The sequence below is a fragment of the Cololabis saira genome, chromosome 2 (assembly GCF_033807715.1).
Source record: "Cololabis saira isolate AMF1-May2022 chromosome 2, fColSai1.1, whole genome shotgun sequence".
In the NCBI taxonomy this organism is placed as follows: domain Eukaryota; kingdom Metazoa; phylum Chordata; class Actinopteri; order Beloniformes; family Belonidae; genus Cololabis; species Cololabis saira.
Window position 1 is genome coordinate 2,797,991 of NC_084588.1, and position 72,089 is coordinate 2,870,079.

Genomic DNA, 72,089 nt, shown 5'->3' on the forward strand with positions numbered 1-72,089 from the left:
ATTTTATTTATTATTTTAAATTTAACCTGTTGAAAATCCTTATTCGTCATTGACCCATATACTACAAGTTACCTATATATTTTTACCTTTCTTTTTTCCTGGCAAGATACTCAGCTCTTGCAACAGGATCTGCATTGATTCTCTGCCTGTAGCAGCAGTCGGTCGCCCCACATGACGCTTTCAGGTTTAATCAAATATAACAGTTAGCTATATAATCTCAGCTAGCTACTTCTCACCACACATCACTAACAAATGTACCTTCAAAATGTAGATTTGCGAATAAAACTCATTATTTACAGTTTTTGGGTGGTCACCCCACATGATATCAAAATGTGACTTATACACTGCAGCAGTTAGAAAGGATTTATTTGTAAAGATGAGAGAGATTACTGACCTGCACGTTGTCTCACGGAGTAACTGGCTGATGCAACATCCGCTTTGAGATGATTGTCAAAATAAAAGTCCCTCAATTGTATTTTTTTCATGGTCGCCCCAGATGATATTTCAGACAATGAACATATTCAGACAAGATTAGTTTGTGTATTATGATTGAAATGTGTGTACAAATGTTTCATAACTTTGTCAATAAATCTAAAACAAATGGCAGCGAGCCATGAGAAAATACAACATCAATACACCGGTCAAACCACACACAAAACTTCAGAGCTGTCTTCAGTATTCACATTCATTACTCAGGTAGAAGTATAGATACTAGAGTTTAAAAATACTCCTGTAGAAGTTGAAGTATCAACTAGGGTTGCCACCCGTCCCGTAAAATACGGAATTCTCCTTTATTTGAGAAAAAAATGTTGCATCCCGTATTGAACTAATACGGGACGCGATTTATCACGTATTTTCATTAACGCCCCATACACACGTCTGTCACACACACATCAACACTAAATGTATCAATAATGAACAAAATAAAACACAGGAAACATTAAGGCCAGCAAAATCTTTGTGGTGGGACAAAAGGACTGCTGCGCCTGTGCCCAGATCTTTATATGTTATTATTATTATTATTATTATTATTATTATTATTATTATTATATATGTGTGTGTGCCAGACAGCGGGGAGGACTCGGGCTTCACCTCCAGGTAGGGTTTGGGAATTGGGAATTAAAAGTTGCGTTCCGTATTGAACCAATACAGACACATATTATGCTCTTATTTATTGATGTCATAATATACAGGTGAAGGTCGGAAAATTTGAATATATTGCAAAACGTCATTCGTAGTAAATTTAAAGGAGCTTGAGGCTCCTTTTAAGAAATGAGACTCTCTAGCGCCACCCTTCACCGCGACGGCCGTTGGGGGTACTGCAGCCAACAGGGAAGCTGTCATGGGAGAACGGGGAGAACGTGCATGCAGCGTCATGTGACGTCACATCCGCAGCCCAGCGCGGGAAATTCGGGACCGAATTGCAGCACATTTTGCAGCACACAGCCTGTTCAAGGCAAAGGAGAGATACACTAGAGGAATCATTCTTTTGGGTTTGGAACGCTTCATCTGACATTATTACTAGAAAAATTAAAATGTATACGGATTTTTTTCATAAATCTTGCCACAATCCGGCCTCAAGCTCCTTTAACTAAAGGTGAAAACCCCAAATAAAAAATAAATTAGAGAATATTTTATGAAATCAATAAACAATTCCATCATCAAAATTATAACAAATAAAGTTTTAACATATCTTGCTTTGCATGTAATAAGACTAGGTAATATATTAGTTTCACCTTTTAAGTTGAATTATTGAAATAAGTTAACTTTTACACCATATTCTAGTTGAATTATTGAAATTAAATCAAAGCATTTTGTTTTTTCATATAAAATAAACACATTTTTATGCAGTTTAGAAGTTTTGGGGCTTTTTTTTGGCTCCTGCCCTGCTGAAATTGGGGCGATCCTTATTTCTATTTCTGAAAGGTGGTGACCCTAGTATCAACTCAAGTTTTTTACTCAAGTAAAAGTATAAAAGTACTGGTTTCAAAACTACTTAAAGTGTAAAAGTAAAAGTAATGTAAGGGGGAAAAAAGCCATTAAGGACAAAAGCCATTGAAAATGAATGTATCTTAGTATAATGCAAATATATTAAAGAAGCATATATGTGTTCTATTGAGCATTAACATGTGTTAATATAAATATATTAAAGAACCATATATGTGCACTATTGAGCATTAACATGTATTTCAGAGAGCAGGAGATATGATGACTAGTTGCCTATAAGTATGGTAATGGTGCAAAAAGTCAAACTTCAGAGGCATGTTATCATTTATCCTAACCTTTATTGGAATGTACACAAGTTTAGTTGCAGGAATCTGAGGGAACGGATGTAAGAACAAAACTGGACAAGAACATCTGAAACAACCACAACCAAATTCACTCTATCCGGATGGAGCAATTTAACTGGATAGTTTTATTCAAAGGCCGAAATGAAATAGAGTAACGGGGCTGTTTTTAAAATGTAAGGAGTAAAAAGTACAGATAATTGCGTGAAAATGTAAGGAGTAAATGTAAAAAGTGGTCTGAAAAATAACTTTTCCACCTTAATATCATATTTCCAGAGTCATTGTGATGGTACATCAACTTCCAACAGGTTTAATGAACCTCTGTCATGGTCTGAGGGGTCTGTATCGCCTCCACTGGCACTATGTAACTTTGAGGAGCATGGTAGGAACCCTGCCACACTAAAAAACTACAAATCTTTACGGCTTTGACTGCTTTACGGCATACGTCACTTCCCCCTCCTTCCCGATTCGCAGTCGAGACGAAAATGGGCGGGGCGTGGAGCGCAGCTCCGCAGAAGCTGGTAACCCGTTGCTGTGTTGTGGCTGCAGCAGCTCCACACACAACAGACGTGGGGAAAAGATCCTAATGGTTTAACTTTTCACCGGTTTCCTGCTCGGATGCAGAACCACAGAGGCCAAGTATCTGATATAACAGAGTAAAAGAGTGAAAGAGTCGTCGGCTCGCTTGGATCGCGGCTGTAACGACCAAACCTTCCACACAGTAAAGCCTGAATTATGGTTCTGCGTTAAATCGACGCAGACCTACGGCGTAGGGTACGTGGCGAGGCACAACGTACGGTGCGTGTCGCCGCGTACCCTATGCCGTAGGCTCTGCGTCGATTTAACGCAGAACCATAAAACAGCCTTAAACCACAAACACTCACACAGACCGGGTCGGATCAAAACACGGGTTTTATTCCCCACTTCGCCAGCTAAACGCAGTTGCTGGCCAGCTCTCTGCGGTGCAATTAACCCCAATCTTCAGATAAAACTAGTTTGTTGAGGAAAAAATATTAACTCTTATTTGTAGCTGCAGAGGAAAAAAATAATCTCACAAGGAAAACAAAAATATTGCTCACACCTCGGAGCCTCTTCAACATAATATAGCAGTCAAAAAAAAGAAAAGAGAAGTAAGAGGGATACAAAACATGTACTGTATGATGTACTATTATACAAATTTATATACTAGTTACAAACATTTATATATATATTATATATATATATATACATATATTATACAAACATTTACCAAAGCAGCTGCCAAACACTCCTAAACAAGGTAGCAGGAGACGGTGGTTCTGCAGAACTGCGGCAGTAAATCCTTTCTAAAGACTGCAGCTCCGACGAGGAGCTCCATTCTTCAGTAGGGATTTCATATGGATCCAGACCATTAATAATCATTATTTTCTCCATATACCGCTCCCTGGCTTCCTTGTTTAAGGTATCCCAGTAAATTCCAGTTCCTTTCCAGCAGTTTAACATCTTTTTTTTGCGTTACGTCTGTTCACTTGGTGAAACAGAAAAGCGTCCCGTCTTCTCTCAAAACAAATGCAGCGACGGGACAGGAGTTTTCCGGCAGTACGCGCTGTTGCTCATGGGAAACGTAGTGTTCTTTCTGGTAAAGCACTACCGCTTTTGTCCAAAAGATGCCGCCAAACTCAGAAAAGCTGAAAGTTACGTTGTGCTGCTTTAAGGGAGGTAACGAAGTATTTGTACTTTGTTTCTTGACATCTCTGCAAAACTTAGACAGTTGTTAGTGCACCCAAAAGACAAAATAGATCGCAACAAAAAATGCAACGTCATATACGAAATCCCCTGCCAATCATGTAATAAAACGTACATCGGAGAAACGGGAATAAGTTTCAACAGGAGAAGAAAAGAACATCAAAAGGAATGCGAGAAGGAGACGGAAAAGATTCAAACAAGAGCAATAAAGGAGAAGGCATTGCAAGAGACCCACAAGTCAGCCATAACAGACCACTGTAAAAGGGAAAACCATATGAATGAACTGAGACAAAGCCAGAGTCATCCACACTGAGGACAAAAGACACCAGCGCTGGATCATGGAGGCCATAGAAATAAGGAAACAAGGACAAACGATGAACAGAGATGAGGGAGCTGCATGCTCTCACACACATGGACCAGTATCTTGGAGGGAAGACAGCGGGGGGCGTGGCCACTAGCGGGGGGCGTGGTTGACGAGCGGGGGGCGTGGTCGAACTGTCAAACCTGACAGGTTGGCCACGACCTCATAGTAAAAACAGCTGATAAGGACGTTGTCACTTCCCATCACGTGACACTCTGAGGAAGGCGGGAGAACCGCCAAAACTGTAAGATTGAAGGTAAGAAGTCGGAACTTTGTCTGGAAAAAAGAAACTTTAGGAAATCTAAAACAAGTTTGAAATTATGCCAAATAGGGCAAGGATTATATTTAAATTGTTTTAATGTGATTTAAAACCAGTTGTCCAAACAGAAATCAAGGCCGGATGGTCGCCCCACATGATGTCTTCACACTTCAGATGGCAGAAAATGACCAACATTTTAAAATAAAATAAGAGTGGGCACATGTAGAAGGAAGGTATTAGACATACATGTTATATTTTTTATTCATTTTTATGTTTATTATTAGGTAGAAAGTTCCATCGGACAGAAAAAGTAAGCGTCACGTCTTTGACCCAAATACTGTGCACTGTGGGACTCTGAATGCCACGATAAACAAGAACATGTCAAGGACGTACTTGTTAGTGTAATGCACAAACCTATGAGTGGATGTATACGCTGTCATTTCTTAACTTGTGCGATCGGCATCGTCCACTGCAGCTCTGAGCTCAAACAATCCACCAGCCTCAACCTCCCAATAACTTGGATTACAGGTGTGCGCCAATGCACACGGCAGGGACATTTCACACTCATCCGTCTTTTGAGATGAGTTTGACACATGTCCTAACGAAGCAGACTATGATAAGAAACAATCTCTGGTCCATTTAAAGTGGATCAAATGTCTATATTCTCAATGCAGTCTGAGATTCAAGATGGGAACCATTTTGAGTTAATGCACAAACCTCGGAATGGATGGAGACTTGAGATCACCTTTGTTGTGAATTGACATGAAAACGGCAAAAATACAGGGAAATTAACTGGAAAGAAAAAGCAGCTTTTTTACAACCATAAGTGGTAGTGTGGCCGAGCGGTCTAAGGCGCTGGATTTAGGCTCCAGTCTCGGAAGAGGCGTGGGTTCAAATCCCACCACTGCCATCAAGGCTTCAAAGATATGTTGATGACTACAAGTTACATCAAATATTAACCTTCTTTGTGATGATCATTGTTTTGGAAAAAACAACAAATATTGGCCGGGTTTCCCAGATCCAACCTCTCTTAAGGATTTAAGAGAGGTTCAAAGAAGGTTTGAACTAAGAGAGAACCCTAAGATACGGGTGTTTCCCAGATGACTTCTTAACACCGTTCTTTAGTTCCGCTCTTTCAGAAGCTCTTTGGAGGAGCTGTCCGGTTCTGAAACCAAATCAATCGATGCCAGGCAAATCGATCACCGATCACTATCAGCGCATTTTCACACGCAGCACTGCTACCTAACGCACTAATTCCCTGCTGCCTGCGCGTTATAATGAAAAATTAAGATGATTAATATAATTCAATGACCCTTTTTCATGATGTAAACAAGACTGCAACTAAATAAGAAGTAGTCTTGGTAAGAGAATGAGGGAATGTATTGTTTTTATTAAATGTGAAAGATGGACGAAAGGAGAAATTAACTTAACGATCATTCAGCATACAGGACCACGTTGTATCCTCCTGACTAGTAAAACAGAATCCTTTACCTCAAAAAAATATTCTGAAGTTTATTTAGCAGCTTGACCATTTTCACTATTGCATTCATCAACGTTGTATTTGCGGATGCAGCATCTTTCATTTCCTTCTTAATGAAAGAGATACTTAAGCTAAGAGCAACTCTGGGAAACGCGATTTTCTTTCACAGGCTCCTTAAGAAGATTTAAAAGAAGTCTTTCGCTGTTAAGAACTACTTAACTGATCTGAGATGAGATGAGTTTGACACATGTCCAAAACGAAGCAGACTATGAAAAGAAACAATCTCTGGTCCATTTAAAGTGGATCAAATGTCTATGTTCTGATAGCAGTCTGAGATTCAAGATGGGAAGCATTTTGAGTTAATGCACAAAACCTATAGTGGATGTATACGCTGTCATTTCTTAACTTGTGCGATCGGCATCGTTCACTGCAGCTCTGAGCTCAAATAATCAACCAGCCTCAACCTTCCAATAACTGGGATTACAGGCGTGCGCCAATGCACACGGCAGGTACTTTTCACACTCATCTGTCTTTTGAGATGAGTTTGACACATGTCCAAAACGAAGCAGACTATGATAAGAAACAATCTCTGGTCCATTTAAAGTGGATCAAATGTCTATGTTCTGATAACAGTCTGAGATAAAAAATGGGGACAATTTTGAGTTAATGCACAAACCTCTGAATGGATGGAGACTTGAGATCACCTTTGTTGTGAATTGACATGAAAACGGGAAAAGTACAGGGAAATTAACTGGAAAGAAAAAGCAGTTTTTTACCATCCATAAGTGATAGTGTGGCCGAGCGGTCTAAGGCGCTGGATTAAGGCTCCAGTCTCGGAAGAGGCGTGGGTTCAAATCCCACCACTGCCATCAAGGCTTCAAAGATATGTTGATGACTACAAGTTACATCAAATGCAACCCAGTCTCACATAAAAACGTACCCTGCCTACGTTGGTCCAAAGTGCAAAAACGTAGAGGGGCTACAATATTAGCCCTTGAAACGTATAACTGTTACATTTTGAAACGTATAACTGTTACATTTTTCTGCCTATTCATTTTGCGTCCAAGTCACGTGACTTTTAAGATTCTGGCCGTGACAGCAACAAACATGGTGGATATTTTTCATTTTTGAGTGAAATAAATCAATATTTTGAGTTAGTTTCTGCATAGAAATATATTCATAATATTCACTCAGTGAATTTACATAACCACTTGCTTGCTCGTGGTTGCAACGTTTTTTCAGATCTCGTCAGAATAATGTAAAGCGGTAACGTTTTAAAAATGTGAAAAAGTAACATTTTGGTTGTTGGTGCTGTGAAAAAAATCAATATTTTGATGCTTCCTCGTTGTTGGGAATTATTTTCAGATCTCGCCAGAATAATAATTTGAAATTGCAACATTTTGGTGCTGGGATACGTGGCCGTGATATATAGCATACACGGCCACGTACAGTATGCCGGCGGGGATTCCCCCCCCCAAACCAGATTTTGATAACGGAGCGAGTCAGCCCACAGAAAGCAGTTTTATTTTGAAAACCAACCGGTTTTCTTGCATTCCAAAAGTCTGACTTCCGGCCCGCCAAAATAAAAGATACAGCCAGACAAATGAATGAAAAAATGAAAATAATCCCTCTGGGATCCCCCTATACGTCATAGTGGACACGTGACAGATGCCCCCGATCGTGTGCCGGTTAATATTTAAGATAGTTAAGTTAAGAGTAACTAAACTAAGTAGGGATGCTGTTATAATAATAATAATAATAATAATAATAATAATAATAATAATAATAATAATAATAGTACGTTCCAGTGAGAGCTGAGGGTAAAAGATACACCGAAACTCAAGAAAAGTTTCTCTCCAAACTTACACCTGAGCTGGCGCAGCAGTGTCGAGACGCCTTCTGCAACGTAGCGTCCAGAGCTTACAACTCCACAGCAGCTGAGAGAGGCCTTCTGGAGGAAAACTCCTTGACTGAGTACTAGAGATGCACCGATCGATCGCCCCCGATCGGGATCGGGCCGATAATGGCCCTATCGGCTTTGATCGGAGATCGGAAAATAATAGTTCAAAACCTAACCAGGGGTAAATACAGTGTGTTACAACCAGGGGTAAATATGCAATACGGTACAGGGGGGTCAAACTATGGAATACATGTTCCCATTTAGCAAAAAAATGCTTCTCTGTACAAGGTTTTAAAGGATGGTTGAAAGACAGTCACATTACTTATGTTGCCATTAATCATTGTCTGATAATGTCTCTGAATGTTTGCTATAAACACTGGTTTGTGCTACAGGTGTATTTATTATTATACTAAATATTAATATTATGATTAATATAAATTATTAATTAATTTCTGGAGGTTAAGTCTGATATAATTAATAATTAATTCAAATTATTTATTATTATTATTATTATTATTATTATTATTATTATTATTATTATTATTATTATTATTATTATTATTATTATTATTATTATAACAGCATCCCTACTTAGTTTAGTTACTCTTAACTTAACTATCTTAAATATTAACCGGCACACGATCGGGGGCATCTGTCACGTGTCCACTATGACGTATAGGGGGATCCCAGAGGGATTATTTTCATTTTTTCATTCATTTGTCTGGCTGTATCTTTTATTTTGGCGGGCCGGAAGTCAGACTTTTGGAATGCAAGAAAACCGGTTGGTTTTCAAAATAAAACTGCTTTCTGTGGGCTGACTCGCTCCGTTATCAAAATCTGGTTTGGGGGGGGAATCCCCGCCGGCATACTGTACGTGGCCGTGTATATATCACGGCCACGTATCCCAGCACCAAAATGTTGCAATTTCAAATTATTATTCTGGCGAGATCTGAAAATAATTCCCAACAACGAGGAAGCATCAAAATATTGATTTTTTTTCACAGCACCAACAACCAAAATGTTACTTTTTCACATTTTAAAACGTTACCGCTTTACATTATTCTGACGAGATCTGAAAAAACTTTGCAACCACGAGCAAGCAAGTGGTTATGTAAATTCACTGAGTGAATATTATGAATATATTTCTATGCAGAAACTAACTCAAAATATTGATTTATTTCACTCAAAAATGAAAAATATCCACCATGTTTGTTGCTGTCACGGCCAGAATCTTAAAAGTCACGTGACTTGGACGCAAAATGAATAGGCAGAAAAATGTAACAGTTATACGTTTCAAAATGTAACAGTTATACGTTTCAAGGGCTAATATTGTAGCTCCTCTACGTTTTTGCACTTTGGACCAACGTAGGCAGGGTACGTTTTTATGTGAGACTGGGTTGCAAAATATTAACCTTCTTTGTGATGATCATTGTTTTGGAAAAAACAACAAATATTGACTGTTACAGGAATCTTTCTGAAACTATGTATACGGTTTCATTTCTTAACTTGTGCGATCGGCATAGTCCACTGCAGCTCTGATCTCAAAGAATCCACCATCCTCAACCTTCCAATAACTTGCATTACAGGTGTGCGCCAATGCACACGGCAGTTACGTTTCACACTCATCGGTCTTTTGAGATGAGTTTGACACATGTCCAAAAGAAGCAGACTATGATAAGAAACAATCTCTTGAGCGCTGGATTTAGGCTCCAGTCTCGGAAGAGGCATGGGTTCAAATCCCACCACTGCCATCAAGGCTTCAAAGATATGTTGATGACTACATGTTACATCAAATACTAAGCTTTCTTTGTGATGATCATTGGTTTGGTAAAAACAACAAATATTGACTGTTACAGGAATCTTTCTGAAACTATGGATATGCTGTCCTTTCTTAACTTGTGCGATCAGCATAGTCCACTGCAGCTCAGAGTTGCTGAGCTCAAATAATCCACCAGCTTCAACATTCCCAATAACTTGGATTACAGGCGTGCGCCAATGCACACGGCAGGTACATTTCACACTCATCTGTCTTTTGAGATGAGTTTGACACGTGTCCAAACGAAGCAGAGTATGATAAGAAACAATCTCTGGTCCATTTAAAGTGGATCCAATGTCTATGTTCTGATAGCAGTCTGAGATTCAAGATGGGAACCATTTTGAGTTAATGCACAAACCTCGGAATTGATGGAGACTTGAGATCACCTTTGTTGTGAATTGACATGATGATCATTGGTTTGGTAAAAACAACAAATATTGACTGTTACAGGAATCTTTCTGAAACTATGTATACGGTGTCATTTCTTAACTTGTGCGATCGGCATAGTCCACTGCAGCTCAGGTCAAACAATCCACCATCTTCAACCTCCCAATAACTTGGATTACACGCGTGCGCCAATGCACACGGCAGTTATGTTTCACACTCATCCGTCTTTTGAGATGAGTTTGACACATGTCCAAAAGAAGCAGACTATGATAAGAAAAAAATTCTGGTCCATTTAAAGTGGATCAAATGTCTATATTCTCAATGCAGTCTGAGATTCAAGATGGGAACCATTTTGAGTTAATGCACAAACCTCGGAATGGATGGAGACTTGAGATCACCTTTGTTGTGAATTGACATGAAAACGGGAAATGTACAGGGAAATTAACTGGAAAGAAAAAGCAGTTTTTTCCCATCCATAAGTGGTAGTGTGGCCGAGTGGTCTAAGGCGCTGGATTAAGGCTCCAGTCTCGGAAGAGGCGTGGGTTCAAATCCCACCACTGCCATCAAGGCTTCAAAGATATGTTGATGACTATATGTCACAATCAAATGCTAAGCTTTCTTTGTGATGATCATGGTTTTGGAAAAAACAAATAACAAATATTAATTAAAGCTGCAAGCAGCTGAACGGGCCCTCGCACTCACGGCCACCGCCCCCCATAAGTATCAGAAATGACACCACCCACGACTTCCTATGTCAAACCATTCAAAAGTTATAGCAGAAAAAAGGGACAACCAATCAGAAGAAGGGGCGGGGCTAATTTAGGCCAATGAATGTCAAGGACTCCATACAGAACCTGATGACACCACCCACGACTCTCTATGTCAAACCATTCCAAAGTTATAGCAGAAAATCGGGACAACCAATCAGAAGAAGGGGCGGGGCTAATTAAGGCCAACGAAGCTTAAGAACTCATTACAGAGTCCCATGACACCACCCACGACTTCCTATGTAAAACCATTAAAAAGTTATAGCAGAAAAAAGGGACAACCAATCAGAAGAAGGGGCGGGGCTAATTAAGGCCAACGAAGCTCAAGGACTCCATAACGAATCTGATGACACCACCCACGACTCTCTATGTCAAACCATTCAAAAGTTATGGCAGATAAAAGTATTCTAGGGGGCGCTGTTGAGCCGTTAGGCCACGCCCATTAATGCAAACCATGAAATATCAAATTTATCGCCAAGTCTGTCTTGCATGCCAAATGTGGTGACTTTTGGAGAACTATCAAATATGGACCAATCAGATTTCAAAATGGCCGACTTCCTGTTCGGTTTCGGCCATGGCTCCAAGAGACTTTTCTTTAAGTTGTGCCATGATACAGGTGTGTAGTGATTTTCGTGCATGTACATCAAACCGTATTGTGGAGCTTGAGGCACAAAGTTTTCCGGGGGGCGCTGTTGAGCCATTTTGCCACGCCCATTAATGCAAACCATGAAATATTAAATTTATCGCCAGGCCTGGCTTGCATGCCAAATTTGGTGCCTTTTGGGGAACTATCAAATATGGACCAATCAGATGAAGGGGGGGTGCGCTTGTTGGCGTCTAGCGTCGCCACGGTAACACTTTTGAAAGAGAAAAGTAATGCGTGTAGTCGCAGGATGGAGACGCACATTTTGATGTATAACACATCTGGGTTCACGATACGGTTCGGGCCGTATTAATTCTCGAAGGAATGGCATATATTGCTCCAAAATTACGCGATTAATTCAGAATGTTCAAAATGGCCGACTTCCTGTTCTGTTTCGGCCACGGCGCCAAGAGACTTTTCTTTAAGTTGCGATATGATACAGGTGTGTACCGATTTTCGTTCATGTACATCAAACCGTATTGTGGGGCTTGAGGCACAAAGTTTTCCGGGGGGCGCTGTTGAGCCATTTTGCCACGCCCATTAATGCAAACCATGAAATATTAAATTTATCGCCAGGCCTGGCTTGCATGCCAAATTTGGTGCCTTTTGGGGAACTATCAAATATGGACCAATCAGATGAAGGGGGGGTGCGCTTGTTGGCGTCTAGCGTCGCCACGGTAACACTTTTGAAAGAGAAAAGTAATGCGTGTAGTCGCAGGATGGAGACGCACATTTTGATGTATAACACATCTGGGTTCACGATACGGTTCGGGCCGTATTAATTCTCGAAGGAATGGCATATATTGCTCCAAAATTACGCGATTAATTCAGAATGTTCAAAATGGCCGACTTCCTGTTCGGTTTCGGCCACGGCGCCAAGAGACTTTTCTTTAAGTTGCGACATGATACAGGTGTGTACCGATTTTCGTTCATGTACATCAAACCGTATTGTGGGGCTTGAGGCACAAAGTTTTCCGGGGGGCGCTGTTGAGCCATTTTGCCACGCCCATTAATGCAAACCATGAAATATTAAATTTATCGCCAGGCCTGGCTTGCATGCCAAATTTGGTGCCTTTTGGGGAACTATCAAATATGGACCAATCAGATGAAGGGGGGGTGCGCTTGTTGGCGTCTAGCGTTGCCACGGTAACACTTTTGAAAGAGAAAAGTAATGCGTGTAGTCGCAGGATGGAGACGCACATTTTGATGTATAACACATCTGGGTTCACGATACGGTTCAGGCCGTATTAATTCTCGAAGGAATGGCATATATTGCTCCAAAATTACGCGATTAATTCAGAATGTTCAAAATGGCCGACTTCCTGTTCGGTTTCGGCCACGGCGCCAAGAGACTTTTCTTTAAGTTGCGACATGATACAGGTGTGTACCGATTTTCGTTCATGTACGTCAAACCGTATTATGGGGCTTGAGGCGCAAAGTTTTTTCTGTCTGAACCAATCAGATGAAGGGTGGGCACGCTTTTTGGCGTCTAGCGTCGCCACGGTAACGCTTTTGAAAGAGAAAAGTAATGCGTGGTGTCGGAGGATGGAGACGCACATTTTGAGGTATAACACACTTGGGGGCACGTTACGGTTCGGGCCGTATTAACTGCCGAAGGAAGGCATAAATTTCGCCAAAATGACACGATTAATTCAAAATGGCCGACTTCCTGTTCGGTTTCTCGACATGACACCCAGAGACTTTTCTTTAAGTTGCGCCATGATACAGGTCTGTACCGATTTTCGTGCATGTACGACAAACCGCATTGTGGGGCTTGAGGCACAAAGTTTTCAAGGGGGCGCTGTTGAGCAATTTTGCCACGCCCATTAATGCAAACCATTAAATATCAAATTTTTCGCCAGGCCTGACTTGCATGCAAAATTTGGTGACTTTTTGGGCACGTTTAGGGGGGCAAAAAGGCCTTTCTTTTTGTCAGAACAATAAGAAGAAGAAGAAGAAGAAGAAGAAGAAGAAGAACTAGAAAATTTCATGAAATTTTGATATGGGCATGCCCTACCGCCCATTCGACCCCTCTTGCTGCTTTGGTTTGGGGCTGTAGTGGTTGTGTTTGGGGTGGTTCTATGTCAATTTGAGGTGTTTACGGTTGTATTGCATTCATTCCTGTGCTCCCAATAGTTAAAAATGGGGCGCGCTTTTTGGTGTCTAGCGCCCCCCACGGTGACACTTTTGACTGAAAAAAGTAATGCCCATCGAGGCAACATGGAGACGCATCTAACGATGTATGCCATGCATGGGTGCACGTTGCGGTTCAGGCTACATGATAGACAATGACAATGGATAGTTTTTTTTTCACAGTGGTAAAAAATCCCATCCGAATGAATGGGGCCATTTGGCATGGATTTTGACATAAAATTTCCTTAAATCCCAGCTTCATGAAATTTGAATATGTTGAAGTCCACAGCGTGCCGAGTCGGGAAACATTTGTACGACGTCTCTACGATAACCTGTTGCCTAGCAACAAGCGTCCAAAGTCAAATGGAAATAAAAAAAAAAATGAAAGGTCAATATCGCAAAAATTTTAATAATTGGCATAATGAGCTTGTACGGCCCGTTAGTGCCAATCGGGCCGAGTGTTTGAAAGTTTGAACGATGTCTCTACGATAAAGTTCGACCGAGCAATAAGCGTCTGAATTTTTGCCTTTTTTTTTGCTTTATGGCATCTAGCGTTGCCACGGTAACACTTTTGACTGAGAAAACTAATGCCCATCGAGGCACGATGGAGACGCATCCAACGATATATGCCATGCATGGGTGCACATTCCGGTTCGGGCAGCATTAACAGATTGTTTATTCACATGGTCCCCCATACAAATGCATTGGTTTTTGTTGCCATGGTAACAAGCCCCATAGGATAGAATGGGACAATTTGGCTTTAATATCTCAAAAGCTGTAAACGACAGCGTAATGAGACCTCAGTATGTTGTAGTCCACATGAAGCTGAGTCTTTTAACGTTGGAACCAAGTCTCTGCGATACCGCGTTGCCGCGCAACAAGCATCCGAAGTTCCGTTAGCATCAAAATGAACAATGTGGAATATCTCAAAAACCGTAATAGCAAGCATGACAAGACTAAAATATGTTGCAGTACAAAGCGTCCCGGGTTGGTCAATGTTGTAATGATGTCTGTACGATAAACCGTTGCCTAGCAACAAGCGTCCAAAATAAAAGTGATTTTTTTTTTAAATTGAAAGTTAAATATCGCAAAAACCGTAATAACTAGCATGATGAAGTTGTATGGTCCTTTAAAGACTATCGGGCCGAGTGTTTCAAAGTTTGAACGATGTCTCTACGATAAAGTTCGGCCGAGTAATAAGCGCGGGAATTTTCGCCTTTTTTTTTTGCTTTTTGGCAACTAGCGTTGCCACGGTAACCCCTATTACGGAGAAAAGTAATGCCCATCGAGGCAAGATGGAGACGCATCCAACGATGTATGTCATGCATGGGTGCACGTTGCGGTTCGGGCCGCATTAACGGACGAAAAAAAGTGCGGAATAAGAATAATAATAATAACTAGAGATGCACCGATCGATCGCCCCCGATCGGGATCGGGCCGATAATGGCCCTATCGGCTTTGATCGGAGATCGGAAAATAATAGTTCAAAACCTAACCAGGGGTAAATACAGTGTGTTACAACCAGGGGTAAATATGCAATACGGTACAGGGGGGTCAAACTATGGAATACATGTTCCCATTTAGCAAAAAAATGCTTCTCTGTACAAGGTTTTAAAGGATGGTTGAAAGACAGTCACATTACTTATGTTGCCATTAATCATTGTCTGATAATGTCTCTGAATGTTTGCTATAAACACTGGTTTGTGCTACAGGTGTATTTATTATTATACTAAATATTAATATTATGATTAATATAAATTATTAATTAATTTCTGGAGGTTAAGTCTGATATAATTAATAATTAATTCAAATTATTTATTATTATTATTATTATTATTATTATTATTATTATTATTATTATTATTATTATTATTATTATTATTATTATTATTATTATTATAACAGCATCCCTACTTAGTTTAGTTACTCTTAACTTAACTATCTTAAATATTAACCGGCACACGATCGGGGGCATCTGTCACGTGTCCACTATGACGTATAGGGGGATCCCAGAGGGATTATTTTCATTTTTTCATTCATTTGTCTGGCTGTATCTTTTATTTTGGCGGGCCGGAAGTCAGACTTTTGGAATGCAAGAAAACCGGTTGGTTTTCAAAATAAAACTGCTTTCTGTGGGCTGACTCGCTCCGTTATCAAAATCTGGTTTGGGGGGGGAATCCCCGCCGGCATACTGTACGTGGCCGTGTATATATCACGGCCACGTATCCCAGCACCAAAATGTTGCAATTTCAAATTATTATTCTGGCGAGATCTGAAAATAATTCCCAACAACGAGGAAGCATCAAAATATTGATTTTTTTTCACAGCACCAACAACCAAAATGTTACTTTTTCACATTTTTAAAACGTTACCGCTTTACATTATTCTGACGAGATCTGAAAAAACTTTGCAACCACGAGCAAGCAAGTGGTTATGTAAATTCACTGAGTGAATATTATGAATATATTTCTATGCAGAAACTAACTCAAAATATTGATTTATTTCACTCAAAAATGAAAAATATCCACCATGTTTGTTGCTGTCACGGCCAGAATCTTAAAAGTCACGTGACTTGGACGCAAAATGAATAGGCAGAAAAATGTAACAGTTATACGTTTCAAAATGTAACAGTTATACGTTTCAAGGGCTAATATTGTAGCTCCTCTACGTTTTTGCACTTTGGACCAACGTAGGCAGGGTACGTTTTTATGTGAGACTGGGTTGCAAAATATTAACCTTCTTTGTGATGATCATTGTTTTGGAAAAAACAACAAATATTGACTGTTACAGGAATCTTTCTGAAACTATGTATACGGTTTCATTTCTTAACTTGTGCGATCGGCATAGTCCACTGCAGCTCTGATCTCAAAGAATCCACCATCCTCAACCTTCCAATAACTTGCATTACAGGTGTGCGCCAATGCACACGGCAGTTACGTTTCACACTCATCGGTCTTTTGAGATGAGTTTGACACATGTCCAAAAGAAGCAGACTATGATAAGAAACAATCTCTTGAGCGCTGGATTTAGGCTCCAGTCTCGGAAGAGGCATGGGTTCAAATCCCACCACTGCCATCAAGGCTTCAAAGATATGTTGATGACTACATGTTACATCAAATACTAAGCTTTCTTTGTGATGATCATTGGTTTGGTAAAAACAACAAATATTGACTGTTACAGGAATCTTTCTGAAACTATGGATATGCTGTCCTTTCTTAACTTGTGCGATCAGCATAGTCCACTGCAGCTCAGAGTTGCTGAGCTCAAATAATCCACCAGCTTCAACATTCCCAATAACTTGGATTACAGGCGTGCGCCAATGCACACGGCAGGTACATTTCACACTCATCTGTCTTTTGAGATGAGTTTGACACGTGTCCAAACGAAGCAGAGTATGATAAGAAACAATCTCTGGTCCATTTAAAGTGGATCCAATGTCTATGTTCTGATAGCAGTCTGAGATTCAAGATGGGAACCATTTTGAGTTAATGCACAAACCTCGGAATTGATGGAGACTTGAGATCACCTTTGTTGTGAATTGACATGATGATCATTGGTTTGGTAAAAACAACAAATATTGACTGTTACAGGAATCTTTCTGAAACTATGTATACGGTGTCATTTCTTAACTTGTGCGATCGGCATAGTCCACTGCAGCTCAGGTCAAACAATCCACCATCTTCAACCTCCCAATAACTTGGATTACACGCGTGCGCCAATGCACACGGCAGTTATGTTTCACACTCATCCGTCTTTTGAGATGAGTTTGACACATGTCCAAAAGAAGCAGACTATGATAAGAAAAAAATTCTGGTCCATTTAAAGTGGATCAAATGTCTATATTCTCAATGCAGTCTGAGATTCAAGATGGGAACCATTTTGAGTTAATGCACAAACCTCGGAATGGATGGAGACTTGAGATCACCTTTGTTGTGAATTGACATGAAAACGGGAAATGTACAGGGAAATTAACTGGAAAGAAAAAGCAGTTTTTTCCCATCCATAAGTGGTAGTGTGGCCGAGTGGTCTAAGGCGCTGGATTAAGGCTCCAGTCTCGGAAGAGGCGTGGGTTCAAATCCCACCACTGCCATCAAGGCTTCAAAGATATGTTGATGACTATATGTCACAATCAAATGCTAAGCTTTCTTTGTGATGATCATGGTTTTGGAAAAAACAAATAACAAATATTAATTAAAGCTGCAAGCAGCTGAACGGGCCCTCGCACTCACGGCCACCGCCCCCCATAAGTATCAGAAATGACACCACCCACGACTTCCTATGTCAAACCATTCAAAAGTTATAGCAGAAAAAAGGGACAACCAATCAGAAGAAGGGGCGGGGCTAATTTAGGCCAATGAATGTCAAGGACTCCATACAGAACCTGATGACACCACCCACGACTCTCTATGTCAAACCATTCCAAAGTTATAGCAGAAAATCGGGACAACCAATCAGAAGAAGGGGCGGGGCTAATTAAGGCCAACGAAGCTTAAGAACTCATTACAGAGTCCCATGACACCACCCACGACTTCCTATGTAAAACCATTAAAAAGTTATAGCAGAAAAAAGGGACAACCAATCAGAAGAAGGGGCGGGGCTAATTAAGGCCAACGAAGCTCAAGGACTCCATAACGAATCTGATGACACCACCCACGACTCTCTATGTCAAACCATTCAAAAGTTATGGCAGATAAAAGTATTCTAGGGGGCGCTGTTGAGCCGTTAGGCCACGCCCATTAATGCAAACCATGAAATATCAAATTTATTGCCAAGTCTGTCTTGCATGCCAAATGTGGTGACTTTTGGAGAACTATCAAATATGGACCAATCAGATTTCAAAATGGCCGACTTCCTGTTCGGTTTCGGCCATGGCTCCAAGAGACTTTTCTTTAAGTTGTGCCATGATACAGGTGTGTAGTGATTTTCGTGCATGTACATCAAACCGTATTGTGGAGCTTGAGGCACAAAGTTTTCCGGGGGGCGCTGTTGAGCCATTTTGCCACGCCCATTAATGCAAACCATGAAATATTAAATTTATCGCCAGGCCTGGCTTGCATGCCAAATTTGGTGCCTTTTGGGGAACTATCAAATATGGACCAATCAGATGAAGGGGGGGTGCGCTTGTTGGCGTCTAGCGTCGCCACGGTAACACTTTTGAAAGAGAAAAGTAATGCGTGTAGTCGCAGGATGGAGACGCACATTTTGATGTATAACACATCTGGGTTCACGATACGGTTCGGGCCGTATTAATTCTCGAAGGAATGGCATATATTGCTCCAAAATTACGCGATTAATTCAGAATGTTCAAAATGGCCGACTTCCTGTTCGGTTTCGGCCACGGCGCCAAGAGACTTTTCTTTAAGTTGCGATATGATACAGGTGTGTACCGATTTTCGTTCATGTACATCAAACCGTATTGTGGGGCTTGAGGCACAAAGTTTTCCGGGGGGCGCTGTTGAGCCATTTTGCCACGCCCATTAATGCAAACCATGAAATATTAAATTTATCGCCAGGCCTGGCTTGCATGCCAAATTTGGTGCCTTTTGGGGAACTATCAAATATGGACCAATCAGATGAAGGGGGGGTGCGCTTGTTGGCGTCTAGCGTCGCCACGGTAACACTTTTGAAAGAGAAAAGTAATGCGTGTAGTCGCAGGATGGAGACGCACATTTTGATGTATAACACATCTGGGTTCACGATACGGTTCGGGCCGTATTAATTCTCGAAGGAATGGCATATATTGCTCCAAAATTACGCGATTAATTCAGAATGTTCAAAATGGCCGACTTCCTGTTCGGTTTCGGCCACGGCGCCAAGAGACTTTTCTTTAAGTTGCGACATGATACAGGTGTGTACCGATTTTCGTTCATGTACATCAAACCGTATTGTGGGGCTTGAGGCACAAAGTTTTCCGGGGGGCGCTGTTGAGCCATTTTGCCACGCCCATTAATGCAAACCATGAAATATTAAATTTATCGCCAGGCCTGGCTTGCATGCCAAATTTGGTGCCTTTTGGGGAACTATCAAATATGGACCAATCAGATGAAGGGGGGGTGCGCTTGTTGGCGTCTAGCGTTGCCACGGTAACACTTTTGAAAGAGAAAAGTAATGCGTGTAGTCGCAGGATGGAGACGCACATTTTGATGTATAACACATCTGGGTTCACGATACGGTTCAGGCCGTATTAATTCTCGAAGGAATGGCATATATTGCTCCAAAATTACGCGATTAATTCAGAATGTTCAAAATGGCCGACTTCCTGTTCGGTTTCGGCCACGGCGCCAAGAGACTTTTCTTTAAGTTGCGACATGATACAGGTGTGTACCGATTTTCGTTCATGTACGTCAAACCGTATTATGGGGCTTGAGGCGCAAAGTTTTTTCTGTCTGAACCAATCAGATGAAGGGTGGGCACGCTTTTTGGCGTCTAGCGTCGCCACGGTAACGCTTTTGAAAGAGAAAAGTAATGCGTGGTGTCGGAGGATGGAGACGCACATTTTGAGGTATAACACACTTGGGGGCACGTTACGGTTCGGGCCGTATTAACTGCCGAAGGAAGGCATAAATTTCGCCAAAATGACACGATTAATTCAAAATGGCCGACTTCCTGTTCGGTTTCTCGACATGACACCCAGAGACTTTTCTTTAAGTTGCGCCATGATACAGGTCTGTACCGATTTTCGTGCATGTACGACAAACCGCATTGTGGGGCTTGAGGCACAAAGTTTTCAAGGGGGCGCTGTTGAGCAATTTTGCCACGCCCATTAATGCAAACCATTAAATATCAAATTTTTCGCCAGGCCTGACTTGCATGCAAAATTTGGTGACTTTTTGGGCACGTTTAGGGGGGCAAAAAGGCCTTTCTTTTTGTCAGAACAATAAGAAGAAGAAGAAGAAGAAGAAGAAGAAGAAGAACTAGAAAATTTCATGAAATTTTGATATGGGCATGCCCTACCGCCCATTCGACCCCTCTTGCTGCTTTGGTTTGGGGCTGTAGTGGTTGTGTTTGGGGTGGTTCTATGTCAATTTGAGGTGTTTACGGTTGTATTGCATTCATTCCTGTGCTCCCAATAGTTAAAAATGGGGCGCGCTTTTTGGTGTCTAGCGCCCCCCACGGTGACACTTTTGACTGAAAAAAGTAATGCCCATCGAGGCAACATGGAGACGCATCTAACGATGTATGCCATGCATGGGTGCACGTTGCGGTTCAGGCTACATGATAGACAATGACAATGGATAGTTTTTTTTTCACAGTGGTAAAAAATCCCATCCGAATGAATGGGGCCATTTGGCATGGATTTTGACATAAAATTTCCTTAAATCCCAGCTTCATGAAATTTGAATATGTTGAAGTCCACAGCGTGCCGAGTCGGGAAACATTTGTACGACGTCTCTACGATAACCTGTTGCCTAGCAACAAGCGTCCAAAGTCAAATGGAAATAAAAAAAAAAATGAAAGGTCAATATCGCAAAAATTTTAATAATTGGCATAATGAGCTTGTACGGCCCGTTAGTGCCAATCGGGCCGAGTGTTTGAAAGTTTGAACGATGTCTCTACGATAAAGTTCGACCGAGCAATAAGCGTCTGAATTTTTGCCTTTTTTTTTTGCTTTATGGCATCTAGCGTTGCCACGGTAACACTTTTGACTGAGAAAACTAATGCCCATCGAGGCACGATGGAGACGCATCCAACGATATATGCCATGCATGGGTGCACATTCCGGTTCGGGCAGCATTAACAGATTGTTTATTCACATGGTCCCCCATACAAATGCATTGGTTTTTGTTGCCATGGTAACAAGCCCCATAGGATAGAATGGGACAATTTGGCTTTAATATCTCAAAAGCTGTAAACGACAGCGTAATGAGACCTCAGTATGTTGTAGTCCACATGAAGCTGAGTCTTTTAACGTTGGAACCAAGTCTCTGCGATACCGCGTTGCCGCGCAACAAGCATCCGAAGTTCCGTTAGCATCAAAATGAACAATGTGGAATATCTCAAAAACCGTAATAGCAAGCATGACAAGACTAAAATATGTTGCAGTACAAAGCGTCCCGGGTTGGTCAATGTTGTAATGATGTCTGTACGATAAACCGTTGCCTAGCAACAAGCGTCCAAAATAAAAGTGATTTTTTTTTTAAATTGAAAGTTAAATATCGCAAAAACCGTAATAACTAGCATGATGAAGTTGTATGGTCCTTTAAAGACTATCGGGCCGAGTGTTTCAAAGTTTGAACGATGTCTCTACGATAAAGTTCGGCCGAGTAATAAGCGCGGGAATTTTCGCCTTTTTTTTTTGCTTTTTGGCAACTAGCGTTGCCACGGTAACCCCTATTACGGAGAAAAGTAATGCCCATCGAGGCAAGATGGAGACGCATCCAACGATGTATGTCATGCATGGGTGCACGTTGCGGTTCGGGCCGCATTAACGGACGAAAAAAAGTGCGGAATAAGAATAATAATAATAATAATAAGAAAAGGGAAACCTTTCTAGATACTAATTTAACGCCTTCATTTTTCAGGTTTTCTCGGCCGTGTTTCATTTTTTGGGGATTTTTTTTTTCCACAACAGAGCGGGGTCATGCTTTACACCCGCTGGTGCGCAGTGGGACCTTTGTGACTTTAGCATGTTAGCGAAACGCTAGCAACATTGCCTTTTGGGCCATTCTGGACGATTGCAATATGGTCATGCCACTACTTGGCATGCCCATAATAATAAGAAAAGGGAAACCTTTCTAGATACTAATTTAACGCCTTCATTTTTCAGGTTTTCTCGGCCGTGTTTCATTTTTTGGGGATTTTTTTTTTCCACAACAGAGCGGGGTCATGCTTTACACCCGCTGGTGCGCAGTGGGACCTTTGTGACTTTAGCATGTTAGCGAAACGCTAGCAACATTGCCTTTTGGGCCATTCTGGACGATTGCAATATGGTCATGCCACTACTTGGCATGCCCATAATTAAAGCTGCAAGCAGCGATGAACGGGCCCTCGCACTCACGGCCACCACCCCCATAAGCATATCAGAAATGACACCACCCACGACTTCCTATGTCAAACCATTCAAAAGATATAGCAGAAAAAAGGGACAACCAATCAGAAGAAGGGGCGGGGCTAATTCAGGCCAAGGAAGGTCAAGGACTCCATACAGAATCTGATGACACCACCCACGACTCTCTATGTCAAACCATTCAAAAGTTATAGCAGAAAATCGGGACAACCAATCCGAAGAAGGGGCGGGGCTAATTTTCACCAATTATGGTCAAGGACTCAATACCGAGTCCCATGACACCACCCACGACTCTTTATGTCAAACCTTTCAAAAGTTATGGCAGAGAAAATTATTCTAGGGGGCGCTGTTGAGCCGTTAGGCCACGCCCATTAATGCAAACCATGAAATATCAAATTTATCGCCAGGCCTGGCTTGCGTGCAAAATTTGGTGACTTTTGGAGAACTATCAAATATGGACCAATCAGATGAAGGGGGGCACGCTTTTTGTCGTCTAGCGTCGCCACGGTAACACTTTTGAAAGAGAAAAGTAATGCGCGTAGTCGCAAGATGAAGACGCACATTTTGATGTATAACACACCTGGGTGCACGTTACGGTTCGGGCCGTATTAATTGCCGAAAGAATGGCATAAATTGCACCAAAATTACACAATTAATTCAAAATGGCCGACTTCCTGTTCGGTTTTGGCCATGGCGCCAAGAGACTTTTCTTTAAGTTGCGACATGATACAGGTGTGTACCGATTTTTGTGCATGTACGTCAAACCGTATTGTGGGGCTTGAGGCACGAAGTTTTCCGGGGGGCGCTGTTGAGCCATTTTTCCACGCCCATTAATACAAACCATGAAATATCAAATTTATCGCCAGGCCTGCCTTGCATGCAAAATTTGGTGACTTTTGGGGAACTATCAAATATGGACCAATCAGATGAAGGGGGGGTGCGCTTGTTGGCGTCTAGCGTCGCCACGGTAACACTTTTGAAAGAGAAAAGTAATGCGCGTAGTCGCAGGATGGAGACGCACATTTTGATGTATAACACACCTGGGTGCATGTTACGGTTCGGGCCGTATTAATTCTCGAAGGAATGGCTCATATTGCTCCAAAATTACGCGATTAATTCAGAATGTTCAAAATGGCCGACTTCCTGTTCGGTTTCGGCCATGGCGCCAAGAGACTTTTCTTTAAGTAAAGACATGATACAGGTGTGAACCGATTTTCGTTCATGTACGTCACACCGTATTGTGGGGCTTGAGGCGCAAAGTTTTTTCTGTCTGAACCAACCAGATGACGGGTGGGCGCGCTTTTTGGCGTCTAGCATCGCCACGGTAACGCTTTTGAAAGAGAAAAGTAATGCGTGGTGTCGGAGGATGGAGTCGCACATTTTGATGTATAACACACTTGGGGGCACGTTACGGTTCGGGCCGTATTAACTGCCGAAGGAATGGCATGAATTTCGCCAAAATGACACGATTAATTCAAAATGGCCGACATCCTGTTCGGTTTCGGGCATGACGCCAAGAGACTTTTCTTTAAGTTGTGCCATGATACAGGTGTGTACCGATTTTCGTGCATGTACGTCAAACCGTATCGTGGGGCTTGAGGCACAAAGTTTTCCGGGGGGCGCTGTTGAGCCATTTTGCCACGCCCATTAATGCAAACCATTAAATATCAAATTTTTCACCAGGCCTGGTTTGCCTGCAAAATTTGGTGACTTTTTGGGCACGTTTAGGGGGGCAAAAAGGCCCTCCTTTCGTCAGAAAAATAATAACGCGAAGAATTCCTACAGATACAATAGGGCCTTCGCACTGAAGGTGCTCGGGCCCTAATAATTCCTACAGATACAATAGGGCCTTCGCACTGCAAGTGCTCGGGCCCTAATAATAATACAACAAATACAACAAATATTTACTGTTACAGGAATCTTTCTGAAACTATGTATACGCTGTCATTTCTTAACTTGTGCGATCGGCATAGTCCACTGCAGCTCTGAGCTCAAACAATCCACCATCCTCAACCTTCCAATAACTTGCATTACAGGTGTGCGCCAATGCACACGGCAGTTACGTTTCACACTTATCGGCCTTTTGAGATGAGTTTGACACATGTCCAAAAGAAGCAGACTATGATAAGAAACAATCTCTTGAGCGCTGGATTTAGGCTCCAGTCTCGGAAGAGGCGTGGGTTCAAATCCCACCACTGCCATCAAGGCCTCAAAGATATGTTGATGACTACATGTTACATCAAATACTAAGCTTTCTTTGTGATGATCATTGGTTTGGTAAAAACAACAAATATTGACTGTTACAGGAATCTTTCTGAAACTATGTATATGTTGTCATTTCTTAACTTGTGCGATCAGCATAGTCCACTGCAGCTCAGAGTTGCTGAGCTCAAATAATCCACCAGCTTCAACATTCCCAATAACTTGGATTACAGGCGTGCGCCAATGCACACAGCAGGGACATTTCACACTCATCTGTCTTTTGAGATGAGTTTGACACATGTCCAAACGAAGCAGACTATGATAAGAAACAATCTCTGGTCCATTTAAAGTGGATCAAATGTCTATGTTCTGATAGCAGTCTGATATTCAAGATGGGTATCATTTTGAGTTAATGCACAAAACCTATAGTGGATGTATACGCTGTCATTTCTTAACTTGTGTGATCGGCATAGTCCACTGCAGCTCTGAGCTCAAACAATCCACCATCCTCAACCTTCCAATAACTTGCATTACAGGTGTGCGCCAATGCACACGGCAGTTACGTTTCACACTTATCGGCCTTTTGAGATGAGTTTGACACATGTCCAAAAGAAGCAGACTATGATAAGAAACAATCTCTTGAGCGCTGGATTTAGGCTCCAGTCTCGGAAGAGGCGTGGGTTCAAATCCCACCACTGCCATCAAGGCCTCAAAGATATGTTGATGACTACATGTTACATCAAATACTAAGCTTTCTTTGTGATGATCATTGGTTTGGTAAAAACAACAAATATTGACTGTTACAGGAATCTTTCTGAAACTATGTATATGTTGTCATTTCTTAACTTGTGCGATCAGCATAGTCCACTGCAGCTCAGAGTTGCTGAGCTCAAATAATCCACCAGCTTCAACATTCCCAATAACTTGGATTACAGGCGTGCGCCAATGCACACAGCAGGTACATTTCACACTCATCTGTCTTTTGAGATGAGTTTGACACATGTCCAAACGAAGCAGACTATGATAAGAAACAATCTCTGGTCCATTTAAAGTGGATCAAATGTCTATGTTCTGATAGCAGTCTGATATTCAAGATGGGTATCATTTTGAGTTAATGCACAAAACCTATAGTGGATGTATACACTGTCATTTCTTAACTTGTGCGATCGGCATAGTCCACTGCAGCTCTGAGCTCAAACAATCCACCATCCTCAACCTTCCAATAACTTGGATTACAGGCGTGCGCCAATGCACACGGCAGTTACGTTTCACACTCATCGGTCTTTTGAGATGAGTTTGACACATGTCCAAAAGAAGCAGACTATGATAAGAAACAATCTCTTGAGCGCTGGATTTAGGCTCCAGTCTCGGAAGAGGCGTGGGTTCAAATCCCACCACTGCCATCAAGGCTTCAAAGATATGTTGATGACTACATGTTACATCAAATACTAAGCTTTCTTTGTGATGATCATTGGTTTGGTAAAAACAACAAATATTGGCCGGGTTTCCCAGATCCAACCTCTCTTAAGGATTTAAGAGAGGTTCAAAGAAGGTTTCAACTAAGAGAGAACCCTAAGATATGGGTGTTTCCCAGATGACTTCTTAACACCGTTCTTTAGTTTCGCTCTTTCAGAAGCTCTTTGGAGCAGCTGTACGGTTCTGAAACCAAATCAATCGATGCCAGGCAAATCGATCACCGATCACTATCAGCGCATTTTCACACGCAGAACTGCTACCTAACGCACTAATTCCCTGCTGCCTGTGCGTTATAATGAAAAATTAAGATGATAAATATAATTCAATGACCCTTTTTTCATCCAAACGGTGCGTTACTCCGTTATTTCTGGCTACAGTGAGGCTTTTTTTCCCCACACGCAGAAACCGGGAGGAAACGTGGTGGGCGTGTGTGTGCGTTCAAAAACATGAGCCAAGAGAAGGCGAGTTTCGCAAATCGCAACGTGGAATTACAGCAATCCCTGGTTTTTCGCAGGGGTTATGTTCCAAAAAGAACCCGTGATAAGTGAAATTCTTTTTACAATTATAGAGGGCTTCAGATTGCAGAGATCATCCCCGCCACGCACGTATTCCTGCTCTTCTGATGCTGCTGCATCCCGACTCTGTAGCGTCTTTTCCTCCTAAAGCCGCGGTGCAGGTGGGTTTTTTCAAGAGAAGAAAATAGTTATGGGTCGTTGTCTTCGCTCTTTTTTCTTCTGGGAAAAAAGATTCTTTAATATAAACCGACACCATTGATTATATTTGAGACTGTAATGAACGATTCATCAAAGGATCCCGTTGATCAGCTGCTGCTTCCCTGTCATCACATAGATGCGCTCGGGCGCGGCGCAGGAGGATCGGTGTCCCGGCTGCCTGGACAGCGCGGTCCGACAGCACGTCCAGAGGACTGAAGTGCTGACGCACGAATGCGTTCATGAAAACAGTTCTGCTTCGCGCACGGTGACGCGGTTGATTTGCAGCGAGAACATGCTGTATAGCAGCCAAATTATCAAATACATGATATTCATGATGATCGTTTTATTTGTGCGTAATGCATAAAGCATATACAGGAACACACTTGTTATTCCTTATTTTTCTTTTTTTTTTCCCCTTTGCTGTCACCAATAAATGCTAAACAATATAAATCTAAAGTATAAAATAGATCAAAACTTGTGCGGGGTGCATTGTTTTAATATCTCATTGCTTGGTGTGATATTGTTTTGCCTGACGCGGCTGGATCTGTGAGTCTTTGTTCACTAAGATGGTTGTAAAGACTGGGTCAGCAGCATCTTTCATTTCCTTCTTAATGAAAGAGATACTTAAGCTAAGAGCGACTCTGGGAAACGCGATTTTCTTTCACAGGCTCCTTAAGAAGGTTTGAAAGAAGTCTTTCGCTGTTAAGAACTACTTAACTGATCTGGGAAACCCGGCCATTGACTGTTACAGGAATATTTCTGAAACTATGTATATGTTGTCATTTCTTAACTTGTGCGATCAGCATAGTCCACTGCAGCTCAGAGTTGCTGAGCTCAAATAATCCACCAGCTTCAACATTCCCAATAACTTGGATTACAGGCGTGCGCCAATGCACACGGCAGGTACGTTTCACACTCATCTGTCTTTTGAGATGAGTTTGACACATGTCCAAACGAAACAGACTATGATAAGAAACAATCTCTGGTCCATTTAAAGTGGATCCAATGTCTATGTTCTGATAGCAGTCTGAGATTCAAGATGGGAACCATTTTGAGTTAATGCACAAACCTCAGAATTGATGGAGACTTGAGATCACCTTTGTTGTGAATTGACATGATGATCATTGGTTTGGTAAAAACAACAAATATTGGCCGGGTTTCCCAGATCCGACCTCTCTTAAGGACTTAAGAGAGGTTCAAAGAAGGTTTCACTTAAGAGAGAACCCTAAGATACGGGTGTTTCCCAGATGACTTCTTAACACCGTTCTTTAGTTTCGCTCTTTCAGAAGCTCTTTGGAGCAGCTGTCCGGTTCTGAAACCAAATCAATCGATGCCAGGCAAATCGATCACCGATCACTATCAGCGCATTTTTACACGCAGCACTGCTACCTAACGCACTAATTGCCTGCTGCCTGTGCGTTATAATGAAAAATTAAGATGATAAATATAATTCAATGACCCTTTTTCATCCAAACGGTGCGTTACTCCGTTATTTCTGGCTACAGTGAGGCTTTTTTTCCCCACACACAGAGACCGGGAGGAAACGTGGTGGGCGTGTGTGTGCGTTCAAAAACATGACGGTCAAGAGCCAAGAGAAGGCGAGTCTCGCAAATCGCAACGTGGAATTACAGCAATCCCTGGTTTTTCGCAGGGGTTATGTTCCAAAAAGAACCCGTGATAAGTGAAATTCTTTTTACAATTATAGAGGGCTTCAGATTGCAGAGATCATCCCCGCCACGCACGTATTCCACTGCTCTTCTGATGCTGCTGCATCCCGACTCGCGCTGTAGCGTATTTTTATCCTAAACCCCGCGGTGCAGGTGGGTTTTTTCAAGAGAAGAAAATAGTTATGGGTCGTTGTCTTCGCTCTTTTTTCTTCTGGGCAAAAAGATTCTTTAATATAAACCGACACCATTGATTATATTTGAGACTGTAATGAACGATTCATTAAAGGATCCCGTTCTTCGGCTGCTGCTTCCCTGTCATCACATAGGTGCGCTCGGGCTCGGGCTCGGGCAGGAGGATCGGGGTCGGTGCCTGGACAGCCCGGTCCGACAGCACGTCCAGGGGATGAAGTGCTGACGCACGAATGCGTTCATAAAAACAGTTCTGCTTCGCGCACGGCGACGCGGTTGATTTGCAGCGAGAACATGCTGTATAGCAGCCAAATTATCAAATAAATGATATTCATGATGATCGTTTTATTTGTGCGTAATGCATAAAGCATATACAGGAACACACTTGTTATTCCTTATTTTTCTTTTTTTTCCCCCTTTGCTGTCACCAATAAATGCTAAACAATATAAATCTAAAGTATAAAATAGATCAAAATTTGTGCGGGGTGCATTGTTTTAATATCTCATTGCTTGGTGTAATATTGATTTGCCTGACGCGGCTGGATCTGTGAGTCTTTGTTCACTAAGATGGTTGTAAAGACTGGGTCAGCAGCATCTTTCATTTCCTTCTTAATGAAAGAGATACTTAAGCTAAGAGCGACTCTGGGAAACGCGATTTTCTTTTACAGGCTCCTTAAGAAGGTTTGAAAGAAGTCTTTCGCTGTTAAGAACTACTTAACTGATCTGGGAAACCCGGCCATTGACTGTTACAGGAACCTTTCTGAAACTATGTATACGGTGTCATTTCTTAACTTGTGCGATCGGCATAGTCCACTGCAGCTCTGAGCTCAAACAATCCACCATCCTCAACCTCCCAATAACTTGGATTACAGGCGTGCGCCAATGCACACGGCATGGACGTTTCACACTCATCTGTCTTTTGAGATGAGTTTGACACATGTCCTAACGAAGCAGACTATGATAAGAAACAATCTCTGGTCCATTTAAAGTGGATCACATGTCTATGTTCTGATTGCAGTCTGAGATTCAAGATGGGAACCATTTTGAGTTAATGCACAAACCTCGGAATTGATGGAGACTTGAGATCACCTTTGTTGTGAATTGACATGAAAACGGAAACGTACAGGGAAATTAACTGCAAAGAAAAAGCAGATTTTTTCCATCCATAAGTGGTAGTGTGGCCGAGCGGTCTAAGGCGCTGGATTAAGGCTCCAGTCTCGGAAGAGGCGTGGGTTCAAATCCCACCACTGCCATCAAGGCTTTAAAGATATGTTGATGACTATATGTTACAATCAAATGCTAAGCTTTCTTTGTGATGATCATTGTTTTGGAAAAAACAACAAATATTTACTGTTACAGGAATCTTTCTGAAACTATGTATACGCTGTCATTTCTTAACTTGTGCGATCGGCATAGTCCACTGCAGCTCTGAGGTCAAACAATCCACCAGCCTCAACCTTCCAATAACTTGCATTACAGGTGTGTGCCAATGCACACGGCAGGTACGGTTCAGTCATTGGTCTTTTGAGATGAGTTTGACACACGTCCAAAGGAAGCAGACTATGATAAGAAACAATCTCTGGTCCATTTAAAGTGGATCAAATGTCTATGTTCTGATAGCAGTCTGAGATTCAAGATGGGAACCATTTTGAGTTAATGCACAAAACCTATAGTGGATGTATACGCTGTCATTTCTTAACTTGTGCGATAGGCATAGTCCACTGCAGCTCTGAGCTCAAACAATCCACCATCCTCAACCTTCCAATAACTTGGATTACAGGCGTGCGCCAATGCACACGGCAGTTACGTTTCACACTCATCGGTCTTTTGAGATGAGTTTGACACATGTCCAAACGAAGCAGACTATGATAAGAAACAATCTCTGGTCCATTTAAAGTGGATCAAATATCTATGTTCTGATTGCAGTCTGAGATTCAAGATGGGAACCATTTTGAGTTAATGCACAAACCTCGGAATTGATGGAGACTTGAGATCACCTTTGTTGTGAATTGACATGAAAACGGAAAAGTACAGGGAAATTAACTGCAAAGAAAAAGCAGATTTTTTCCATCCATAAGTGGTAGTGTGGCCGAGCGGTCTAAGGCGCTGGATTAAGGCTCCAGTCTCGGAAGAGGCGTGGGTTCAAATCCCACCACTGCCATCAAGGCTTTAAAGATATGTTGATGACTATATGTTACAATCAAATGCTAAGCTTTCTTTGTGATGATCATTGTTTTGGAAAAAACAACAAATATTTACTGTTACAGGAATCTTTCTGAAACTATGTATACGCTGTCATTTCTTAACTTGTGCGATCGGCATAGTCCACTGCAGCTCTGAGGTCAAACAATCCACCAGCCTCAACCTTCCAATAACTTGCATTACAGGTGTGTGCCAATGCACACGGCAGGTACGGTTCAGTCATTGGTCTTTTGAGATGAGTTTGACACACGTCCAAAGGAAGCAGACTATGATAAGAAACAATCTCTGGTCCATTTAAAGTGGATCAAATGTCTATGTTCTGATAGCAGTCTGAGATTCAAGATGGGAACCATTTTGAGTTAATGCACAAAACCTATAGTGGATGTATACGCTGTCATTTCTTAACTTGTGCGATCGGCATAGTCCACTGCAGCTCTGAGCTCAAACAATCCACCATCCTCAACCTTCCAATAACTTGGATTACAGGCGTGCGCCAATGCACACGGCAGTTACGTTTCACACTCATCGGTCTTTTGAGATGAGTTTGACACATGTCCAAACGAAGCAGACTATGATAAGAAACAATGTCTGGTCCATTTAAAGTGGATCAAATATCTATATTCTGAATGCAGTCTGAGATTCAAGATGGGAACCATTTTGAGTTAATGCACAATCCTATGAATGGATGGAGACTTGAGATCACCTTTGTTGTGAATTGACATGAAAACGGAAAAGTACAGGGAAATTAACTGCAAAGAAAAAGCAGTTTTTTTCCATCCATAAGTGGTAGTGTGGCCGAGCGGTCTAAGGCGCTGGATTAAGGCTCCAGTCTCGGAAGAGGCGTGGGTTCGAATCCCACCACTGCCATCAAGGCTTTAAAGATATGTTGATGACTATATGTTACAATCAAATGCTAAGCTTTCTTTGTGATGATCATTGTTTTGGAAAAAACAACAAATATTTACTGTTACAGGAATCTTTCTGAAACTATGTATACGCTGTCATTTCTTAACTTGTGCGATCGGCATAGTCCACTGCAGCTCTGAGGTCAAACAATCCACCAGCCTCAACCTTCCAATAACTTGCATTACAGGTGTGTGCCAATGCACACGGCAGGTACGGTTCAGTCATTGGTCTTTTGAGATGAGTTTGACACACGTCCAAAGGAAGCAGACTATGATAAGAAACAATCTCTGGTCCATTTAAAGTGGATCAAATGTCTATGTTCTGATAGCAGTCTGAGATTCAAGATGGGAACCATTTTGAGTTAATGCACAAAACCTATAGTGGATGTATACGCTGTCATTTCTTAACTTGTGCGATCGGCATAGTCCACTGCAGCTCTGAGCTCAAACAATCCACCATCCTCAACCTTCCAATAACTTGGATTACAGGCGTGCGCCAATGCACACGGCAGTTACGTTTCACACTCATCGGTCTTTTGAGATGAGTTTGACACATGTCCAAACGAAGCAGACTATGATAAGAAACAATCTCTGGTCCATTTAAAGTGGATCAAATATCTATGTTCTGATTGCAGTCTGAGATTCAAGATGGGAACCATTTTGAGTTAATGCACAAACCTCAGAATTGATGGAGACTTGAGATCACCTTTGTTGTGAATTGACATGAAAACGGAAAAGTACAGGGAAATTAACTGCAAAGAAAAAGCAGATTTTTTCCATCCATAAGTGGTAGTGTGGCCGAGCGGTCTAAGGCGCTGGATTAAGGCTCCAGTCTCGGAAGAGGCGTGTGTTCAAATCCCACCACTGCCATCAAGGCTTTAAAGATATGTTGATGACTATATGTTACAATCAAATGCTAAGCTTTCTTTGTGATGATCATTGTTTTGGAAAAAACAACAAATATTTACTGTTACAGGAATCTTTCTGACACTATGTATACGCTGTCATTTCTTAACTTGTGCGATCGGCATAGTCCACTGCAGCTCTGAGGTCAAACAATCCACCAGCCTCAACCTTCCAATAACTTGCATTACAGGTGTGTGCATATGCACACGGCAGGTACGGTTCAGTCATTGGTCTTTTGAGATGAGTTTGACACACGTCCAAAGGAAGCAGACTATGATAAGAAACAATCTCTGGTCCATTTAAAGTGGATCAAATGTCTATGTTCTGATAGCAGTCTGAGATTCAAGATGGGAACCATTTTGAGTTAATGCACAAAACCTATAGTGGATGTATACTGTTGTGGAATTTATCAAAAACCAGTTCAGAAGTCCGCTCGTGGTATAGAGAGGTTTTAATCAGTTCAGCCGGCGGTCGACATGACCATCGCAGATCGAGTCTGTATTTGGTGTGTCGACACAAATTGCTTTGTCCAAAGGGTTTTTATACAAAAGTTACAGGAATAAACCAGCCCAGTAAGAGAGGTGGGACTTTTAGCTTTGGGACCACCCCAGTGATCAGGAAGTCCGTATATGTTCTTTGTCTCTGTGGGGGCTGGAAGTCTCGGCAGGGATGCAGAACGCCGGACCTTGCGTGACAATGTCCCGGCAGGGGTCCCCAGGAACTGGAACCCGCATGTCTATGAGCATAAGGGGGGGCTTGAGCAATCTGCAAGGCGTCGTTGTGTCCCTGCAGGGGGGCCAAATGGTCAAAATGCTTCATCAATTCACAATTTTTTTTTTTTTTTTTTTTTTTTTTTACAGTGGAGTACATCATTTTAGTAATAGTTTGAGTGATACATATGTTTGCAAGTAAACCTTAGACATGTGGTCGGAAACCAAATAACAACAAGCCAACAAAGCAAATTCAAAAATCAAGTAACCAACGTGTCCTAACTGTTCTTTAAACCAATGAAACAAACTACTTATGACAGGTGTATGTAACATTTTGGCAATATCTTTCAAGTGATGCGTTATTTCTTGGACTGTGGTATTGCGGGTATAAATGTACAACATTCAGTTTTAATGACAGCACAAGTTCCCCCTTGAGAAGCTAATAAATCCATCATCCCTAAAGCAGTCATTTCTTGTGAGAGCATAGGCATGTCTTTTGCAGTGGTGTTGGCTAATCTTCAACTGCATGGGATAAATCTCTTATCTGTTCCAAAGCTGCCATGACTCCGTAATTTGGAACGAGGGCACCAAAAAATCTTGTCCATGGTGTTTGTGTGTGTGTGTACAATTCTCTTCTAACAATGTGAACGATTCTCATGGCTGGTACCGCATGGCCCAGACCACATATTCCAGACCAACCGTTTGGAAGATATTCACAAGCCTTCACGCCACAAATCCAGTAAACATCCTTTGGTAGAGGTATGGAACAGCGATTAACCATTGTAGCAAGGTAGCTATAATAGTGGATTTTGGCTGGTTTTAGGCTTAACAAGCGGTTCTTCAGAAGGAGAGCATGTGGAGTCACAGTTTGGCCTGTGCTGCTCCTTTGCTCCCCTGCTCCCCTGCTCCCCTGCTCCCCTGCTCCTCTGCAGAGGTCCCAGGTGCTGGAGCTCAGCTACTTCCGGGCAGGAAGAAGAAGGAATCGGCTGGTTTCCGCTGCATGGTCGAGGAGTTGTGTTCTTGCAGTGGGATGCGTGGAACCAGGTTAGACGCCCCTCACACTTGACGGCGGTGTTGGTGGTGAGCAGGACGTGTTGAGGTTTAGACCAGCGAGGTTTCAGGGCGTTTTTCCGTCGGAACTCCCTGACACAGACCCAGTTGCCGGGTTGGAGGTTATGGCACGGTTTGTCACTAGGAGGAGACTGGACAGCTTTTACTTGTCTGTGGATTGACTGGACAGCAAAAGTTTAGAGTACAACAGAATGATATCATGGATTCATCCATGGCATGGAAGTCCATCTTCTTCATATATACAGAACTGAATTGCTTGGTATGGTCATAGGTCTACCCATAATCCTTTCATGAAGCGTGAGTTTTGTGCTTCCTAATGGGTGTTAACAGGTGTCAACATTGTCCATTTAAGTCCAGTTTAAAATTCTCTGCACATACAAAAACATTTTCATACATGAACATTTTCATACAAGAATAATTTCATATCCCTCACATAATGTCTATTTGCAGAGCTTCAAAAAAAAATCACGGTGGGGGGAAGTGTTGATAATGTTTGCAATATTTTTATAGGATGCAAATCTTGGAGCTTATCAGTCTTTCAACACTATCTGACACATTCCCCCTTTTGCTCATCAGCTATCACGGGTACAAGGATGTGGGTGCAACAACGCGGCCGTCGTTGCTGACCCACAAATTATTTACATTTTTACAACCATGGGAATGCTACAATCCGTTTTTCCTTCACCTCAGTAGTCTTCTTGTAGGAGAGCTACATCATTAGGAGAAACCAGGTCGTTAGTGGGTATAGAAGGGCAAAGTTTTACATAGACAGGTAAGCCAAATTTGGCAGTTTCTTTTGCTGCATGGTCAGCTGAAGCATTGCCTAGTGAAAACAGGGTTGGACTGGGTGTGGGCTTCACATTTAACAAAGCAATAGATGAAGGTAGTTGACAGGCTTGTAACAGTTCACCAATCAATTAACCACATTTATCTCCGAGGATGAGATAAATGCTCGGTTCGCCCACAATATATAAAATCTATAAAATACAATATACACAACCAAAAGCATATCTGGAATCTGTATAGATTGTAACAGTTTTACCTTTTGATCAGTATATAGTTTCATCTACTTGGGTGGAGCTGGAGAGGGGGGCGCTTTCAACAATTAAGAATTATCACAAATTGTATAACCTGCGTATGGTATTCCATTTTTATAAGCAGAGCCGTCAGTGAGGAAAACAGGAAAGGTCAGGACGAGTGTTAAAGACAGAGGTGTCAAAAGTATTCACATTCATTACTCAGGTAGAAGTATAGATATTAGAGTTCAAAAATACTCCTGTAGAAGTTGAAGTATCAACTCAAAATTTATTATATATACATTTTTTTTTTCTAGTAAAAGTATAAAGTACTGGTTTCAAAAGTACTTAAAGTATAAAAGTAAAAGTAATATAAGCGGGGAAAAACCATTAAGGCTAAAAGCCATTGAAAATGAATGCATCTTAGTATAATGCAAATATATTAAAGAACCATATATGTGTACTATTGAGCATTAACATGTGTTTCAGAGACCAGACACGTACAAACCAAATATGTTTATACTTCTCATCCAACCACAACCAAATTCACTCTATCCGGATGGCACAATTTAACTGGATAGTTTTTTTAAAGGCCGAAATGAAATAGAGTAAGGCTGTTTTTTAAAACGTAAGGAGTAAAAAGTAAAGATAATTGCGTGAAAATGTAAGGAGTAAAAGTAAAAACCGTCTGAAAAATAATTACTCCAGTGAAGCATACACAACCAAAAGTTCTACTTAAGTAAGGTAATGAGGTATTTGTACTTCGTTACTTGACACCTCTAGTTAGAGATTAGTTATACATGCATTCAGAGACGTTATAGTAGGCCACAGACAGATTTCCATGCACTTACATGATGAATTTTACCATAGGCAGGATAAGATTATGTAAATTGGGATGTTCTGATTTGGCTCACCCCAAGGGGAGCCGATCATTGGCTGTTTCCTCTGCGCCTCCTCTCAGCGCTCAACCTGTGTAGGAAACACTTTTGAAAAAGACATTAGTATTTTCATACATTTCAGATTCTTTTTTTTGCGTTATCCAGGCCTACCCTTTGTGGAGGGCAATTAGCAAATATATATTTTGCATGTACCCTGGAGGGAATCCATCAATCTGATCTCGTGACAGACCACAATTCTCTTTTGCTGTCAAAATTGTTTTAGCATAAAGTTCCCTGGGATTATCAATTTTCCCTTTGAACTGTTAAGGCAATAAATACTGTGAAAAAAGGTCTGAGCTTGCTCTGGTGTGATTTTGGCAACAGCTGTGGGATTAAAAGGGAATTCTACAAGCATCAAGTACTTTGCGCATCAAGTACTTTACTTTTCAAATCATGTGGCAAAGTTAGTTTAACCGCTGTTTCCTCTAGCCATTTTGTTTATTAATTTAAAATCTCTTACCATTATTTGGCTCCAAATTTTGTAGGCAACAGATCTTGGATTTTTGTAAAATCCAGTCGTCATCAGAAGTGTCATCGTCATTTGATTCTTTAATCAGTTTCACCGGATAAAAGTTTTGATTTTATCATTTAACTGGTTCTCTAATTTCTTTTTCGTCTGCGTTGTGTTTTTAAATCCTTCTAGCCATCAGCTTTTTATTTTGATCAGTAAGCGAAGCTATTTGAGATTCTGCATTACGGCGTCTACCTTCATCCCTCCAAAAATCTGAGGGAGTTTGAAGTGCTTTTTAGTTATTTTAACAATATTTAATACTAACTAAGTAACAAACAAAACTAACAAATAAAACTATCGGTACCGTGATTACCATACATGTATTTAAAGAACTGAAAAACTTCCCAAAAACTTTCCAACTATCAGTCTACCTGAGCATATAAATCATTCCTGTTGATGCAAAGAAGAGCGAGTCGATTCTTGCAGAAATGAAATATACTCCATTTTGGGGAGAGCGTGTCATCCCCACTTATAAAATAAAAGGGCAGTTTCTCTACATACAGTATGTCTATTTCTCACAAATATATCAATGTTCCAACACTTACGGACCCCACGTCCTGCATATGCATAAGAATAGTCCCCCTGGACTATCTTTTTATTGGTACCAGACCAACCATGGCGCTCTTGGCCATTTCTCTCTTTAATGTTACCCGAGATATTAAACCTTTTTTTTTTAGAAGAGCGAGTCAGATTCTTAAGGCAGGAGAAGCAGAACATTCTCACAACACAATCAAATTCAAGTGTTATGAAATTGTCAGCATTCCTAAAACATCTCTACAATAACCTTCCCAATAACACAAAATAATAATAAAAAATATAACCTTCACAACCACACAGCGGACTTACCTAAATTTAAGGATAACGTCAACTTTCTCTGGCACTCCAGTTCACAGACTTTCGACAACAGCCCAGAAACAATAATTTGGGATTTAAATGGATCCCTTACCTTTGAAAATTTAGATAGAGTCGCTGGTTGTGTCGTTGGTCTGGAAAAGGAGTTTCCGTCGAAGGTTTATTGTCAATCCGGGTCACCTGCACCAAAATTGTTGTGGAATTTATCAAAAACCAGTTCAGAAGTCCGCTCGTGGTATAGAGAAGTTTTAATCAGTTCAGCCGGCGGTCGACATGACCATCGCAGATCGAGTCTGTATTTGGTGTGTCGACACAAATTGCTTTGTCCAAAGGGTTTTTATACAAAAGTTACAGGAATAAACCAGCCCAGTAAGAGAGGTGGGACTTTTAGCTTTGGGACCACCCCAGTGATCAGGAAGTCCGTATATGTTCTTTGTCTCTGTGGGGGCTGGAAGTCTCGGCAGGGATGCAGAACGCCGGACCTTGCGTGACAATGTCCCGGCAGGGGTCCCCAGGAACTGGAACCCGCATGTCTATGAGCATAAGGGGGGGCTTGAGCAATCTGCAAGGCGTCGTTGTGTCCCTGCAGGGGGGCCAAATGGTCAAAATGCTTCATCAATACGCTGTCATTTCTTAACTTGTGCGATCGGCATAGTCCACTGCAGCTCTGAGCTCAAACAATCCACCATCCTCAACCTTCCAATAACTTGGATTACAGGCGTGCGCCAATGCACACGGCAGTTACGTTTCACACTCATCGGTCTTTTGAGATGAGTTTGACACATGTCCAAACGAAGCAGACTATGATAAGAAACAATCTCTGGTCCATTTAAAGTGGATCAAATATCTATGTTCTGATTGCAGTCTGAGATTCAAGATGGGAACTATTTTGAGTTAATGCACAAACCTCAGAATTGATGGAGACTTGAGATCACCTTTGTTGTGAATTGACATGAAAACGGAAAAGTACAGGGAAATTAACTGCAAAGAAAAAGCAGATTTTTTCCATCCATAAGTGGTAGTGTGGCCGAGCGGTCTAAGGCGCTGGATTAAGGCTCCAGTCTCGGAAGAGGCGTGGGTTCAAATCCCACCACTGCCATCAAGGCTTTAAAGATATGTTGATGACTATATGTTACAATCAAATGCTAAGCTTTCTTTGTGATGATCAGTGTTTTGGAAAAAACAACAAATATTTACTGTTACAGGAATCTTTCTGAAACTATGTATACGCTGTCATTTCTTAACTTGTGCGATCGGCATAGTCCACTGCAGCTCTGAGGTCAAACAATCCACCAGCCTCAACCTTCCAATAACTTGCATTACAGGTGTGTGCCAATGCACACGGCAGGTACGGTTCAGTCATTGGTCTTTTGAGATGAGTTTGACACACGTCCAAAGGAAGCAGACTATGATAAGAAACAATCTCTGGTCCATTTAAAGTGGATCAAATATCTATGTTCTGATTGCAGTCTGAGATTCAAGATGGGAACCATTTTGAGTTAATGCACAAACCTCGGAATTGATGGAGACTTGAGATCACCTTTGTTGTGAATTGACATGAAAACGGAAAAGTACAGGGAAATTAACTCCAAAGAAAAAGCAGATTTTTTCCATCCGTAAGTGGTAGTGTGGCCGAGCGGTCTAAGGTGCTGGATTAAGGCTCCAGTCTCGGAAGAGGCGTGGGTTCAAATCCCACCACTGCCATCAAGGCTTTAAAGATATGTTGATGACTATATGTTACAATCAAATGCTAAGCTTTCTTTGTGATGATCATTGTTTTGGAAAAAACAACAAATATTTACTGTTACAGGAATCTTTCTGAAACTATGTATACGCTGTCATTTCTTAACTTGTGCAATCGGCATAGTCCACTGCAGCTCTGAGGTCAAACAATCCACCAGCCTCAACCTTCCAATAACTTGCATTACAGGTGTGTGCCAATGCACACGGCAGGTACGGTTCAGTCATTGGTCTTTTGAGATGAGTTTGACACACGTCCAAAGGAAGCAGACTATGATAAGAAACAATCTCTGGTCCATTTAAAGTGGATCAAATGTCTATGTTCTGATAGCAGTCTGAGATTCAAGATGGGAACCATTTTGAGTTAATGCACAAAACCTATAGTGGATGTATACGCTGTCATTTCTTAACTTGTGCGATCGGCATAGTCCACTGCAGCTCTGAGCTCAAACAATCCACCATCCTCAACCTTCCAATAACTTGGATTACAGGCGTGCGCCAATGCACACGGCAGTTACGTTTCACACTCATCGGTCTTTTGAGATGAGTTTGACACATGTCCAAACGAAGCAGACTATGATAAGAAACAATCTCTGGTCCATTTAAAGTGGATCAAATATCTATGTTCTGATTGCAGTCTGAGATTCAAGATGGGAACCATTTTGAGTTAATGCACAAACCTCGGAATTGATGGAGACTTGAGATCACCTTTGTTGTGAATTGACATGAAAACGGAAAAGTACAGGGAAATTAACTGCAAAGAAAAAGCAGATTTTTTCCATCCATAAGTGGTAGTGTGGCCGAGCGGTCTAAGGCGCTGGATTAAGGCTCCAGTCTCGGAAGAGGCGTGGGTTCAAATCCCACCACTGCCATCAAGGCTTTAAAGATATGTTGATGACTATATGTTACAATCAGATGCTAAGCTTTCTTTGTGATGATCATTGTTTTGGAAAAAACAACAAATATTTACTGTTACAGGAATCTTTCTGAAACTATGTATACGCTGTCATTTCTTAACTTGTGCAATCGGCATAGTCCACTGCAGCTCTGAGGTCAAACAATCCACCAGCCTCAACCTTCCAATAACTTGCATTACAGGTGTGTGCCAATGCACACGGCAGGTACGGTTCAGTCATTGGTCTTTTGAGATGAGTTTGACACACGTCCAAAGGAAGCAGACTATGATAAGAAACAATCTCTGGTCCATTTAAAGTGGATCAAATGTCTATGTTCTGATAGCAGTCTGAGATTCAAGATGGGAACCATTTTGAGTTAATGCACAAAACCTATAGTGGATGTATACGCTGTAATTTCTTAACTTGTGCGATCGGCATAGTCCACTGCAGCTCTGAGCTCAAACAATCCACCATCCTCAACCTTCCAATAACTTGGATTACAGGCGTGCGCCAATGCACACGGCAGTTACGTTTCACACTCATCGGTCTTTTGAGATGAGTTTGACACATGTCCAAACGAAGCAGACTATGATAAGAAACAATCTCTGGTCCATTTAAAGTGGATCAAATATCTATATTCTGAATGCAGTCTGAGATTCAAGATGGGAACCATTTTGAGTTAATGCACAATCCTATGAATGGATGGAGACTTGAGATCACCTTTGTTGTGAATTGACATGAAAACGGAAAAGTACAGGGAAATTAACTGCAAAGAAAAATCAGTTTTTTTCCATCCATAAGTGGTAGTGTGGCCGAGCGGTCTAAGGCGCTGGATTAAGGCTCCAGTCTCGGAAGAGGCGTGGGTTCAAATCCCACCACTGCCATCAAGGCTTTAAAGATATCTTGATGACTATATGTTACAATCAAATGCTAAGCTTTCTTTGTGATGATCATGGTTTTGGACAAAACAAAAAATATTTACTGTTACAGGAATCTTTCTGAAACTATGTATAAGCTGTCATTTCTTAACTTGTGCGATCGGCATAGTCCACTGCAGCTCTGAGGTCAAACAATCCACCAGCCTCAACCTTCCAATAACTTGCATTACAGGTGTGTGCCAATGCACACGGCAGGTACGGTTCAGTCATTGGTCTTTTGAGATGAGTTTGACACACGTCCAAAAGAAGCAGACTATGATAAGAAACAATCTCTGGTCCATTTAAAGTGGATCAAATGTCTATGTTCCGATAGCAGTCTGAGATTCAAGATGGGAACCATTTTGAGTTAATGCACAAAACCTATAGTGGATGTATACGCTGTCATTTCTTAACTTGTGCGATTGGCATAGTCCACTGCAGCTCTGAGCTCAAACAATCCACCATCCTCAACCTTCCAATAACTTGGATTACAGGTGTGCGCCAATGCACACGGCAGTTACGTTTCACACTCATCTGTCTTTTGAGATGAGTTTGACACATGTCCAAACGAAGCAGACTATGATAAGAAACAATCTCTGGTCCATTTAAAGTGGATCCAATGTCTATGTTCTGATAGCAGTCTGAGATTCAAGATGGGAACCATTTTGAGTTAATGCACAAACCTCGGAATTGATGGAGACTTGAGATCACCTTTGTTGTGAATTGAAATGATGATCATTGGTTTGGTAAAAACAACAAATATTGACTGTTACAGGAATCTTTCTGAAACTATGTATACGGTGTCATTTCTTAACTTGTGCGATCGGCATAGTCCACTGCAGCTCTGAGCTCAAACAATCCACCATCCTCAACCTCCCAATAACTTGGATTACAGGCGTGCGCCAATGCACACGGCAGTTATGTTTCACACTCATCCGTCTTTTGAGATGAGTTTGACACATGTCCAAACGAAGCAGACTATGATAAGAAACAATCTCTGGTCCATTTAAAGTGGATCAAATATCTATATTCTGAATGCAGTCTGAGATTCAAGATGGGAACCATTTTGAGTTAATGCACAATCCTATGAATGGATGGAGACTTGAGATCACCTTTGTTGTGAATTGACATGAAAACGGAAAAATACAGGGAAATTAACTGGAAAGAAAAAGCAGCTTTTTTACATCCATAAGTGGTAGTGTGGCCGAGAGGTCTAAGGCGCTGGATTTAGGCTCCAGTCTCGGAAGAGGCGTGGGTTCAAATCCCACCACTGCCATCAAGGCTTCAAAGATATGTTGATGACTGCAAGTTACATCAAATATTAACGTTCTTTGTGATGATCATTGTTTTGGAAAAAACAACAAATATTGACTGTTACAGGAATCTTTCTGAAACTATGTATACGCTGTCATTTCTTAACTTGTGCGATCGGTATAGTCCACTGCAGCTCTGAGGTCAAACAATCCACCAGCCTCAACCTTCCAATAACTTGCATTACAGGTGTGCGCCAATGCACACGGCAGTTACGTTTCACACTCATCTTTCTTTTGAGATGAGTTTGACACATGTCCAAACGAAACAGACTATGATAAGAAACAATCTCTGGTCCATTTAAAGTGGATCCAATGTCTATGTTCTGATAGCAGTCTGAGATTCAAGATGGGAACCATTTTGAGTTAATGCACAAACCTCGGAATTGATGGAGACTTGAGATCACCTTTGTTGTGAATTGAAATGATGATCATTGGTTTGGTAAAAACAACAAATATTGACTGTTACAGGAATCTTTCTGAAACTATGTATACGCTGACATTTCTTAACTTGTGCGATCAGCATCATCCACTGCAGCTCTGAGGTCAAACAATCCACCAGCCTCAACCTCCCAATAACTTGCATTACAGGTGTGCGCCAATGCACACGGCAGGGACGGTTCAGTTATTGGTCTTTTGAGATGAGTTTGACACACGTCCAAACGAAGCAGACTATGATAAGAAACAATCTCTGGTCCATTTAAAGTGGATCAAATGTCTATGTTCTGATAGCAGTCTGAGATTCAAGATGGGAACCATTTTGAGTTAATGCACACAACTTATAGTCGATGTATACGCTGTCATTTCTTAACTTGTGCGATCAACCTAGTCCACTGCAGCTCTGAGGTCAAACAATCCACCAGCCTCAACCTTCCAATAACTTGGATTACAGGCGTGCCCCAATGAACACGGCAGGTACGTTTCACACTCATCTGTCTTTTGAGATGAGTTTGACACATGTCCAAACGAAGCAGACTATGATAAGAAACAAACTCTGGTCCATTTAAAGTGGATCAAATGTCTATGTTCTGATAGCAGTCTGAGATTAAAAATGGGGAGCATTTTGAGTTAATGCACAAACCTCGGAATGGATGGAGACTTGAGATCACCTTTGTTGTGAATTGACATGAAAATGGGAAAAGTACATTGAAATTAACTGGAAAGAAAAAGCAGTTTTTTTCCATCTGTAAGTGGTAGTGTGGCCGAGCGGTCTAAGGCGCTGGATTAAGGCTCCAGTCTCGGAAGAGGCGTGGGTTCAAATCCTGCCATCAAGGCTTCAAAGATATTTTGATGACTACATGTTACAATCAAATGCTAAGCTTTCTTTGTGATGATCATTGTTTTGGAAAAAACAACAAATATTGACTGTTACAGGAATCTTTCTGAAACTATGTATACGCTGACATTTCTTAACTTGTGCGATCAGCATCATCCACTGCAGCTCTGAGCTCAAACAATCCACCAGCCTCAACCTCCCAATAACTTGGATTACAGACGTGCGCCAATGCACACGGCAGGGACGTTTCACAGTCATCGGTCTTTTGAGATGAGTTTGACACATGTCCAAACGAAGCAGACTATGATTAGAAACCATCTCTGTTCCATTTAAATTGGATCAAATGTCTTTGTTCTGATAGCAGTCTGAGATGCAAGATGGGAAGCATTTTAAGTTAATGCACAAACCTATGAATGGATGGAGACTTGAGATCAACTTTGTTGTGATTTGACATGAAAACGGGAAAAATCCAGGGAAATTAACTGGAAAGAAAAAGCAGCTTTTTTCCATCCATAAGTGGTAGTGTGGCCGAGCGGTCTAAGGCGCTGGATTTAGGCTCCAGTCTCGGAAGAGGCGTGGGTTCAAATCCCACCACTGCCATCAAGGCTTCAAAGATATGTTGATGACTACAAGTTACATCAATTACTAAGCTTTATTTGTGATGATCATTAGTTTGGTGAAAAGAACAAATATTGACTGTTACAGGAATCTTTCTGAAACTATGGATATGCTGTCATTTCTTAACTTGTGCGATCGGCATCGTCCACTGCAGCTCTGAGCTCAAACAATCCACCATCCTCAACCTCCCAATAACTTGCATTACAGATTTGCGCCAATGCACACGGCAGGGACGGTTCACAGTCATAGGTCTTTGAGATAAGTTTGACACATGTCTAAACGAAGCAGACTATGATAAGAAACAATCTCTGGTCCATTTAAAGTGGATCAAAAGTCTATGTTCTGATTGCAGTCTGAGATTCAAGAATGGAACCATTTTGAGTGCACAAACCTCAGAATGGATGGAGACTTGAGATCACCTTTGTTGTGAATTGACATGAAAACGGGAAAAATACAGGGAAATTAACTGGAAAGAAAAAGCAGCTTTTTTCCATTCATAAGTGGTAGTGTGGCCGAGCGGTCTAAGGCGCTTTATTAAGGCTCCAGTCTCGGAAAAGGCGAGAGAGAGTGGGGACTCGGGGACGTGCTCATCCATCACCCAAGCCGAGGTCACTGAGGTGGTTCATAAGCTCCTCAGTGGCACCGGGGGTGGATGAGATCCGCCCTGAGTACCTCAAGTCTCTGGATGTCGTCGGGCTGTCTTGGTTGACACGCCTCTGCAACATTGCATGGAGGAAGGGGACAGTACCGCTGGGGTCGCAAACCGGGGTGGTGGTCCCTCTTTTTAAAAAGGGGGACCGGAGAGTGTGTTCCAACTACAGGGGGATCACACAGTTATTGTTGGTATTTATTTATAATTAAGGTATTCACTTCTCAGCCTCCCCGGGAAAGTCTACGCCAGGGTACTGGAGAGGAGAATACGGCCGATAGTTGATCCTCGGATTCATGAGGAACAATGCGGTTTTCGTCCCGGTCGTGGAACACTCTATGCGAAGTCAAGGGAGGCGTGGTCGTGATATATACACGGATTATGACATTATTATTATTTATATATTATTCTTTGTTATAGTGGCTAAAGTATGCGTTTTGGTCGCGCAAGGTACTGTTTTTTACTGTCCGTTTGTAAAAGCATGTTTTTAACGCTGTTTGAGCAGTGTTTTATTGAGGTTTTAATGGGAGCACAACGGATAAAGTACTATGCAAAGTCAATGGGATCTGTGGTCGTGATATATACACGGATTATTACATTACATTATTATTATGCATATATTATTATTTTCTATAGTGGCTAAGTTATATGTTTTTGATGCGCAAGGTACTGTTTGTTACTGTCAGTTTGTAAAAGCATGTTTTTAACGCGGTTTTAAACTTAAACTTAAACTTAAACTTTATTTATTTATATAGCACTTTTCATGCAACTGGAGTGCAACACAAAGTGCTTTACAAAGATACATAAAAAAAACAATCTCCCTTGACCCCCTTGTAGGTGCGCGTCGCCGCGTCGTTTTAACGCGGGACCCTAATTTAGGCTTACACCCGCACGTAAAGGTTTCACGCGCGCGTAAAACTCATATATATGAAAAAAAAATCTGAGTCCCTTTAGGGGCTCAGTGGGGCTCCCTAAACGCAGCCCCTCATTTGTTCTGTCCTAAAGCGGTGGGTGTGAGGAGGTTCCCCACCGCGGCTGCAGCTCCAGCAGCACCAGAGTCCTGACTGACTGAGCTTCACACACAGAGCAGAGGGACACGATCAGCGCTATTAGTACTGAGTACCTCAAGTCTCTGGATGTCGTCGGGCTGTCTTGGTTGACACGCCTCTGCAACATTGCATGGAGGAAGGGGACAGTACCGCTGGGGTCGCAAACCGGGGTGGTGGTCCCTCTTTTTAAAAAGGGGGACCGGAGAGTGTGTTCCAACTACAGGGGGATCACACAGTTATTGTTGGTATTTATTTATAATTAAGGTATTCACTTCTCAGCCTCCCCGGGAAAGTCTACGCCAGGGTACTGGAGAGGAGAATACGGCCGATAGTTGATCCTCGGATTCATGAGGAACAATGCGGTTTTCGTCCCGGGCGTGGAACACTCTATGCGAAGTCAAGGGAGGCGTGGTCGTGATATATACACGGATTATGACATTATTATTATTTATATATTATTCTTTGTTATAGTGGCTAAAGTATGCGTTTTGGTCGCGCAAGGTACTGTTTTTTACTGTCCGTTTGTAAAAGCATGTTTTTAACGCTGTTTGAGCAGTGTTTTATTGAGGTTTTAATGGGAGCACAACGGATAAAGTACTATGCAAAGTCAATGGGATCTGTGGTCGTGATATATACACGGATTATTACATTACATTATTATTATGCATATATTATTATTTTCTATAGTGGCTAAGTTATATGTTTTTGATGCGCAAGGTACTGTTTGTTACTGTCAGTTTGTAAAAGCATGTTTTTAACGCGGTTTTAAACTTAAACTTAAACTTAAACTTTATTTATTTATATAGCACTTTTCATGCAACTGGAGTGCAACACAAAGTGCTTTACAAAGATACATAAAAAAAACAATCTCCCTTGACCCCCTTGTAGGTGCGCGTCGCCGCGTCGTTTTAACGCGGGACCCTAATTTAGGCTTACACCCGCACGTAAAGGTTTCACGCGCGCGTAAAACTCATATATATGAGAAAAAAAATCTGAGTCCCTTTAGGGGCTCCGTGGGGCTCCCTAAACGCAGCCCCTCATTTGTTCTGTCCTAAAGCGGTGGGTGTGAGGAGGTTCCCCACCGCGGCTGCAGCTCCAGCAGCACCAGAGTCCTGACTGACTGAGCTTCACACACAGAGGGACACGATCAGCGCTATTTATTTTTTTTTTAATTATTTTATTATTTTAAGTCTGATATATGTTGTGATATGTGATGACATTATTAAGAGTATGACATGAATCTGGCTTCATTTCACCACCTCACAGCCTGCGTCGCCAGTTCCCCGTGTCTTAAGTAAATTCTTACGGGAGGGTCCGAGTTGCCGTAAAGATAAGCAGATTTTCCGGTTAGTTTTTTCTTTTTAGATCCGAGGCTTTGCGTAGATGGCGGCTTCCGCAACTTTCAGGCGCTTTTTCTGCGCAAGCAAGCTTTATAGATGAGGCCCCAGGACAGCAGGACCCCCAACTATCCAGGCCAGGACAGCAGGACCCCCAACTATCCAGGCCCTGGAGCAGGACCCCCAACTATCCAGGTCAGGACAGCAGGACCCCCAACTATCCAGGCCTTGGAGCAGGACCCCCAACTATCCAGGCCCTGGAGCTGGACCCCCAACTATCCAGGCCAGAACAGCAGGACCCCGAACTATCCAGGCCCTGGAGCAGGACCCCCAACTATCCAGGCCAGAACAGCAGGACCCCGAACTATCCAGGCCAGGACAGTAGGACCCCCAACTATCCAGGCCAGGACAGCCCCCCGTAGGCAGACCAAGCTCCCGGCGTGGAGGGCCCCCATGAGGAGAACATTGGCGCTGAGAACTAAGAAACAATAAACAAGATATGAACAGAACTAAAAGGAGTGTAAAACATACTAAAAACAGCATAAATGAATGTTAATATAAAAGATAACTTATGGGCACTAACAGTGCCCATAAGTACACTGACAGTAGAAGCAACATTAAAAAATAAATGAGTAAATAAGTAATAAAATAAATAAGTAATTAATAAAAGCTTTAAGAGGAACTTAAGAGGAATAAAATGACATAGAGGAAAACATTAATAAGTATTGCTAAACAAGTAAAAGGAGATTCAGTTAAAAGCTAATTTAAAAAGGTGAGTTTTGAGCCGACCTTTAAAAGCATTGACAGTCTCTACGGCCCTGAATTCCTCCGGCAGGCTGTTCCACAGGCGTGGGCCATAAAAATGAAATGAAGCTTTACCAAAGGTTTTGGTTCTAACTTTGGGAACAGATAAAAGACCGGTACCGGAGGATCTCAGGGTCCGCGAGGGCCGATATGGTAAAAGCAGGTCTGAAAGATAAGAAGGGCCAAGGCCGTTAAGACACTTAAAAACAAGTAAAAGAACCTTAAAATCGGTTTTAGCAGTGTTTTATTGAGGTTTTCAGACTCCTAGCTAAAAGCGTTAGTGAACTATGCAAAAGAAGACACAAAATAGGCCCCATTCCATTAGTCAGGAGGCTCTGAGACCTATACGTTTCTACACCCTCCTAGCCAGCCAGGACGTTTTGGAGGAAACACTGTTGCAGAAGTCATAGAAGTCTTTTTTATATGTTGTTTGGGGGCATCCCCTGAACAGACAGACATTAGTTTGGTGCAGATCGGACCTGTACTTTTCGATGGGCGGGGCTTTTAAATTTCACCTTTTCCAACATTCGAACGGACGCCGTTGCCACAACATTTGACTAAACCAAGTAAAACTTGACCTTTGGCCCCCATATGGGGCCTTGATTGGGCTTGCCAAGTCTCAACTCTGTGAACCCTCTGCAACGCCAGCAAGCTCTGTGGAAGTCGTACAGCCACGGGATCAAAAGATCCTAGCAAAGGGCCTTCTGCATTGCAACATAGTCAAAAATCAGCCTCCCAGCTCAAAGCGTTAGTGAATTATTCAAAAAACACACAAAAAAGGCCCAAAAAAGTCACCACACACGGTGACCTTTGGCACTTCCGAAGGTCGCACGGGTCTGGACCTCGGCACAGTGGATGAGAGTCACCTCCTGATACAGAGTCTAGAATTTCAGCCTCCTAGCTCAAAGTGTTAGTGAACTATGCAAAAAAAGACACGAAATAGGCTTTGCAGGGCCGAAACGCAACACACGCGGTGACCTTTGACACTTCCGAAGGTCACACAGATCTGAAACTTGGCACAGTGGATGAGAGTCACCTCCTGATACAGAGTCTAGAATTTCAGCCTCCTAGCTCAAAGCGTTAGGGAACTGTGCAAAAAAAAGACACAAAATAGGCCCCATACCATTAGTCAGGAGGCTCTCAGACCTATAAGTTTCTACAACCTGAGCATTAATAACTTGTCATAATCGAAGGAGAACTAATTAAAACGGATGTGCTTAACATGAACCTATTGTATTTTTGAATTATCAAGGACACTTTCGTGTTTTTGTGTTTATAAATGTTAAAGATATTAAAAGAAAACCATAACACAAGGAGGAAAATACTGTGGCGAACAAGTCGTGCCCAGAGCGTGTCTCGAACCACAGTCTCCCAGACCACAGTCAACTGCAGTAACAAGTCGGCCAAATGCTGATGTGTTGCCCAGGCGGGCAAGGCCTTATCTATCTGTGGTCGTTACACTATGTTCCAAAACGTATTGTTTTTAATGGACTTTAATGCATGTTGAATTCTACTGTTCAGGTTTTAAAATTCTAGCTAAATACATAATAAAGGGAGGTGAGGTGTGAGCTTCATAACAAAACTTCTGTGCCTACTGAGCATTAATAACATGGGGTTAGCCATAGAAAAGGGCAATAATGAGGTGTGAGCTCCATAGCAAGCATTAATAACATGGGGTTAGCCATAGAAAGGGGCGATAACAGCCTCCTGCGCCTACTAGTAGGTAGAGTAGGGCCCTACTGGCCCATATCTATGGGATGATTGTTATCATTTTGTCCTTCATTCAATGGTATGACAGCAGTCAAATCGGGTGACGGATCCCATTGACTTCGCATAGTACTATATCTGTGGTGCTCCGATTAAAACCTCAATAAAACACTGCTAAAACAGCGTTAAAAACATGCTTTTACAAACTGACAGTATAACAAACAGTACCTTGCGCGACAAAAATGCATACTTTAGCCACTATAACAAAGAATAATATATAAATGATAATAATGTCATAATCCGTGTATATATCACGACCACGCCTCCCTTGAACTCACATAGTACTATATCCGTGGTGCTCCCATTAAAACCTCATTAAAACACTGCTAAAACAGCGTTAAAAACGTGCTTTTACAAATGGACAGTAAAAAACAGTACCTTGCGCGACAAAAACGCATACTTTAGCCACTATAACAAAGAATAATATATAAATAATAATAATGTCATAATCCGTGTATATATCACAACCACGCCTCCCATTGACTTCGCATAGTACTAAATCCGTGGTGCTCCCATTAAAACATCGTTAAAACACTGCTAAAACAGCGTTAAAAAACGTGCTTTTACGCTTCCAGCTTAGCGATACATGGGGTGAGACGTGTGTAGGGGGGCTCCTGCAGAGTTAATTTAATTCTTCATTTATCGGCACTATTTGCATTATTCCCACGGCTTGAGTTTGAGCTAACTTCTTCTCCACGCATTAACATTGACAACTTACCCCGAAAATGCCTCCAAAGTCCAATAAAGCGGGGAATATCCCTCCAGCTAACCCGCGGCCTGCTGCTCACGCTATCCCCTCGCCCCGCGGTGATTATCCTCCCCCGGAGAACACCTGCGCCGCGCCGGCTCCCGCCGCGGAGTTCAGCCAGCTCAAAACGGAACTGCTCTCCGCTCTTCGCAATGATGTTGCGGCTATATTTAGGACAGAGCTACAAGTAGCATTGAGTGACAATTTAACTTCTATTAAGTCCGAGCTGCTTTCCCTTAAAACTGAACTTTCTGGCAGTATTTCCTCCATGAAAGCGGACGTCGCGGGACTCACAGCTACAGTTACGGGGATGGAGCAGTCTCTTTCCATCTGTTCAGACGACATCGTTGCTCTCCAGAAAAAAGTTGAGAACTTGTCGAAAGAATGTGTGCGGCTGGAAGACAGATGCGAGGATTTGGAGTCAAGGTCTCGTCGTCAGAACATACGGATTATTGGTGTCCCGGAGGAGGATCCTGATTCTTCATCTGCAGCCGGTGTGTCCAAGCTGTTATCAGAAGCCTTCGCCCTTGACGCGGAGCCGCTGATTGACAGGGCTCACCGTACTCTCATGCCAAAGCCCAAGCCCGGTGACCGGCCCCGCGCTATAGTGGCCAAGCTTCATTATTACACGGACTGCGCTGATATCCTCAGAAAGGCGAGAGAGCGGCAGCGGAAAAAGGTACGGAATATGACCATCTTCGTCTTCCCGGACCACCCCGCCAAGACAGCGCGGGCGCGCGCTGCCTTTAATGATGTGCGCCGTCAGCTGCGGGAGATTGAAGGGATCCGGTTTGGATTGCTGTACCCCGCCCGCCTGCGTGTAACCCATGACGGCCAGCAACGGGACTTCACGTCGCCAGATGAAGCCTTGGCATTCATCAAGAAAATAAAAAAAGTGACTCCCAGCTAGTTTTCTGGGACGATTTATACAGCTTGCTGTCCATGCGGGACTCTGGCCCTTGGTGAGTGAGTCAATTCAGAAAATGGGACTTTATGTCGTAATTTTTTTTTTTCTTTAACTATCAATGGGAACAGCAACGTTTACAATTGAAGGCCTAATAATTTATCTCTATATATATATATATATATATGTATCATTGTTTTACAGGCCAAAGATCTCCTTAATTTACTTAATGTTTGTTTGTTGTTACCCTGACAAGACAGTGATTGTCAGAATGGCTAAGATTGTTGGTCTTATATGCCTCATATTTTTATACTTATTTTTTTTTTTTTTACCATTTAACTCTGCAGGAGCTAATCTTGTTTTTGTTTTCGTATTTAGCTTCATAGTCGAAAGCATCTTTTTTGAGAATGGCTTCCTTTGAAGCCTGCACGGCTGTTTCCATCGTTTGGGGATGGGAACATCTAATGTGCGATGGGTGGGTGGGCGGGTGTTATGGGTTGTTGGCTTTTGGGCTATGTCTCTGTAGGTATGTTTATACTCCTGGGTTTTGTTTTTTTTTTGGTTTTCCCTTTTACCTCTTTTTCTTATATTTGCTTTTGTGGTGGGTGAGTCTGTTTTATTTTCTCTCAAAGAAGTATGCCTATATGAACGATCGTAATCTGCACAAGCCTGATACTGGATCGAACATTAGATTCACTAGCTGGAATGTTAAAAGGTGTGAATAATCCAATTAAGCGATCAAAGATTTTTTCACATTTGAAACGCTTGGACACTGACATAGCTTTCCTTCAGGAAACTCATTTGCGAAATAAAGATCATTTCAAACTCAGACGTGCTTGGGTGGGTGATATTTTTCATTCAAACTTTGATTCTAAGTCTAGAGGGGTAGCAATTTTGATCCACAAAAGAGTCAATTTCTCCGTCTCCAGGACAATATCCGATAAGAATGGTAGATATCTTATTGTTGCGGGCACTCTATACTGTAACCCTGTATTGTTGGTGAATATATATGCCCCTAATTTTGATGACCCCAATTTTACAGATAGGCTGTAGGGCAACCTCCCGTTCTTAAATACACATATTGCAATATTGGGCGGTGATCTGAATTGTGTTATTAATCCTTCTTTGGACCGTTCGAATCCTCATGCTTTGACTCAATCCTCTATGTCGAAATCTATTTCCGATTTTACAGTCAAGAACGGGCTTGTTGATCCGTGGAGGTTCTCACATCCTGGAGATAAGGAATTCTCTTTTTTTTCACAAGTACATCAGTCATATTCCCGTATTGACTATTTTTTTGTTGATGGCTCTTTTCTCTCCAAAGTTACTTCTGTGGTATACCACCCAATTGTTATTTCGGACCACGCCCCTCTAACTTTGAATATAACATTGTCTGAGCGCCCCCGTTTTTCTTCTCCCTGGAGGTTTAATCCATTGCTTTTATCCGACGATCTATTTAATGTATCTGTATCTGCTTCAATAGATGATTTCATTGCACTAAACAAAACAGATTCTACCAATTTTTCACTAGTATGGGAATCACTCAAAGCATATTTGCGAGGACAGATTATCTCTTATTCAGCTTACGCCAGTAAAATCCGCAGGGCTAAATTACAGGAGCTCACGTCTAAAATTCAGGACATAGACAGACTAAACTCAGTTAACCCAAGTCCGAATTTACTGAAACAACGGCTTGATTTGCAGTCAAAATTCGATCTTATTGCGACAGCAGATGCTGAACGGCTCCTATTACGCGCTCATGCCAACTATTATGAACACGGCGATAAACCAAGCAGGTTATTGGCTCACCAATTAAAAAGGCAAGCAACGTCGAGAATGATTCCCAGTATTAGAGACTCTACAGACACACTAACCACCGATCCGATCGCCATCAACACAATATTTAAGTCATACTACCACTCTCTCTATGAATCAGAATCTCCACCTGACACAGCAGAAATGACCTCCTTTCTTGATAATATCACTGTCCCTACTATTAACTTGGATATGGCTAATGGCCTTGATGCTCCTTTCAGCTTGCAAGAAATTGCTGCCGCCATTGAAGCTATGCAAAGCAACAAAGCACCTGGGGCCTCATTTAAAATGGACTGCGTAGGAGTCATACTAAAAGTGCACGTACGCCCAAAAGCCGAAAATGCCGGGCGCAAAAAAAAATCCGGATCAATAAAACCATGTGCACGCAGACTTCCACGCAGTCCAGCTGGAAGGTTGCGTAGCTGAATCCACGCCCAGAAATGCATATGGATGAGCCTGCTGAGCATGCGCAGTGGCTTTCTGCAGCCTGTTTGGCGCAGATCCATGGTTTGGCGTCAGAATGAATGAGAAGTAGCAGCCACCGTGACACTGACTTTCACGGAGACAGAGATGTTGTAGATGATGTGGAGGACAGGAAAACCACATTATTTGGTGGTCACAGTAAAAGTTAGAATAAATATATAAATAGTATACAATAAAATAAAGCGAGTGAGTGGCAGCACGCCGTTGCTGCGCTGAACGCCTTGAGTTCCCCGGCGCAACAGGGGGACACACGTCCCCCCGTCTTTTCAAAATCATGTTTTTTTTTCCCTTACTTTTTACAGTTTAAAAACTAACGGTAGGCTCAGCCTGTAATTGCAAATTATCAAGACACTGTATGAAAGCGATACGAAAACGGCCCCGCAGCTCCGCTTCACCCCCCGCTCCCCCTCCTCCCCTCCCGTCTCCCCTCAGAGCTGCTCAGGGCGGGTTTATGGTTCTGCGTCACACCAACGCAGAGCCTACGGCGTAGGTGCGCGTCGCCGCGTACCCTACGCCGTAGGCTCTGCGTCGTTTTAACGCGGGACCCTAATTTAGGCACCATATACAAGCAGCACCTAAAGGTTTCAGGCGCGCGTAAAACTCATATATATGAAAAAAAATCTGTGTCCCTTTAGGGAAGAAATGAGGGGCTCCGTGGGGCTCCCTAAACGCAGCCCCTCATTTGTTCTGTCCTAAGCGGTGGAGGAGGTTCCCGGCGTGTCACCGCAGCTGCAGCTCCAGCAGCAGCAGAGTCCTGACTGACAGCTTCACACACAGAGGGACACGATCAGCGCTATATTATTTTATTTTATTATTTTATTATTATAAGCCTGACATATGTTGTGATATGTGATGACATTATTAAGAGTATGACATGAATCTGACTTCATTTCACCACCTCACAGCCTGCGTCGCCAGTTCCCCGTGTCTTAAGTAAATTCTTACGGGAGGGTCCGAGTTGCCGTAAAGATAAGCAGATTTTTCGGTTAGTTTTTTCTTTTTAGATCCGAGGATTTGCGTAGATGGCGGCTTCCGCAACTTTCAGGCGCTTTTTCTGCGCAAGCAAGCTTTATAGATGAGGCCCCTGGTCCCGATGGGTTCGGTGCTGAGTTTTAAAAAAAATTCAAAGACAAATTAGCCCCCCTTCTACACCCAGGGCCCGATTTACTAAGATCCTAAATAAAGAGTACTAAATTGCGTGTGCACTGAAAAAGTTTGCGCGTGCTGTTGTTGTGTGTTTTGCGGGTGATCAACTAAGATTGCATGCGCAATTGATAACAGGTGCAAACCTCAGTATTTAAATGAGGTGTTGCGCGTCTTACGGTTTGCGGCGCAAACTTTGCGCCATGGAGAGTGGATGGAAAGCAGGATTTAGTCGCAAGCGCAAAATGAAATTTGACGAGTTGGAGTTATAGAGATATTAGTGGAAGAGGCAAATTGTTGTGCCGTATTCAGCACCCCTGCCGTGAAAAGCACCCCCTCGTATATTCAATGATAAGTAGACCAAGAAAAAAAACAACACACTGACACTTCAATATATTTATATATACACACTCACACAAACACATACTTAGGAGTTTATATTATATATATTGACAAATATTATGGAAGACAACACAGTAAGCAGGCTATTAATTAATGACATCAATAACCATTTACCCGATTTTTGTTATGTGATTGTGGGAAAGTATGACTATTGTGGAATCCATGAGCGCATTTAAACATGAATCATTAACACAAAACTGGACGCTAAACAGAACATGACACGGAATCATTTTTGTCAGACGAAGGGGTGCTTTTCACGGCAGGGGTGCTGAATACTGCACAACACCGGGGTATGACAACTGCAGAACAAGTATAGGCGCACAATGAGTAACACTTTTTTCTCCATGAAAACACGTGATTTATTTATTATCACAAATAAAAAAATGATTGTGCCTCCTGTGTATGGAGGATTTTTTGTGCCAAAATTAAATAAATAAATACATCATTAATTAATTAAATTGGGAATGAAATATATCATTAATTAATTAAATGTGTCATTAATTAATTAAAATTAGAATGAAATATGTCATTAATTAATTAAAATACAATTCATTTTAAGTAAAAGTATATATTTATTGTTTCAGCATTTAATTAATTAATGACACATTTAATTAATGATGTCGTGTTGCGTGTGAATCATGAAATGTAAAACTGCATTTAATTAATTAATGACACATTTAATTAATTAATGACACATTTAATTAATGATTGCGTGTTGCTGAATCATGAAATGTAAATGTAAAACTGTCAGTTTCACTCGTCAAACTCAGTGGGCGGGGCTAACGCAAATCCAGTGGAATCCACTGCTTTGGTCTGAAACTGGAGGTAGAAGACTTTCTAAACATGACAGCTGTGAGTTCGGAGGATTTTCGGGAACTTTGTAGAGAGTTGGTGAGCGATATCTTCGACCTTGCAGAGTATGTGGAAGTAGGATCTGCTGACCCCGAGCATGTAGCATGTAAAGCAGAGGAACTGCTCGAAGTTGTTGGAGTTATTTCTGCGCTTTCCCACCAAGATGTCGACCATAGAGTGGGTGCAAATTTAGAAGAAGTTCTCCGCCGCTTCTCTGGTAACAGGGCGCAAGAGGAGCATACAGATGGACCAGGCCGTTTGGCATTTGACGTTCCGAGAGAAGTTCTGACACATCACGTTCTTTGTGGAATACCAGCCTCTCAAATTGCAACGATACTAGGAATGTCAGAGAGGACCATCAGGAGGCGCATGCAACAACACGGTTTAAGGTATTTACCCTAAATTCATTAGTTTTCAGTTTATTAATTGACAGTCTCATTCACTCAGGGAGGATATTACATTTAGTGTATTACGCGATGTTAATTTTTTTTTTTTTTGTGCAGAAAGACAGACTTGTATTCATCTGTGAATGATGAGGAGTTGGACCATATTGTGAGTGAAATTCATAGAAGACATCCAAACACGGGGTACAAGCTCATGCGTGGTCATCTGAATGCAAGAGGTGTGCGTGTTCCAAGTGAGTATAATATGGGCAATATGCAGTAATATATCACAACCTCTCGCGTGATATTGCTTTTATACAAAAGTTCAACCACAGCTTGTACCAATGCTGCATAAGGAAATGTTAAGAGGGTGAAGGAAAAAATGATTTAAGTAGGCTATAGCTCCTCGGAAATATTTCGAAAACCTGTGAGAGAAGTAATGATGTACTGTATCAGCACTCATGGAAGGCCTCTTGACCAATCAAATTACCAGGTCAGAACGAATTGTTGTATAGTTGAATTTATTTTTACTGTCTTTATTATTTAAATATGAACTACAAAGTAAAAACAAGCTAATTTAAAGATAATATTCATGTATCTATTTGCAATGCATCAGTAATTTTATTTGCAGTTCACTTGAAGCTAATAGCTGTCCAATAATGTATCCTATCCTGAAGTATGGTTTGCAACTTGTTTATTCTCTTTCAGAAAATTAAGTGAACTCCGATTATTTTTGAGGCTGTGGTGGTTCTGTAGTGTAGTAGTTTTACACATATCATTATATTGTCTTTTATTATGACACCACCATTTCCTCAAAAAAATATTTATATTTTTGTTCCAGTACTGTCAAGTATATTGAACAAGTGTTTCTAATGAAGTTGGCATTGAGTTTATGGTTATTTCTTTTCTTCCCCTCAGTCTCAAGACTGCAAGAGTCTTTACGCAGAGTTGATGCAGAGGGAGTCTACATGAGACGTCTAAGACTGCGTGTATTAAGACGACGGCAGTATTCTGTTCCTGGCCCAAACTCTTTATGGCATATAGATGGGAATCATAAGCTCATCAGGTCAGTTACACTAGCAGATAAACAGTGCCTCTTTCTATAGATGTCATTAGTATTGTTTTACAATAAAGTTGTGCCTTTTTGTGTTTGCAATTGCCTGACAGGTGGAGATTTGTTGTCCATGGTGGGGTGGATGGATTCAGTCGTTTAGTCGTCTACCTGACTGTGGCTGGCAATAACAGAGCTAGTACAGTCTTACAGAGCTTTATCGCTGCTGTTGAGCAGTACGGGCTGCCATCAAGGGTACGGTCTGATAAAGGGGGTGAGAATGCAGATATAGCAGAATTCATGATCAGGAGCAGAGGTACCGACAGGAATTCGCACATCACAGGCAAAAGTGTCCACAATCAACGGTAAATAGATGTTTGGCAACGAGGCTCACACAAGAAGCATACCAGTTGAATGTACTTCTTAAGCCTGTCACACATACAGTACTGTCTCAGAAAATTAGAATATTGTGATAAAGCTCTTTATTAATTGTAATGCAATTTAAAAAAAAAAAAAAAAAATGTCATACATTCTGGATTCATTACAAATCAACTGAAATATTACAAGCCTTTTATTATTTTAATATTGCTGATTATGGCTTACAGTTTAAGATTAAGATTCCCAGAATATTCTAATTTTTTGAGATAGGATATTTGAGTTTTCTTAAGCTATAAGCCATGATCAGCAATATTAAAATAATAAAAGGCTTGCAATATCAGTTTTGTAATGAATCCAGAATGTATGACATTTGTTTTTGTAATTGCATTACAGAAAATCCCAATATTCTAATTTTCTGAGACAGTCCTGTATATTAACACCATGTCATTCTTTTTCCTAACCACAGAATAGAAAGGATGTGGAGAGATGTGTATGAACATACTCTGGACCTCTTCTATCACATCTTCACTTCATTGGAAGATCAGGGAACACTGAATCCAGACAATGAAGTCCACCTTTTTGCACTGCACCGGAGCTTCCTTCCACTAATCCAGCAAAGCCTCGACTCCTTCAGGGATGCTTGGAACTTTCATGGGCTTAGAACTGAAAGGAATCAGTCACCACAGCAACTCTGGACAAGATACAGAGAGCAAGGCCCTATGGAGGATCCTAATGAGGTTAAAGAACGATACATTTGAGTTTTTAAATGTCTGTTCCTCCTATTGAATTATGGGAGAAAATGTTTTACTTGACACAGAGGTTATAGCATCTTTTAAGTCTTCTCAGCTTTCAAAGATCAACCTCTGAGCTGTTGTTTCTATTGTTTATACTATGCATAACTGCCATTTACAAAACTGAAGAGGCAACATTTAATTTCTCACCAACTGGGTGACCAAAAATAAGTCTTAAATATTTTGTGTAACAATGTGTCAGACTAGTTTTAAGTACAAGATCGATTATGCTTGTCCTCCATTCAGGTTTATGAAGACTATGGGATCGACTGGAACGGACCTCACAGTCTTCATGGAGGCACTGTGTCAGTCCCCGAGGTTCAGCTGGCCCGTGAGCTATCGCTGGAAGAGGCTGCCATGCTGCCAGCTCCAGGAGTTTCTGTAACTGATGCACTGGGATCATATATAGAGACTATAGAAGTTTTATCAAGCATCATAGCACACTGATGTCCAACCCATGCTTTTATTTAACATATTAAAAGCAAACATTAACAAAAAAGTTTGATTTCCTTAACAGAAAAGTTTGATTTCCTTAAAAAAAAAAAAAAAAAAAGTTCTACTATGGTCCTCTACCATAAGGATTGTTAGATCTTGTAAATGCACTTTATGCACAGAATGAATAACATAAATGCTGTTCTGTTAACACTTAAAATTAAATATTTTGAATAAACCATGAACTACTCAATCTTTTTTTTTTAAAGACATTGAACTTGTGTCAATTGACCTGACCTACTGAACAGTGTATTCAATGACATCTGTCTGAAAACTTAAATAAGTCCAAATCCAGTCTGTGAACTACTAATGGCAGAGACAAGTGCTTTCTCGAAGTCCTCATAGGTTGTGAAATGAGCTGGCAGCTTTAGTGTTTCAAAGCATGTGGAGTATGTAGGAAAGGTTCCCCCAGAGATCTCCACTTTCAGTTCAGGAGGAAGCTTCTCCCAGCCAACCCAGAATGTCAGCAGTTGGGCCAGTGTACCTGATGAAGCTGAAAGTCATAAAATAGATTTAAGACAAAATTTAGTTAAACTTTAATTGACCATATCTATCCACGAGACATAGAAGCATTTGTCAAGAGAGCAATACATTTGCCAAATAACTTAATACCCGTTTCAATGAACATCCTTAGAAACCCAGTGATGCGGCACGTGGATTCTATGTCAAAGTCCTCATCATCACTGTCCTCAGCTGGCCATAGGATTTTTTCTAGGAGCATCTTAAAACCCGCATCAGTGTTATTATTTTAAAAGGGAGAACTTATTTTGGTGAAGGAATATGCAGATCACATTCTTAGTAAATGCAAAAACAGTCAATCATTGAAAACATGTAAAATGACTGACATACCTGGGGTGTGAACTGCATGTCAGCCATTTTAGGGAAAAGAAGTGACACAACATCTGGCCTAGATGTCAGCAGGGGCCATACCATCACATCTTTCAGTCCCTTTCTCAGCTGTTTAATTTGGCGCATGGTCCTCCCAATGACCTAAGAGACAGGCCCGACCCATATTACTGATCAAATCCTCAAACTAACTTTTACAAAAGTTGGCACAGCAGGGAAAATGTTCACAAAATCATAATGAAGAGCTTTATACAATCTGTTCAAATAGTACAGAATATCAACCCTTAAGACCCTAACACATTTGAGAATGTATTCTATTTTATACATTTCTGCAACTGATGTCTTTAGCGCTCAAATGCAGTGAACAATTTAATGTATCACCTTTTTTAAGTATATTATCTAAAGGCAAACTCACAAAACCAGATGCGTGTTGCACTGCAGTGTTATTTTTTTTTGTAAAGGATTACATTTAATTTTTTATAATTTTCCCACTGTGTCAACATTTGTGAAATTGTTTTTTTATTTTTTAAATGCCACTGTTCTATCAACACTTTCAGGATTGAGATATTGAAGTAGTATATGAAATAAATGCTGGTTTTCAAGCGCTTTAACATGACTATGGGCAAAGAATAAAGATTATGTTAAACGTTTTCTATCTCTGTCAGTGTTGATATAACATAAGCCAGGGTTCATAATACTTTCAACAACTACAGAAATTAATTCTGTCACTTAACCAGCAGGAACTCACTGCATGCAGCAGAAGTTTGTTATGGAGCCATCTCCGATTTGTTTTGTTGACTGCCGGGAGATCCCAAGACAGGGAAAGATCTGAAACTGTGTCCTTCTGTTCTGGTGTAAGTTCTTCATGTTCAAGCTAAAATCAAGATCACACAAGTTAGTACATTTGCCCAAACAATTTTGCAGGGCAAAGTTTTTTATGATACATACCAGTTTTATGATACTTCTGATGTGCAGATCAGGACAGTCTTCTTCAACAACAGTTGCCGTTTCAGGGTCCCCGTTACAAAGCACATGAATTACAGCAGGACTTAATCCTGTGACATTGGGACCGTCATGCAGAAAGCTGTGGGCCAACATCCTTCCTGCAACCCGGAACAGGTCGCTTTCAATAAGCACCTCTGATGCTGCTGGAACCAGATGGTCACGTTCACCCTCAAAAAGCAGTGTTCGTCCCATTCCTCCTGTAAAGTACCAAGAGAGCAGGGGATAAAGTTACAATTACAGTTTTTTCTGAATCCTTAAGTACATTTTTTGCAACATTGGCTATTTTTGCTAAACTCTACACACAAATGAGAAAACCTTTCACCAAATTATCAAAACTTTATAGTTCTCTTGCAAAATCAAACACAGTTTGATTAACTCTACACACCTTAGTAAAAATGGTGTTTTCATATCAGACAGTAAACACATGCCATCATTTACTAAGCACATAATGTGCCAACTACACACTGATGGTATGAATACAAAACACATCTGGCTTTTTTCTTTTTCTGTGCACAAGGTAGACTAGGTCAGTTTGAGGTCATACTTTTGTCATAGTTCTGTAAACACACAGGGATCCAAACTTCAAGTATTGGTGTTTATTCACACTTGTCAAAACAAAGACACAGCACAGAACACAAAATACAGTTTTTTCTGAAAGCTTAGGCGCTAATCATGTTCTTGTAGCACAATTTCTAAAACTATTAACACACATAGCAAAACCACTCACTGAGTTAGCCAAACTAAAAGCACAAATACTGCTTTGCACTCAGTTTGTAATTTTGTAACACACACTTTGCAAAACTGTAGGCACAATTCACTGCTTACACTCAATTGCCAAATTTCCAAAACACTCCTAGCAAAATTATACACATGTATGGCTATTATTTACACTATTTTGCCAACTGTCTGGCACACTTTCACATGTGAAAACAATTTTAGAGAATTAGTTCACTTTGCAATCAGCCTAAGCACTATAAATAAGCCACAGGTAAGCTGTCTGTGTGGAGTACAATGGAAGGAGCAAGAAGAGTAAGAATACTGTAAGAGGAGGCCGAGGAAGAGGACGTGGAGGTGAAGGAATTGGAGGAAGAGGACGTGGAGGTGAAGGAGTTGGAGGAAGAGGACGTGGAGGTGAAGAAGCAAGAGGGAGAGGACGTGGAGGTGAAGGAGTTGGAGGAAGAGGACGTGGAGGTGAAGAAGCGAGAGGTTTAGAGGAAGTTAGAGGAAGAGGACAAGGAGGAGCAAGAGGAGGACGAGGAGGGGGAGGAAGAAGGGCCAGAGCAGACCCGATATGTCATCATATGGGACAATGTTAGTTTCCATAGGGCTGCTTTGTTCCGCAACTGGTTTACCAATCACCCACTCTTCATGGCACTCAACCTCCCCCATACTCTCCATTCTTACTGTAAATCCGATTGAAGAGTTCTTTTCTGCCCGGCGCTGGAAAGTCCACGACCGCCTTCCCCATCAACACGCAGCCCTTTTACAGGCAATGGAGGAAGCATGTGGAGATATTGAGCAGGCATCATGTCAGGCCTGGATACGGCATGCAAGGAGGTATTTTCCCCGGTGCCTTGGACTTGCGATGTGGATGAGATTTTGTGGCCGGACCCAGAGAGACGGCATGATGTAGGCTGATTGTCTTTTTTTTGTGAATGTATTATTTTGTGTTCTGTGCTGTGTCTTTGTTTTGACGAGTGTGAATAAACACCAATACTTGAAGTTTGGATCCCTGTGTGTTTACAGAACTATGACAAAAGTATGACCTCAAACTGACCTAACCTACCTTGTGCACAGAAAAAGAAAAAAGCCAGATGTGTTTTGTATTCATACCATCAGTGTGTAGTTGGCACATTATGTGCTTAGTAAATGATGGCATGTGTTTACTGTCTGATATGAAAACACCATTTTTACTAAGGTGTGTAGAGTTAATCAAACTGTGTTTGATTTTGCAAGAGAACTATAAAGTTTTGATAATTTGGTGAAAGGTTTTCTCATTTGTGTGTAGAGTTTAGCAAAAATAGCCAATGTTACAAAAAATGTACTTAAGGATTCAGAAAAAACTGTAATACATTCACAAAAAAAAGACAATCAGCCTACATCATGCCGTCTCTCTGGGTCTGGCTACAAAATCTCATCCACATGGCATGTGATGTCCTCCAGTCCAAGGCACCGGGGAAAATACCTCCTTGCATGCCTGACATGATGCCTGCTCAATATCTCCACATGCCTCCTCCATTGCTTGTAAAAGGGCTGCGTGTTGATGGGGAAGGCGGTCGTGGACTTTCCAGCGCCAGGCAGAAAAGAACTCTTCAATTGGATTTACAGTAAGAATGGAGAGTATGGGGGGAGGTTGAGTGCCATGAAGAGTGGGTGATCAGTAAACCAGTTGCGGACCAAAGCAGCCCTATGGAAACTAACATTGTCCCATATGATGACATATCAGGTCTGCTCTGGCCCTTCTTCTTCCCCCTCCTCGTCCTCCTCTTGCTCCTCCTTGTCCTCTTCCTCTAACTTCCTCTAAACCTCTTGCTTCTTCACCTCCACGTCCTCTTCCTCCAATTCCTTCACCTCCACGTCCTCTTCCTCCAACTCCTTCACCTCCACGTCCTCTTCCTCGGCCTCCTCTGATTCTTACTCTTCTTGCTCCTTCCATTGTACTCCACACAGACAGCTTACCTGTGGCTTATTCATAGTGCTTACACTGATTGCAAAGTGAACTAATTCTCTAAAATTGTTTTCACATGTGAAAGTGTGCCAGACAGTTGGCAAAATAGTGTAAATAATAGCCATACATGTGTATAATTTTGCTAGGAGTGTTTTGGAAATTTGGCAATTGAGTGTAAGCAGTGAATTGTGCCTACAGTTTTGCAAAGTGTGTGTTACAAAATTACAAACTGAGTGCAAAGCAGTATTTGTGCTTTTGGTTTGGCTAACTCAGTGAGTGGTTTTGCTATGTGTGTTAATAGTTTTAGAAATTGTGCTACAAGAACATAATTAGCGCCTAAGCTTTCAGAAAAAACTGTAACGACTGATACACATTTAAAAATTGCATCATATTAACCTTCAAAATAATAAGAGACTTACCAAGATCTAGACTGAATCCAAACTGAAGTTTGGATATTATTGTTGTCATAAAGTACCGCATCACTCCCTCTCCGACAGCAACATCACCTGAAAACAAAATTCTGATAATATATCAAATTATACAATTTTTCGGATCCCATTCTCCCATGTAACAATTCCTTATAAGATATTTGAGTGGTATCAACTTTACTGATACATTGATTTTACCTACCAAGAAGACGACATTGAAGTGGACATGCCCATTCTTGTGGCTGTTTGTAGAATGAGAGAAGCTCCCGTTCCCTGTCCTCTTCAGAGTCCCTTTGATCCATTTTCATTTTTAATGGTTTCCCAGATGCATGTTGGCTTAGCAGATTCTCTTTGAAAACTTTGGCAGCTTGAGCTGGTTCTTTAATAAGTTTCCATTCTAGACAACAACAATAATAAAGTTATTCTATTCCAGAGAGACATGTTGTGAGTTGGCATGTCACCTGCAGATACAGATATCCTCTCAGTCTACAGAAAGGGAGGAAAGTTCTGTCCATGCCACTTACAAACATGAGACCCAACATCTTCAGAATCTTTTACAAAGCTGAGTTGTCGTATAAACAGCAAAACAGAATTCCGAAGAAAAACTAAATATTTTAACAGTTACAATATATAACAAAGTTGAGTGTTATTGTATTCTCTTATTCAGTTCTATCTTGCAGGTGTCATTTTTCTATTGAGTGAGTTTAAGTTAAACACAATCTTACAGCAACCTTATTGATGACACAAACCATTGTCTGTTTCTTTGTGACCCAAGTCCTCGTCAATCAGTGCTGGTACAACTAGACTCTCAGCTGATGTTCCAGGCCTCACTCTCAGCTGGTGTTCCTCACTCTCAGCTGATGTTCCAGGCCTCACTGGAACACTGTCACTGACTGGGACTGTCTCTCTAGCATTTTCTTCACTTTGGCCTTCCTCTTGTTCTTTCTCTGATTCCTGCATGGGTGTCCTTGAAGTAAACAAAATTGCAATTATGGTCATACTTTATTTGTGCGCACAACACTCTTAAGAGAGACATTTTACAAAATAAAACGGAATATGCTACCCTTGCATTTCTTTAGGAATTACATACCCATTGCAGCTCAATCTGTGCAGCTTCATCTCCGAAAAGGGAACTTCCTCCTGACAGGTGATGCAGGGGATGACTGGACCAGAGGCAGTTTGTGAGCTCTCCTTACAGCAACAAATAAAGTTGAACTAGTGATTACAGTCACCAATGAGCTTTGTTTTGACTATGTATTAAACTGAGTCTGTAAATATGTACACAATCTATGGGTAGATCCTGTTGAAGTGGACGTATATAGATTGTAGCCTGTCCAATCATCGTCGATGGATCTTTCAGATAGGCAAGAGTGTAGCCAGTGCTGGGACATGGAAGCAACATAAGATTTCGGCTACGAGTAGATCCTACAATTTTAAGAAATTCAAAGCCTCCTCCTTCTTTGAGCTTAGGAAACACCTCCATCAATTTATTGGTTATAACCATGGGATCGTTGTCATTCCCTGTAAAAAAAAAAAAAAAGGACATAATTCATATTGACTCATCTAAAGCCTGTGACAACTCTTATTCACAGTATGAAAATCAATCAAGTTGGAGTCAAATATGAGAATATCTATGACTAAAAAGAAATACGAAGCTGAACTGCAGATAATTTCAACGACCTACAGAAAATACAAACCCATTTCCCGTAAATTCCTATTTTCATACTGACCTGAAAATGTCACTTTTTGCTCTCCAAGTCCAGAAGCAATGAGGTTTGCTTTAAGTACCACGCTTGGAACTTTATCCGCCTTGTGGTCAGCCAAACACACGACAGTGTGTGTGTAGCTTGTTCGGCTTGTTCGGTTAACTTCGATTTGTGCTGATCGTCGTCTGGTCATATTCCTTCTGGCTCCAATGTTATATGGCGCAAAGAGCCTTGCTACCTCGGCTGAAACACAGAAACATGTCACAGCTCACTGGTCACCAGTCAGATAAAACAGCCTCAACTTATATCTTGACGTGTTACTGCCAGCTAATAGTGCGGCAGCTAAGCTCATATATGGAAGGTATTGTGCATTTTATGATAGAAGTATGAAACTTTCTACATATCATCTACATCCCCCAAGGATTAATTTCTGAAGTGGAAGCACTTTGGGTCTGACCTCTGGTGACCTTGAGAGGTCATTGACCTCAGCATTGCATTTTTCCATTATTTTTGCTTCATTCTCCATTATAATAAGTACATCATTTAAAAAAAAAATATGTCTTTGTTATAATAACGAAAATTTTGCTCAGTCATGGCCTTTTGTGTGAGTTTGTATATGACAATACTGTTGCTGACCAGCAGAGGGCAGTAGTTGGCAGTTGGAAGCTGGCAGCACCATTTACTATGACAGAAAGAGTGTGATGTTGCTGTCAGGAAAAGTGAGTATTTTAATCACCATCCATCTGATGAAAGACAATAGCTATGCATTAATTAAATTAAATAGCTAGCTAGCTAACTTAATGAATGAAACAAAATAGCCTAGCTAGCTAGCTGTTGAGTAATTAAATAAAATGTCTTGCTAGCTAGCTAACTGTTAATGAATGAAATAAAATAGCTGTAGCTAGCTGTTGATGAATTACATAAAATCGTTTGCTAGCTAGCTAGCTAGCTAGCTATCTGTTAGTGAATGAAACAAATAGCCTAGCTAGCTAGCTGTTGAGTAATTAAATAAAATGTCTTGCTAGCTAGCTAACTGTTAATGAATGAAATAAAATAGCTGTAGCTAGCTGTTGACGAATTACATAAAATCGTTTGCTAGCTAGCTAGCTAGCTATCTGTTAGTGAATTAAATAAAATAGATATAGCTAGCTGTTAATTAATTAAATAAAATTGCTTGCTAGCTGGTTGTTGATGAATTAAAGCCATCTAACAGATGTAATAGTAAATTTACACAATGTGTTATGTTCTTTCAGGATTCCTCTGTAGCCTGTGTCAGCTAGCCTCCAGCGCCCTTCAAAATTGTGATAAGTCAACACTGTCTGCATCATGTCAAAATGCCATTTATTGGTTGATCCAACTCAGCCTTTTACATCTAAGAATTCCAAGTTGAGTAGCCCTATTAACTGGGAACTCTGTGCTATTTGTCAAATAAAAACAGGAGAAGCTTTGCAATGCCCCACCAGGCATAACAAGCCATCAGAAGACAGTGGTTATGTGTCATTGGCCAGGGATCTCCTTGCATTCCAAGAAATTGGACAAATACCACCTGAGTTGAACTTGGACAGGCTGGATGATGGGAATGGCATAGAGGCCACGCTGAGGACCAACAGAGCACAGTGGCACAAGGCCTGTAGAGTAAAATACAATCAAAGTACACTGCAACGACGGCGGAAGTAATTAGAAAAGTTGGAACAGTGTGATGTAGCCATGGTTCACACACGGTCTTCATCACTGTCATAGTCACAGGCCTTCTTAAAGGAGCTTGAGGCCGGATTGTGGCAGGATTTATGAAAAAAATCTGTATACATTTTAAGTTTTCTAGTAATAATGTCAGATGAAGCGTTCCAAACCCAAAAGAATGAGCCCTCTAGTGTATCTCTCCTTTGCCTTGAACAGGCTGTTGCTGCAAAATGTGCTGCAATTCGGTCCCGAATTTCCCGCGCTGGGCTGTGGATGTGACGTCACATGACGCTGCATGTGCGTTCTCCCCGTTCTCCCGTGCTGGCTTCACTGTTGGCTGCAGTACCCCCAACGGGTATAGATATAGCCTGTCTTGCTTTGTTATATAGCTTATGGAGGCAGTTTAGATGATATTTTGCTTCAAGGGCTATCATGTCCGCAGGTGCAAGTTTAGCAAGCAACTCAGTGTCTTCTGTTTCCACGGCAGCTTTTCTAACTTTGGCATCTAACTGTTTTGTTGATGCCATATTGAGCACTTCAGACCCAGCAGGCTTGTTGCAGAAGAAACACAAAGGGTCTTTTGGGTGGATATGACTGTGAGAAGACCGTGTGTGAACCATGGCTACATCACACTGTTCCAACTTTTCTAATTACTTCTGCCGTCGTTGCAGTGTACTTTGATTGTATTTTACTCTACAGGCCTTGTGCCACTGTGCTCTGTTGGTCCTCAGCGTGGCCTCTATGCCATTCCCATCATCCAGCCTGTCCAAGTCCAACTCAGGTGGTATTTGTCCAATTTCTTGGAATGCAAGGAGATCCCTGGCCAATGACACATAACCACTGTCTTCTGATGGCTTGTTATGCCTGGTGGGGCATTGCAAAGCTTCTCCTGTTTTTATTTGACAAATAGCACAGAGTTCCCAGTTAATAGGGCTACTCAACTTGGAATTCTTAGATGTAAAAGGCTGAGTTGGATCAACCAATAAATGGCGTTTTGACATGATGCAGACAGTGTTGACTTATCACAATTTTGAAGGGCGCTGGAGGCTAGCTGACACAGGCTACAGAGGAATCCTGAAAGAACATAACACATTGTGTAAATTTACTATTACATCTGTTAGATAGCTTTAATTCATCAACAACCAGCTAGCAAGCAATTTTATTTAATTAATTAACAGCTAGCTATATCTATTTTATTTAATTCACTAACAGATAGCTAGCTAGCTAGCTAGCAAACGATTTTATGTAATTCATCAACAGCTAGCTACAGCTATTTTATTTCATTCATTAACAGTTGGCTAGCTAGCAATACATTTTATTTAATTAATCAACAGCTAGCTAGCTAGGCTATTTTGTTTCATTCATTAACAGTTAGCTAGCTAGCTATTTAATTTAATTAATGCATAGCTATTGTCTTTCATCAGATGGATGGTGATTAAAATACTCACTTTTCCTGACAGCAACATCACACTCTTTCTGTCATAGTAAATGGTGCTGCCAGCTTCCAACTGCCAACTACTGCCCTCTGCTGGTCAGCAACAGTATTGTCATATACAAACTCACACAAAAGGCCATGACTGAGCAAAATTTTCGTTATTATAACAAAGACATATTTTTTTTTTTAAATGATGTACTTATTATAATGGAGAATGAAGCGAAAATAATGGAAAAATGCAATGCTGAGGTCAATGACCTCTCAAGGTCACCAGAGGTCAGACCCAAAGTGCTTCCACTTCAGAAATTAATCCTTGGGGGGTGTAGATGATATGTAGAAAGTTTCATGCTTCTATCATAAAATGCACAATTGGTTTGCTTATCTGCCGCACTATTACACTATTTTACCAATTAGAGAAGTAGTTTTATGCACCGCAGTGTTTTATGCTCCCTCCATTTAGCTACACTGAACATGTGCGCGCACACACAGTAATGAGCCTACCGCAAGTACATTTTCAGTCCAACTCCTAATTGTTATCTAATTTAACACACACTTGTGTCCCGAGTCACTGATTAGTAGCACACCTGACTAAAATTAAACTAATGAGCTTACCTTGGACAGGTGTAACGTTGCGTGATGCAGCAGCAGGTTGCTGTGTCGGAGCCGCTGGCGCCGCTGGAGCCGGAGGAGGAGGAGGAGGAGTTCTGCTCAGAGCTTCCTCAATTAAGCTCGCTGCTTCTCTCAGCAGCTCTGGGCAGGATTTTGACATTTTCGTAGCCTACACCTTGCTGTACCAACATTTGTTGTTAGAGGACCGAGTCTTCAGTGGAATAAAGTAAAAATGTTGGAGTAGAGTAAAAAGTTTCCAAACCAACGTAGAGGTGAATAGCGCCACCTAGTGTATCGGAATGTGTCCCAAAGCCCTGCAACAATCCATTATGTGGATTCGATTTGCCTTGACTTGATGTGCAGGGGAACCAATGAGGTGTTTGGAATCCGCCCACTGAGTTTGACGAGTGAAACTGACAGTTTTACATTTACATTTCATGATTCAGCAACACAAAATCATTAATTAAATGTGTCATTAATTAATTAAATGCAGTTTTACATTTCATGATTCACACGCAACACGACATCATTAATTAAATGTGTCATTAATTAATTAAATGCTGAAACAATAAATATATACTTTTACTTAAAATGAATTGTATTTTAATTAATTAATGACATATTTCATTCTAATTTTAATTAATTAATGACACATTTAATTAATTAATGATATATTTCATTCCCAATTTAATTAATTAATGATGTATTTATTTATTTAATTTTGGCACAAAAAATCCTCCATACCTGTGGCAACCTTTTGCTGAATAATACTCGATTTAACATTCAAATAAAATATTTCTCCTTTTGCATGAGGAGATTAGCAAATACTTTCAGGCTTGGTAAATCTCATTGCGCGTGGTAAATGGACCAATTTGCATCTTCCCCTCCCAGTATTTAGCGATTTCTGGCGGGTACACCCCATATTGATTATTCATCAGGGCAAAAGTACTAAATGAATTGCGTGTGCTATTTTGCGCCTTTGAGAGGCGCAGTCCTCTTTGCAACGCTGTTAGTAGATCAGCTGGCACTTTGGTTTGCGGGTGCTGTCAAGTTTGCACACGTTTTTACACACGCAAACCTTTAGTAAATCGGGCCCTCAGTGTACAACGAGTCCCTTGATCATGGTGCATTGCCTCCCTCTTTAATGCAGGCGTCCATTGCCCTCCTTTTGAAGAAGGACAAGGACCCTGAATCATGTACTTCCTACAGGCCCTTGTCTTTACTGAATGTGGATGTAAAAATTCTAGCCAAAGCACTAGCGATTCGTCTCGATAAGATCCTTCCTAGTATCCTATCTGAGGAGCAGAATGGTTTCATCAAGGGACGCCAGCTCTTTTATAATGTTCGTACACTTCTAAACGTGATTTTCTCTAAAGATTCTTCTCCACTTCCTGAAGTTGTTATCGCGATTGACGCTGAGAAAGCGTTTGATCGTGTTGAATGAAACTATCTTTTTGCAACACTTCATAAATTTGGATTTGGACACAGGTTTATATCTTGGATTAGACTTCTTTACACTTCCCCTCAGGCCAGCATTCACAACAATGACAACTACTCCACTTATTTTACATTATCACATGGCACGAGACAGGGCTGCCCTCTCTCCCCTTTGCTTTTCACTCTATCCGTCGAACCACTTTCAATTGCTTTAAGCACTCTTCCTCTATTTCGTGGAGTCTCTAGGTCCAATGTGGAACTCAAATTGTCACTTTATGCAGACGACCTCCTTTTATATGTATCTGACCCTTTAACCAGCATTGCATCAATATTATCTCTGTTGAAG

General features: G+C 41.4%; 14 non-coding genes across 14 annotated transcripts; all 14 read left to right on the forward strand.

Annotated features, from left to right (window-relative positions):
* Positions 1-5,461: 5,461 nt before the first annotated feature.
* Positions 5,462-5,543, forward strand: trnal-uag (transfer RNA leucine (anticodon UAG)). Its single transcript has one exon. It is a non-coding gene; the product is annotated as a tRNA-Leu (tRNA).
* Positions 5,544-6,900: 1,357 nt separating this feature from the next.
* On the forward strand, positions 6,901-6,985 carry trnal-aag (transfer RNA leucine (anticodon AAG)). Its single transcript has one exon. It is a non-coding gene; the product is annotated as a tRNA-Leu (tRNA).
* Positions 6,986-10,697: 3,712 nt separating this feature from the next.
* On the forward strand, positions 10,698-10,779 carry trnal-aag (transfer RNA leucine (anticodon AAG)). The gene has a single exon. It is a non-coding gene; the product is annotated as a tRNA-Leu (tRNA).
* A 6,988-nt stretch (positions 10,780-17,767) lies between these two features.
* On the forward strand, positions 17,768-17,849 carry trnal-aag (transfer RNA leucine (anticodon AAG)). The gene has a single exon. It is a non-coding gene; the product is annotated as a tRNA-Leu (tRNA).
* A 12,335-nt stretch (positions 17,850-30,184) lies between these two features.
* Positions 30,185-30,266, forward strand: trnal-aag (transfer RNA leucine (anticodon AAG)). The gene has a single exon. It is a non-coding gene; the product is annotated as a tRNA-Leu (tRNA).
* Positions 30,267-31,092: 826 nt separating this feature from the next.
* On the forward strand, positions 31,093-31,174 carry trnal-aag (transfer RNA leucine (anticodon AAG)). The gene has a single exon. It is a non-coding gene; the product is annotated as a tRNA-Leu (tRNA).
* An 826-nt stretch (positions 31,175-32,000) lies between these two features.
* Positions 32,001-32,082, forward strand: trnal-aag (transfer RNA leucine (anticodon AAG)). The gene has a single exon. It is a non-coding gene; the product is annotated as a tRNA-Leu (tRNA).
* Positions 32,083-32,908: 826 nt separating this feature from the next.
* trnal-aag (transfer RNA leucine (anticodon AAG)) lies at positions 32,909-32,990 on the forward strand. Its single transcript has one exon. It is a non-coding gene; the product is annotated as a tRNA-Leu (tRNA).
* A 6,151-nt stretch (positions 32,991-39,141) lies between these two features.
* Positions 39,142-39,223, forward strand: trnal-aag (transfer RNA leucine (anticodon AAG)). The gene has a single exon. It is a non-coding gene; the product is annotated as a tRNA-Leu (tRNA).
* Positions 39,224-39,746: 523 nt separating this feature from the next.
* trnal-aag (transfer RNA leucine (anticodon AAG)) lies at positions 39,747-39,828 on the forward strand. The gene has a single exon. It is a non-coding gene; the product is annotated as a tRNA-Leu (tRNA).
* Positions 39,829-40,654: 826 nt separating this feature from the next.
* Positions 40,655-40,736, forward strand: trnal-aag (transfer RNA leucine (anticodon AAG)). Its single transcript has one exon. It is a non-coding gene; the product is annotated as a tRNA-Leu (tRNA).
* An 826-nt stretch (positions 40,737-41,562) lies between these two features.
* trnal-aag (transfer RNA leucine (anticodon AAG)) lies at positions 41,563-41,644 on the forward strand. The gene has a single exon. It is a non-coding gene; the product is annotated as a tRNA-Leu (tRNA).
* Positions 41,645-42,871: 1,227 nt separating this feature from the next.
* trnal-uag (transfer RNA leucine (anticodon UAG)) lies at positions 42,872-42,953 on the forward strand. Its single transcript has one exon. It is a non-coding gene; the product is annotated as a tRNA-Leu (tRNA).
* A 1,828-nt stretch (positions 42,954-44,781) lies between these two features.
* Positions 44,782-44,863, forward strand: trnal-uag (transfer RNA leucine (anticodon UAG)). Its single transcript has one exon. It is a non-coding gene; the product is annotated as a tRNA-Leu (tRNA).
* The last annotated feature ends 27,226 nt before the right edge of the window (positions 44,864-72,089 follow it).